At 46.3% G+C, this 72,089-nt stretch overlaps 1 protein-coding gene across 1 annotated transcript; it reads left to right on the plus strand.

Annotated features, from left to right (window-relative positions):
* Positions 1–28,539: 28,539 nt before the first annotated feature.
* LOC137776241 (uncharacterized) lies at positions 28,540–29,926 on the plus strand. The gene is made up of 2 exons (XM_068562476.1): positions 28,540–28,555; positions 28,929–29,926. Exons 1-2 carry the CDS (start codon positions 28,540–28,542, stop codon positions 29,924–29,926), a joined length of 1,014 nt encoding a protein of 337 aa, XP_068418577.1.
* The last annotated feature ends 42,163 nt before the right edge of the window (positions 29,927–72,089 follow it).

The following is a 72,089-nucleotide window of genomic DNA, read 5'->3' on the forward strand; positions in this document are numbered from 1 at the left end:
ATTTAATTTAAAAAGGCAACATTCTCTTTGGGTTTAAGATGTGATTTGGTTTCATTAAACGTTCTTTAAATTATTACCACTTTAAAAAAAAGGAAAAAGTCCTCTTTATTTCCTTTAAGTTTTAGCAGTATTTCCATTATATAATTAATTCCTTTCATGGAAATTCAGTTGTGTATATCCATTAATTTCTGCAAAAATATCTTTTTTGTCCCTACGTCCTTGTAGAGTACTACAATGTACTTTTGGCTAGAAAGTATGGCTTGCCTCTGGAATACAGCAAAACACTCCACATACCAACAAAAATACGGATGACTTCTTCTTCAAAGATTTTCCAAAATTAGGTTTGCATTCATACAGCCAATACTGTATAATAAATATTTTTAAAGAGATTTGATTTCGAGAACAAATGAAGTGTGTTCTCTGAGGCAAAGCAGGTGAGTCTGATTTTAAACAATGGTGGTCGTTTACCTGTGTGATGTTACAGCACATGGGCACCTGACCTAATGTCCTTTATAATTTGACATCTGTGATTTAGTTTGATACTGATTTCTAAAACTCATTTTAAAGGAGTATTTTTCTATTCACAACCTATAAAGTTATTTTTTTAACTGAGGCATATACTGAAATTTACCAAGTGAGTTTGTTAAATATCAAGATAGTCATATAGTTTCACGGCAATGATGAATTCACCAGCACGAGTCTTCACGCTGCATCTTACATCCAGCTCTGTTCCCTCAAAATGGGGTTTGCTTACTACTCGAAGGCCATGTGGACCAAGCAACTATTCTTGTTCTGTGGCAATTCCAGCTTTCCACATCCATGGGGTGCTGAGATCAAGAGGAGCCAACAAGGACAAACCAAGCTATTTGCACCCTGTTGTTAATTTTTTTTTAAAAAAAGAGTGTGTTTGATCTCATAAGATTAAAAGAAAAACCAAAGTGCAGGGAAAAATAGAAATTCCTCTCCTAGGTCCAATCATATAATAAACATTTTTCTCTTATGTTGAGTTAATGTCCCAAGAACTATGTCCAAGAAGTACCTGCACCTCAGCTGTCCCATTAGCTGTGGGCGGCCGTGCACTCATTCATCCTGCAAACACCCCCGGGCACCTGTTGTGTGCGACCCCATTAGGACCGGCATGTGGTGATGCGTAAGACATTGTCCCTGCCCCCAGGGAACTCAGAGCACGTGGGGGACAGAGGGGTAATTAGACAATTCCACAAGGTCTCTGCAGGTGGCAGGTGGGGGGCTACGGTGATGGAAGCCCCCCCAGCTGGAGAGGTGGGGTTTAGGATGGGACTCAACAGAGTGTCAAGGTGAGGCAAGGAGTGACCCCGTGACCCACAGGCAGCATGGGGTCAGCCTTCAATCGAAGGTCACGATTTGACAGAAACGAGAGCCCAGGAATGGGACACCTGGTCAGAGTTCACAAGGGGTGTAGTGTTCGCTTCTCAAGCCACGGTGGATGGGCTCAAGCATCGGCTGGACCCAGAAGGGATGATCCCCAGCCGTGTTCCATGCTGACTTTGTTACGCTCTGTGTGGCCCCATCCTTCCCCCAGCGTGAGACCCTGTCCTCTTGAATCAGCATCCTTGCCGTGATCGCTCTGTTCCTCTCCCCCCAAAACCCAGGTGACCACACCCAGGTGACCGCACCTCCAGGCTCCGGGGACAGGAGAAGTCAGCTCCTCCCCTAGTCTCTTCCCGTCAGGGTTATGGCCTCACGCTTATTCTTCCTTTTCCTCAAAACCGTCCCTTTTCATTTAAAGAGCTTACTTTGAAAGTTTAAGGAAAAATAACCTAGAAGTTTATCCTTTTTGCTCTTTACCTTTTTATTATAATAATTCTCTGGCTGAGTCAGGGAAGGGCCACGCATTAGGGAGCTTTGAAAAACACACCAAACTGAGGACTGCTAAACCCTGGGTCTGTCTCATTGTGTCTGGGGTGTCGTCTAATCGCCCCTTTAAGAATCTGTTTACAGGAGGCATCTTGTGTCCTGAGAGAAGAGGGGTCGCTTTAACAATGCACCAAGTAAAGGGGGTAGATATTTTAGGGAAAGGAAGGCGACTGGGTCCCCCAGCCCCGCCCCATGCACCCAAGTCCTAAAGAAAACCCAGCAAGCTTTTCCACGAGAAGAATGAGGCACGGGAGCATGGACGCATCCCAGGTCCTGAGAACCTGGCGCCAGGAGGCCTGGGTGTAGGGGCTCTGCACGACCCCAGGGCAGTGGAAGGGTGGGCTGGTCAGCGTGGCACTGCCAGCCGCCTGAGACCAGCACCGGGACAGAACGGCCGCAGGAGCGCGGGGCGGGGACCCTGCAGCCCTTCTTACTCCGGCAGGGCGGCTGGTGGGCACTCACAGGGGACCGGGGAGGAGCGGGGCTCCCGGGAAAAGCACTGACTGCGCGACGCCCCTGGGGGGAAACAGGCATCAGCAGAGAAGCATCGTCTGTGGGTGAAACAGGCTCCCGGGCTCCAGCACCGTCGGCGCTGCCCAGGAAGCCAGGCCCACAGCAGGAGCGGGGCCGTGGGTCCCAGGTTCTCCGCCCGCGTACGCCGCCTTCCGGCCCCTGGTACTCAGCAGTCACAGCAAGGCCTGGAGCGGTCCTCACTGAGTCTGAGCGGGAAACCCCTGGCGAAAGGACAGAGCAGAAAAAAGCGGTGATTCATAGAGCCGGGCTGTCCCCAGCTGCGTCCCCAGCACCTCTCCAGGGGACAGGAAAGCATGGAAGGAATCAGGAGATTTGGGGAACTGCCTTTGCTGGTCCCCCTTGCGGTCCCCACGGTGATGAAATAGTCCCCATCGACTTACCTAAGGCAGGTTTATTTACTGTATTTAACGTTCAAAACTATGCAAGAGACCCTGGCAGGAAAAGCATCACATCCTCCAAGAGCGAGTGGGGCTCGTCACGGGGCAGGGAAGGTACAAGGGCGCAAAGGCAGGGGCCGAAGGCTGAGCACCTCCATGGAATCGGGCCGCAAGAGAGTCCCGGCTGGAGACCTGGATTACTGTTTCTGACCGCGGCCGTGCTGCCGGGGCTCCTGGCCGCCCAGCCCCTCACCGCCGGGCACGTGGGAGCAAGTCAACTCCTAGGTGACTTCACGGGCCCCAGGCGGGAGGGCACAGCCACCTGTGTCCACCCTGGATGATGCCACCAAGAGAAGGCTGAGGTGCCCGGCTCCTAAGGCTGCTCACCTGGCAGGGAGACTTGATTGCAAGGGAACCAGTCAGATGTGAACATCGGATGTGGGAAAGTTTTGCTGACTTGAATTATAGAAAGACTGAGGAAGAGGCAGAGTGAACTCCTTAGGAACTGGATCTTAACATTTCACGTCCTCTTAACCCTTCTGGAGTCAGGTAGGGTTTTGGACATCCCCTGCACTCTGGGAATGGACTTACAAGTCCAAAGCCTGAAGATTAAGCCCTGGCTTTGCTGTGGGCTTTCCTGGGCTGACAAGATGGAAATCACACGCAGTAAGCAGTGCTTGCTGTAGGGGAAGTCAAGATGGCGACACTTCCCTGTCCGCTGCAACCTGTCCGGGATCTCCTGGCTACACAGCTCTCTGCAACCCAGGAGTTCTTGGGGGAGATGCAGAGGGTCCCCTCGAGGCAGGGCCCGGTCTGCCTCACTTCTCCAAACCCCTATGTCCCCTGAGTGCCTGGCGGATGGAGAGCACTTCACAAGGTCCTGCCCATGGAGTGTCCAGCTAGTCAGCCAACATGGGGTCCTCGTCCCTTTTCTGCAGCCTTGGGCTTAGCTGGACTCAGGTGGATCCCCTACCTGCCCCCTGAGCTCTGGTTGGCTCGGCCCAGGGTGCAGTCACTGACGTCGCAGAGGTGGGAGCAGCTCTCCCATCCTCTGAGCCCCTGGGGCTCCTGTATCAGCCAGTGTTCTCCAGAGAAAGAGAACCAGTAGGGTGTACGTATGTACGTGTGTGTATAAAAGCTATATATATAAAAGGAGAGACAGTTAGATAGACAGAAATGAAGAGGGAGAAGACCGTGGAGGCTGGAAGTCTGAAATCTGTGGGACAGGCCAGCAGGCTGGAGACCCAGAAAAGAGCTGATTTGCAGCCGGAGTCAGAATCCACAGGGCACAATTACAGTGGAAATAAAGAAGGGAAGTAGCATTTCTTGTGAAGCCACTGTGTGCTGAGCCCCCAGGGCAGGGCGCCCTGGAAGCCCAGCCCCGATAGGGTTCATCCTACCGCTTGGCCCTGGAGCGGGTGGTGGGCTCGTCCAAGCCTCCATCCTCAACCTCAGGGTCTTCTGAGGGGAAGATGGAGGGAGGAGCCTGCAGAGCTCAGGGTACAGTGCATGACACGGGGGGCAACCGGCTGTCCTGTCCTCCCTTTACATTGTTTTAAGCTTCCCAGAACCTATAGAATAAATAGCATCACAGCCTCACTAAAAGCATGACCCTCAAAGCCCTCAAAGGAAAATGCACCCCGGCAACCAGTCATGACCGTCCTGACTTCAGACCCAGGCTGGTCACAGGGATGCCATCGACCACAGAGACAGGACGGAGCCGTCACCAGCGGGTCAGTAACCAGCTGCTGCCCAGACAGGAGCCTCGGGAAATCTCCGTGTTTACATCAGAACGGGAAGCAAGTCAGCAGGACTTCTGCCTGATATCTGCCGCCTCATGGAAAGCACTTCCCAAACCAGCCTCCAAGAAGAAATGTGGCTGTCTGGGAATACTGGGAACTTTAATAAGACTCATGAGAAGGGCCTCATCTTGGTCTTTGCAACAACAAAAATTAATCCATAAGTTAAATTGGCCCTTAGTGAGCACCCCTTCCTGCTGGCCTCGTGCTGGCTGATGAGGATGCCTGGATGCAAATGAAAAAGGAAGCTTCCAGAAGATCTGCTGTTCTTCATCCAGAAGAAACCTGAATTGGGGTCGGTCATTTTCTGGTAAGACTTGACAAAAGAGTAAGTGTAAGTGGCCAATTTTGTGTCAGACTTGCGCTACTCTATACGATAAATACAGTTTCCCCTTCCCATCGCTGCTACCTGTCTGGCTGGTTTCCTCCACGCTCGTGGGACACAGTTTCAGTGCAGCCCTGGGAGTGGACGTGAGTGCCCAGTGGCCAGCTTTGTCCCAGCAGAGCACAGATGTTACAGAAACAGGTATAAGCCAACCCTGGGTTTAGGTGAATTTCATTGCTTCCGGAATGGGAAACTAACAAGACTATTAGGAATCAGATGGGTGTCAGCAGTGGGTTTCCCAAAGCAATAGTGCTGGGTTCTGCACATATGTACCAAAGAGGTATTGGACCGGGTCGGGGGTAACTAGAAGTGATGCCAAAGAACAGACAAGCTTTGCTAAGCAAGGGAAACAAGACAGGTATTGATCTAAAGCAGACGGAGGAGTGTCGTTTTCTCAGCCGATTACAGCTAATTGGGAAGTCCTGGAGAAGGCTCGAGCCCCCGGCCCTGGGCACTGGGCAGGGCGCATGCTTCTGAGAGAACTCAGGACTGTAAAGTTCCGTGTGGCTGAAAGAGTAGGTGCAGAGGAAGTGTATGCATCAGTCAATACATGAACATGCGACTCAAAACAGAGAATTGTGTTTGCTCAGGATTGCGGGTGCAGTGGGTTGAAGTGTGTCCCCAAAAAAGGCATGTTGATGTCTCAACCCCAGTTCTTATGAATGTGAGTTTATTTGGAATAGGGTTTTTGCAAATGATCAAGTGAAGCTGAGATCCTTTTGGATTCCTAGTGCCCTAAATCCAATGTCTGAGTCCTTATTAGAAGCAGGAAATTTGGAGACATACACGTGACGGTGTGATGAGGGAGGGAGGTGTTGCAGCCACGCTGCCACAAGGCAGAGGGTGTCGGGAGCCCCGGAAGCTGGAGAGCCTGGAGGATCCTCCCCTAGAAACTTGGAGGGAGGCAGCCCTGCCAGTGCCTTGATCTCAGACTTCTGGCCTACGGAGCTGCAAGAGAAAAGACGTCTATGGGGTGAAGCCCCTTGGTTTGCGGTAATTTATCACGACGTCCTGCACGGAATGCATGAAGGGAGCTCCGCCATCAGCCTGTTTCTTCAGAAGGCGCCAGGCTGTTTCCTCTGTTATTTTTAAGGAATCGATGTGCCCATTTCACAGAATCAGTGCAGAGGCAGCGTCCCTTCCCACGGCCAGCAAGTAACTCGACTCCGTGTCCCCTTGTGCGAGATTCAACGACGCTGGGAACCTCAGGGCTAGAAGCCGATCGGATGCATCTGTGTCCTCGACCTCACACCACATGACCTAACACGTCTCTGTATCCATGTGGGATGACTCGGGATCACGGCAGCTTCTTGCAGTGACATTCCTGCTGGTTTAAGGACTGAATGAGAGTCCTTCGACCTCCCCATTGGACCCCTCTCGGTGAAACCTGCCACCAAATGGTGACTCTCAAGAAATATGGGCCATTGCACCATTCCCATTTAAGGCGGAAAAGAAAAAAAAGAAAAAGGAAAGAAACAGAAGCAATCTGGTATCAAGGGAACTTGCTGGGAGAATAGTTTCCGTGGGAGCCAACTTACCATCTATCTCCCCTTTACAGAGTGTCAGGGCCGCTTGGCTTGATGATGATGTGATGCCCCCGATCGCTCCCCCTCGTCCACTGAAAATGAGTGATGGCACGGGACAGCCATCACACACAGCTGAGCCTGTGGCGGGAGATTGGCTGGCCTGGCCCTTGGAATAAAAATGAAAAAAGAAAACCAACTGTTTTTAAAATAATGGAGCTCCCTGGGAAAAATATACTTCATGGTTCACTTTCTGGGAAGTATTTATTTCTGTCTGTTAGTGAAAGGGGTTTATCACGCCTGGTGCATTTCTCCACACCAAAACCAAAACCTTGAAATCTATACAGAGGAAAAAACTCACTGAAAGAGAGGTGCATACATATATACATTTATAAACAGACGCATGTATACAGACACGTGTACACACACACAAATACCTACACACGCACGTACATATGCCCACGTATACACACACACAGACAGATATACACATACACAGATGTACACACATATACTTACACACATACACACATACTTATACATATAAATACACACATATACATACACTCATACACACATACACATAAATGTACATGTACATATACCTGCATATACACACATATGTACATGCATATACACACATGTACGTGCACACACACACGTGCTTGCTCGGATGTTTATGCGTGTTTATAGGCTCATCGCCCTGCTACTCCCTGGAGCAGGGAGTGTGAACTGACTCTGGGTACCAGCAACACCTGCAGGTATTTGAAGCCATGAACTCTAAACAGACCTGAGCCTGTTCTAACGTCAACCTTTGCTCCCAAGCCTCCTTCAGGGACCAGGAAGGGGAGCAGGATGGAGCCAGGGGGCGGGGCAAGTGAGGCTTGGGGCGGAGGGGCCCCACCTTGTCAAGTCAGGAGCACAGGTGGGGGGAGGGGATGGGTTTGCCTTCGTTGGTTGTCGACTGGACCAGGCATTATGGGGGTCTTGTCCCGCTTCTGAACGTGAAGAATCTGAGGTCCCCGAGGGCAAGGATGCTGCCAGGGGCACAGGGCCGCAGGCGTGGGGAACGCGGACCAGCAGGGACACTGGCTGTGGGGTGAGCGGTAGCTGCCAGCTTGGCTGTACTCCCTGCGGCTGAGGGCAGGGCAGGGCGTGGAGTGGCCGGCCAGTCTGCGGAGCTCAGCTCCAGCCCCTCCTAGTGAAGGGCACCGGCCAGCGTCCCCTTCCTGTCGGCCCAGAGGTGACGCTCACACCCGACTCCTACGAGTGTCGTATTAAGTGCCACCAAGTGTGTTTGCCTCACCAGCACAGAAGCCAGCCCTGTATCCCAGCCTGGGCCAAACTTCTGTGATCACCACAAAGAAGAGGGCTGGGGCCCTGTGACATTTTCACAGGAGGCATGTGTGTGTGTGTGTGTGTGTGTGTGTGTGTGTATGAGAGAGACAGACAGACAGAGACAGACAGACAGAGAGCTCACAGCTGGGAGGAGGGGTTGGGACGGCCTCCTCCTGAGACAGTCTTATCTGGTCGGAATCTTCTTCCTCCCCCTCCCCCCAGGGAGAGAAGGAGGGAGCCCTTGGAAACACACGCTTATCTCCTCAAACACCTTGTTCTGTGTTCGAGACGAGAGTGTCTCCGAAGTGATGCACAGCCATTCTGATGTCAGTTCTACACGACAGAGGAAGCAGAGTGCCGTGACGTGGTGTCACACCAGCACTGATCCAGCCGAGTAAGCAGGCGTCCCTTGGCGCTTGGGCCACCTGCAGGGCCGCTGCCGGCGGCGGGGGGGGCCTGGCCCATCACATGCTTATTTCTGTTCACCTCTCAGCTGACATCAGGGCACGTAACTCCCCACAGAGCCCTGCGGACTGAATGTCCGTCCGCCACGTGTGGACCACGAAGCAAGCCCCAGAGCTGTGAGTGTGCAGAGCTGAGAAATTCACACTGAATTCTAAGGGCAGAGGTCTCACCCTGCACCCTATTATTTTTTGAGAATAACAGGATTATTCCAACCCGGCACACTTAGCCTCATTGACAAAATTTTAAAATATGTCGTTTGGACCTGGGGTCGAGAAGATGGCGTGAGCAGAGGCATTTACTCCCTTCCCTCCTGAAACCCGTATTAAATTGGTAGAAAACACATAAAAGTGCATTTCAAGCCCCCACAGAGAGAACAGGAGACCCGGGGGTTGAAAAGAGTCCCCAGGAGCTCAGGAAGAGGGGCGTGGGTGGAGGGCAGGGGTGGAGGGCACAGGGGACGCAAGCAGGGTGGCAGCAGCAGACGAGGAGTCACCCGAGCTCCAGAGGGACCCCAGCTCCCAAGGAGGAGGGAGACTGAGCGTCTGCAGGTGGAGTTTCTCCCTGACATCCCGTCCCCTTCTCACACCCGGCGCAGCAGCTCTGCACACACCCAGCCCCTTTCCGCTGTGCTCAATTATCAGCTCAAGGTCACTGGTCAGAAGACCGGCAGCCCTGCTTCTTTGGAGCTGCTCCGGGTCCCCGTGGGCCCGTAGCCAGGGGTCTGCTTCCACCTGGAGGCTCCTGGGGCGTCGGCCTCCGGGCTGATCCAGGTTGTCAGCAGAACGCGCTTTGCGGGTGTAGGCCTGGGGTTTCTGTTTCCTTGCTGCCTGTCGCTGGGGGTCGTTCTCACCTGTGCCCCTGGTGCGTGGCCCCCTTACTCCTGAAATCTGCTGCCAGCAGGTGAGTCCTGCTCAAACCAAGAATCTCTCCTGCCTCCCCCTCCACCTCACCTTGCTGACCCCTCCACCCCCTCTGCCACTTGTAAGGGCCCAGGGGACTCCATTGGGCCCCCCGCCCCGGCCCATCCAGACAGCTCAGCATCTGGAGGTCCAGATCCCTAGTCATATCTCTGCATCCCTTTGCACATAATGCCACTATTCCCGGCTCCAGGATTAGTGGGGACACTATGCCAGGTCCCAGGATTAACAGGGATACTATTCCAGGCTCCAGGATTAGCAGGAAGAGCTCTGAGGGGCCTCACACACCCACTCAGTAGCCAGGCATTTACTCCCCAGGGGAAAAAAATCTTCAAATAAATTGAACACACTCTGTCTGGAGATGCACTTCTGGCATCTAGAAGTTCTAAAGCATGGAAATGAAGATTACCAGTGGGGAAGCCCGTGCATGTACATAGAACCCTCAGCCAGCTTTTCCACTTGCTCTGTGCTCTTAATGAACAGGCAGGAAAGGATTACCAGGTATTTGTAGAGGAAAGAAAATAATCAAAGAACAGTGGGAATAACTCCTCCAGCTGATGGATGTGTACCTCTATTTGGAAAGAGACTGTGACGTGTTGGCCCTACATGTGGGTTTTCAAAGAAACAAGTAATTAAAATATTTTGAAATTTCAGTACAAGAATAGAGTCCAAAAGCTCCCCAAGAAAAAGAGAAAATGGTCTCTACAAAGGAATGAATCAGACCATCACTAAATTTCTCTTCATAAACAAAATCTTAGGTAACTGCTTTCAAAATTCTAGAAGAGATGTGCTTTCAACCTAGAGCTCCTTACCCAGCTGAACTATCCATCAAGTGTAAGGCAACTTCTCAGGAGGACAACCAGGAGTGCACACCTTCCTGCTCCAGGAAAACAAGGCAATGGAGAAACAAAGAAGAACACTCAGATGGTTGCTAAGGATGGATCTGGTCCAGCATGGCACCTTCGTCACAGGCCCAGAGAACGAGCCAGATCAGGGCAGGGGGCAGAGCCTTCGAGAAGAACCTTGAACAACACAGGTGGACTCAGAGGAGTGGGTGGTGCCGATGGAGTTAGAGACTTTGGAAAGAAAGAGGGAGAGGGGAAAGAGGCTCACATGAGAGTACAAAGTGAATTAAAAAGAAGAAAGGCAATTAAGTAGAGCTCCACATCCCATTGCTCTGGGGGTCCCACGCCAAGGGTGGTCTGTGCACGGGGTAACCAGAGCAGCTGCAACTCCAGGAAACCCGCCGAGCTGGGGTGGGTGCCACCTCATGCTGCCCAGGGCAGCACTTCACATCCACAGCATGAAGACTTTCCACCGATTTCAACCTTTAGAACCCATCTATCAACAAAGCTTAGAAACTTCAAATGCAGTTAGAGGGAAAAGAGTAAATGAATGTTGTCAACCCTTACAACTTAAAGGTAAACTAACAGAGGATAGAAGTTAGGGAGCAGAAGTAGGGAAGGACGGCAGAGAAGAACAAGGGTTCTGGGACCCCTTTCTTATGAAGTAGGCAGTCTATCACTGAGAAGACCGGAAATGGATGAAGACATGCATTCCACAGGGTTACAAAGGAAGTGCTGTAACCACGGTGGGAAGGTCATAGCAGAAAAACCATCCCCAACGTCAGAAAGGGCAAATCAACCAGTAATTCCATACGTTATATACTAAAATCTTAACGTAAGCTTCAGAGTGGATCCTTCGGGAGACGAGGCATAGGAGGAGATGGGGCTCTTTTTCTCATTATGTCCTTCCCTTACTATTTAATCTACCAAGCCATGTACAGACATTGTTTCAACACGATTAAACAATATGCACATTTTTAAATGCATGAAACTTTTATTGAGAAACCACACTAATTTTTACAATGGAAGTAAGTCAGCAGATTGTTTTAAATTGGAAGCCACTTTTAATCCCATCTTCAAAATCTAAATCATTTAAACAAATCAAAAATATGAAATACTGCTTTTTCTTTTTTTGGTGCCAGTTGAAATTCTTTCTCTCTCATTCTCCCTCTCTCTCTCTCAACACACACACACACGAACTTTTTTAATAAAAAAAATCAGCAGTCATTATCCACATGAATTCAATGAGAAAATGTAAAACTGACAGTTCTTATTGTCACCCGAGGCAGAACGATGTAGACCCACATTTGTAGATCTGCTTAACTTAACATATCAATATTAGTGTCAAATGGAAGTAAGGGCAGATAATTTTAGAGAGTGGTTATTACATGACATTCAAAATCATATGCTGTGTTCTGCAACACTCAAAGAAAGATAAAAATGAAAAATGAAGTTAATGAAAAGTTATTGCCTTACTGAAGACTGCAGAATCAGGCACTTTACATGAAAATAAAATCTTTTTAGAACACTAAAGCTTACAGAAAATAATAATCTAAGAGTGAATCGCCCTAATGGAACCCTCTCCATCTCATGTCCACAAATAGTCTTCCCAGCTGAATCAGAACTCTTTATTTTTATCATCACACATGATTTATAAATACAAATTTCTGAAGAGCTGGCATGATGGCTGTCGTGGAGGAAGGTGGGGACTGCCTACAAGCTGGACTCAAATGTCCGTTTGCACATCACTGCCAGGACGAGATGTCTGCATCACCTCCCCTAACAGGTCCAGCGTCTAATCACGCATGTGTGGGTTTATGCAGGTGTCACGGCAGAAGCGAGCTTTCTGGTTGCTCTTGTTGTAACCAGGATTCACCCTTGTGTCAACAGCCTGCCAGCTTCATGGTTGTCCGTGCACTGCTCTCCTTAAAGACAACATGCAGAGCATTAAAGCTCTAAGGATTTATTTTACCCTTCGTTGAAATTTGAACTCAAGGTGTGAATCTGCAACACGTTCTTCAACACGGCGTAAGCAGTGTGGTGGTCTTGGAGGGCTCATGATACACAACACGCACCCACAGGACGTCTGTGCCTTTCTAGAACCGTCTACCTTGGACTCTTCAGTGGCCCCCGAATCAGTTTCTCTGGCAGTCTTAATATTAGCATCCAGCTTCTGAAAAGAAGCCCTTTTCATCTCAAACCCTTAATTTTCAGAGACTGCTTCCCTGGCTCACAGAATGAGTTCCGTGGTCCTTGGCTGGGTGTTTGACTTCCCTTCGGTCTTATGTTTATCAGCCTAACTCCATCTTATTCAGAATGTGGTCAGATGATTCCAAACAACATCCAGGCTTCTGCATGCAGCCCCTGTGATGTTGCTTTTGTGATTCTTGCCCTTGGATGACAACAAAACGAGGTCCCATTTTAAGTGCTCACCTTTGATGGATGATCCCCTTCCTGCCCTGCTGTCCTCATGACCAGAGTTTCGCCCACCTTGGTGCCGGTAATTTCCTCCTGAACTCGGGGGGACGGCCTCAGACACACTCACAGCAGCCCCGGGCATCCTCTGAGGCCCAGGCCCCGGTGCATGTAGCCCTGCATTGGGCAGAGCCGGTGTGTGACTTCAGGCTGGAGCCTCAGAGAGTGGAGGTCCCCGCCCCTGTAGCCGCCGTATTCCCGAATACAGCAGACCTTGCCTTTTCTGGGAGAGTGGGGCGATGGACGCGGGCGGTGAGGAGACCCCGTGGGCCGTGGTCTGCAGATGTGGAGGAGGAAGGACCAGAAACAGGAGGGTTAGCACGTGAACCGGGATGTGGCCGGGAGACGCCCAGGCTCACACACATGCGCGCGTGCACACACACGTGCACACACGCTCACACGCTGCATAGCTCCCAAGGATGTGCTCCCACCTCTGCTTTTCCTCACACTGAGACTTTTAAGAGGAATTGGCTCCATCCTCTCTCTCTTCTCGCTCTCACTCCAGTGTCTCTGGTTGTGGTGCACCTTAGTTTTGCTCAGTTTTATGGGTGTATAAGTTGTGTGCAATAAAACCGTAAAAGCACGAATTTAAAGCATAAAATCCGATGATTTCTGACAAGTGGGAAGGGCTATGCAGCCCCCCCTTCCAAGTAGAGAATATGTCCACCCCCCTCCAAGTCCTCTCGATCCTGGGGTCCTCACTGTCTAGGCCAAAGCTTTGTCTTTACTGGAATTTCATGAGAAGCAGTCTTTCTGGCCTCTTTCATTAAACATGATGCACGCTGTTGCATATATCAGGGATTTTTTTTCCTCTTTATTGCCAAATAGTATTCCATGGTATGGGTATACCAAACTTTGTTCATCAGTTTTCTAGTTGACACACACGTTGTTTGATGACTATTTGGGCTTTACGGCCAAATGTGTTTATTTCTTTGGGGTAAATACCTAAGAATGGCATTTCTGTATCATGTGAAAATATATATTTCAATTAATAACAAACTGCCAAACCATTTTCCCAAATAGAGGCACCATCTTGCGCCCTCACCAGCAGCGTGAGAGCAGTGGTGGCCCCATGTCCTCGCCAGCACTTGGCAGGGTCAGTCTTTTGTACTCACCATTCTGGAGGCTGAGTGGTGGTGACCTTGTGGTTTTGATTTGCCTTACCCTGATGTCTCGTGATGCTAAACATCTTTTCATGTACGTCTATCACGTTGTTGCATATGTTACATTGTTTACTCGTGCTTTCATTGGTTTTTTGGTTTTGTTCTTTTATAATTCTAGGTACAAGTGCTTTTTCAGATCCATTTTTGAAAAACATTTGTTCCTAGACTTCAAATTGCCTTTTTGTTTTCTTAACTGTTTTTTTTTTTTTTGAAAAGTTTTTAATTTTGATAAAATCCAATTTCTTTTTTTCTTTCATAATTTTTGAATTGTGTGTCTTATTTAAGAAACTTGTGTCTAATCTTTGCTTAAAGTTTTTAAGATTTTCTCCTAATTTTTTCTAGAAATTTATATTTTTAGCTTTAATATTAGGTTCTGGATCCATTTTGAGCATTTTCAGTATACTTTTGTGTAATATGAGGTAAGGATCAAATATAAAATATATAGTATACATAATATATTACACACATATTATATACAAAAAATATATGTTACATTTATATTATATGTAATGTATATTACCTATTATTATATATTTTTATAAAGATAACCAATTGCTGCAGCACCATTTGCCCAAAAGAGCATCCTTTTCTCATTAAATTGACTGGGTACCTTTGGCAAAGATCAGTTGGTCCTACACGTGTCAGTTTATTCTCTACTATTCTGTTCCAAGGATCTAAATTTCTCTGTATGCAGTGTAATACTATCTTGATTATGGTAGCTTTACAATAAATCTTGAAATCAGGTAGTATCAAAGTTCTCCAACTTTGTTGTTCTTTTTTAAAAAATGGTTTGGTTGGTTATTCTAGGTCCCTTACATTTTCATATAAATTTAAGAATAAGCTTTTCGATTTTTACCAAAAAAAAAAAAAACGCTTAGGATTTTTTCCTGGGTTCGTCCAGGAAAAAAGAAAATAACTTAGTATTTGTGAGTATCTGAAGGTAGTAGAGGACTTCAGTTTTTATCTTTCTGCAGACATCATCATCATTCCGCCCTTCTTCCTGGCAGACAGCAGGTGAGGACAGTTCTCTCGCCCCAGAAGTTTCCGATCTCTGCTGTGCTGTGGTTCAGCTGTGGGCTGAATGTCTTATTTCTAAATATGAAAGCTTTCTCTTCTCTGAGGCTGCTTTTCAAAGCTTCTGCACTTTGATTACAATACAGCTAACTGCATGTTTCTTCTGATATATCCTGTTTGGAATTCATTGGGCTTCTCAAATCTGAGGATTGGTGTCTTTCATTAATTCAGGGAAATTTTAGCTGTGTCTCTCGGATTCTTGCCTCTCTCTCATTTTCTCTGTATTCACCTCCTGGAATTTTCATCAGGCATGTATTTAACTTTCTCACTCTATGCTAGTCCATGTTTTTAAATCTGTCTTGCATATTCTCTATTTTTTTTTATTTCTTTTTCCCTTTCTGTTGCTTTCAACTCCATCTTCCAGCTCACTTCTCTCTTCAGATTTGGTTAATTTCTCTTTAATTGCTCATTCATTTAATCCATGAATGAGTTTCTAATTTAAATTCTATCTTATGAGTTTTATCTGATTTTTTTTCAAAACTACTTTGTCCATTTCATCAGCCTCTCGTTGCTTCTTTTTTTTTAGAACCCAATTTCTTTCTTTTAAACATACTAACCGCACTCACTTTGTAGTCTGTACTTGATCATTCCACTACCTGTGTTCTTGCTGGGTCTTCATCTTCACGGTTCTGCTGGCTGTTGCCCACGGTGCCGAGTTCTACGGTGCAGAGTGACTTTGGTTCTGGATCCGTGTTTCTCAGAACTACTTCTGTGCAAAATTATGGAAGCCTCAGTCCAAGTTTATTCCCCAAGAAAATTGCCACTTCTTCTCACTACCAAACTAAGACAATCAAAAACAAAACTTTTAGCTTGAAATTTTTCCCGCAATTCTGTGGATTTTTATCCCAGGGCCCAGTGGGGCCGCCCCTCTCAGCAGCAGCAGTGTTTTCCCCGCGTAGCCTCCGAGTGGATCTGCTATCCAACTCTGCGGGCAGGGAATAGAGATCTCTCATCCCTGTGGATTTCCTCTTTCTTCTCACCTCTGGCCTCTGAGGATTTCCCTTTTCTGATCCTCCAACCATGCATTTAAAAAGACTGTTAAAATCTGGAGTTTTTAGCAGTAACGTAGCAGGGTTACCATGCTGCCAGCCCTGCCTTGACTTCGGTCACCATTACACGTTTGAACTTCTGTACCAGAAAGTGGCTTCTTTCCCCCATCCCCCCACCGCCCTGCTGCCAACAGGCCCGATCTTCCTACTCGTTCAAACAGTAAGAAGTTGCCAAGGGGCTGTACAACTTACACTCATAAATCACGGCGTTTACTTGTTCGTGATGTTCTGGGTTCCTGTAAGGCTTTATTAAAGGAAAGTGTTAGCTGTGAATAGAAGATTTTCAAAACCTCACCCCTCCTGTGGAACTGCCGACCTCAAAATGTATTTTGGGAGCTGGATGACTTCAAGATCATTGTTAATCCTCTTCCTGCACAGAGAAGACAATGTAGCTTAAAAAAGATTCCTGTGACTCCCATGTATAAACAAAACATTCAAGTTAATACTGAAGAAATTCTGTTTGGTGAAGCAGTAGGTTCCAGTAAGGCAGAATTTAGATTCTATAACAAATCTGTCTGATAATCAAAACCTTAAAAACAAGTTTCTGTTTTGACGCTGTGCTGGGAAGACATGAGTTTTACGCCCCATCAGTGATGTCTGCACCTGAGTGCTTCCTTGGCATGTGGTGCTTTTGGCCACAGCGTATGGACATGTGTGGAGCAAGTGTCCCCTTGCAGAAGGAACCCAGGCCGTGTGGGCTGCAGGGGGCAGGGCGGTGGGCGGGCTGGGGACCCGAGACTGAGGAGACATCGCTAACGCAACAGGCTGACGTGAGTGTAGACGGGGCACGTCTCTGATTAAATTAATCAAACCTCAACAGAGAGAAACCGCTTGGCATTTGTGGGTGCAGCCATGACAAGACAGGCCCCCGTCCTGATAGGGCAGTTGCAGTGAGATCTCAGGGACATATTTACCCTGCTGGTTTCCAAGCGAAGACATCTTGGAACTAATTACATGAAGTAAACAATGACCTTTTAAAATTACCTGGATTCAAAAAATATGATTATTGCTTAGTGGAGAGTCATAAGGTTTATTTGGTTTATTTGCGGGGGGGGGGGGTTTGTTTGATAATTTCTTATCTAATTAGCTGAACACTTGTGGGTACTTTTGTGATATGAATTTAAATTTTAATTTAAGCCTTAAACATCCATCTCTCAACCTCTTTGATTCATTCACAGTAAATAATTAATAACTAGCCACACCTAATGGAAGCAAATAGTATTCATTGAGAGTGATTAATCCAGCTAAGAATTTACAAAAATAGTACATGACAATTGCATTCTCATCCTAAAAGGAGGGCAGATTTAACTGTTTTCAAGGTCAGTCTCAAAGTTAGTCTGACTCTCTTTCTAGTTGTGACAACTTATGTATTTCCAGCCTAAGGATGGGGTACAGGTAGGTGGCCATCGAATTTCTAAAATCTTGGAAATAAATTATCTTTGAGATGAGTGTGTGTTGTTTTGGCTTATTTATTACTTATTATGTGTTTTTGGAAAGAAGTTATAGAAACAGATATGACCCCGTGCTAGGTGTAGATCATGTTTTCCTCTGAAGATCTCTGATGTTCTGCCTGTAGCTTCCGAGTCTACCAGCAATTTCCATGATGCTGTTCACCATTTGGGTGATGAAAGGGTGAGAGCACGAAGCCTGATTTTGGCACGGAGAGAGCACTGCTAGAATTTCACACCAGCTGATTCAAGTGTAACGGTGCCGGAATCTCGGCCAATGGCATCTTTGTGCCAATGAGGTCAGTGCAAAGCAGCGCAGAGGATTAGCAGGCTGTTTGGAACAGGAGAGGTCTGGCACGGCGCTTATTAAAATGTAGGAACCGAATTAGCTCTACCTACGACATAGCTCTCATCCATCACATAATTCATTTCGGTTCTCTGTAATGTTAATGAGATATGAAAAGCCTTTTCTCTGCTTGCAAGGTATCAGCATAGTAACATTAATGACACAGAATCAGCTCCAGTGAATGGGAGAGAAAGGGTTCACCTACACTATAATTTATAATTGGCCGACTCAGGGGACCTAAGTCTTTTTGCAAGAAAACTGGAGCAGTTCAAGCTTTCAAATATATTCCTTTCAAGCTCCCATTGTCACGGAGAAGGTCTGAAAGAATCCGTTTGCATCTAATTCAGACTTCAGTATTCCAGTCTGAAAAGACTCAGAGAAGAAAAGAAAGAAGGAAGAAAAAAAAAACCCCTCCAGCTTCTATAAGGCCCGCGTGTGACACTGGGATTTGTTGGCATAAAAATGCCCTTGTGACAGACATCATTATATCATTGCAGGAAGGAAAAAGATGAATAGGTCCCCCAAATATTTCTGGTGAAGCCCCCAATGGATGCAGTGCACACCTTGTCCTCTGAATGTCTCCCGGCTTTCTGGGCTAATGCAGGGCTCAAGGGGGGATCTGCTGGGTACCACTTTAAGCTCCCATCAATGGGTGCTTAACTACTACTGATTTAGAACAGTGGCCTGGGGAACTATATTTGTGAGTCACACACACATCAAACGATTCCATTGTGATTGGTTTTATTGCGATGACGCCAGGACAGTGGAGCTTTATTGAAGGAGCAGCGAGAGGTGGGCTGCGGGCTACGTGCTTGGCTCAGCTGGGCCGGTTATGGGAGCGAAGGGGTGCCCATGAGGTGTTTGAGCCGTTCCCGGGGACCCAGAACCAGACTGCATTGACCCAAATGCCCAAATGTTGACCCGGATCGCTGAATTCTCTTTTTCCTACTAAGTTTAGGTTCCCAGGCATCCCAGTCAGCGATGGATGGCCCTGGGCCACATCAGTGGGATTCTGATCCGGTGTCTTCACTGCAGGTGGGCCTGGAGTCATTGTCTACCCAGGTCCCAGCCGTAGGACAGAACTCATCCCCCTGTGCCCACTGTCTCCAGGTCCCCTGAGCTGCAGGACCGCTGTGCTGAGGCCTTGGCACTGTGCCCACCCCCAGTCCCACGAGTGCGCCCGACTTGGGCAAAGCCAGGTTCTATGCCTCCTCTTGTCCGCCGTCATCTGGCCCGTGTGGGTGAAGGGCCCCGCCACCACCCCGTGATACAGGGCAGGCCCTCCCTGTTGCCAAGCTCCTGGGCGGGTGCAGGCCCACCTTGATGCTCTCTGTGAGGATGGCCAAATAGCACACAGGGGTAGCTCAGTAGATGGGGTGTGACGAGTGAAGGATTTAGTACAGAATTCTTGGTGAAATGACTGCACCTTCAAATGCTCCTTCAAATGTTGGGGTGAAGCCATCTCATCTTTGCTTTGGGGGCTCTGAGGGCTGTGAAGACTCTGAGCAGGAGGGAGGTCACCTGAAAAACTGTCGAAACCACAAGAAGGCAGCCCCACGTGCGGGGACAGGCTGCCGGCTGAGGACGCTCTGGGCACCTCTGGCGCCTTCACGTGATGGCTGGCCCTGGCGCTGTCCGTCTCCCAGCCCCTCTCCGCCCCTCGGCCAGCAGTAAACATTGCCATACTTCCTTCATATCCACTGGCCTCGCACGTCCCACCATGAGACCCTTGGCTTCTCGGGTTAATTTGGTGCAGAAGAGGAATGAGTCACCGGACGTAGGGTCAGCTGACATAACAAGGACCCATGCGTGTCGGTATCCATGACCACTTCTGTGTGTGTCCATCTGCATCCATGGGCTTTACATGGGTTCACACCAGTGCCTAAAACTTGATCTGCCACCACACCATCACTCCAACGCGGGGACCTGGCCCCAGCCACCCCCCAGCCCCGTATACAGTATGGCAGCATCAGAATCATCAGCTGAGAGGGTCTGGAAGCAATGACACACCTGTTGCCCAGATCTGGGTTTCTGATAGGATTGCCCAGCAAAAGGAACCAGCGTGTCGAGACGTGGCTCATCCCAGAACTGGGGCAGGAAAAACTCAAGAGGACCTGGAGCAGCTTGTAAGACCACAAAGTACAGATGTGCTCAAAACCAAAACCCACAATAGGGTAAGTCAAGGGCACGAGGAGAGACAGAAGGGAATCCCAACGGCCAAAGTGCAACAATTTTTAAAATTTATTTTATTATAGTTGATTTACAATGTTGTATTAGTTTCCGTTTTACAGCAAAGTGATTCATATATATATATATATATATTCTTTTTTATATTATTTTTCCTTATGGTTTATTACAGGATACTGAATATAGTTCTCTGTGATATACAGAGACCTTGTTGTTTATTCTATGGACCTTGTTGTTATTATTGTTTATTCTATGGGTAATAGTTTACACATAGAATATTTTACACATAGATTAGGCTGGGGATTCTGGGTAGAAGACACAGAGGTAAAGTGTCATTCAAGCCACATCATGCCTGGGCACATCCTGTGTAATAGTTCATTATGCATAGAACCTATGTGTAATAGTTGATTATGCATAGAACCTATGTGTAATAGTTGATTATGCATAGAACCTATGTGTAATAGTTGATTATGCATAGAACCTATGTGTAATAGTTTGCATCTACTAACCCCAAACTCCCAATCCTTCCCTCTCCCACCCCCCTCCCCCTTGGCAACCACCAGTCTGTTTTCTATGTTTGTGAGTCTGTTTCTCTTTCTTAGATATGTTCATTTCTGTTGTATTTTTAGATGTCTCATGTAAGTGATATCTTATGGTATTTGTCTTTCTCTTTCTGACTTACTTCATTTAGTATGACAATCTCTAGGTCCGTCTGTGTTGCTGCAAGTGGCATTATTTCATTCCTTTTATGGCTGAGTAATATTCCATTGTATATATGCGCCACATCTTCTTTATCAATTCACCTGTTGATGGACATTTAGGTTGCTTCCATGTCCTGGCTATGGTGAATAGTGCTGCTATGAACATAAGGGTGCATGTACCTTTCCAAATTATTGTTTTCTCTGGATATATCCCAGGAGTGGGATTGCTGGATCATATGGCAACTCTATTTTTAGTTTTTAAGGAACCTCCATACTGTTCTCCATAGTAGCTGTATCAATTTACATTCCCACCAACAGTTTAGGAGGGTTCCCTTTTCTCCACACCCTCTCCAGCATTTGTTATTTGTAGTTTTTTGGTGATGGCCATTCTGACCGGTGTGAGGTGATACCTCATTGTAGTTTTGATTTGCATTTCTCTAATAATTAGCAATGTTGAGCATCTTTTTATGTGCCTATTGGCCTTCTGCATGTCTCCTTTCAAAGCCAGAACAATTTGAACTAGAAAATAAATAAAATACTGTTGGATTACCACTCAACAAATAAATATCCATGAGTCATACTGATTAAAATAAATGATTGAATTTTAAAAAATGGAGGAGAAGAGACAGATGTCCCAAGCAGAAGAACTCCGTGTAATTGACGCAGACACTCTGTTCTCAGGAGGAAGAGCCCAGCCTCAGTCCTCAAGCAGGTTTGCTCTGCTTTCTGATGGGTTAGCAGGACACACACCATCTCCAGTGGCAGTCAATGGCGCGTCAACAGTGAAAGTCACCTTGGCAGGATGTGCCCAGGCATGATGTGGCTTGAATGACACTTTACCTCTGTGTCTTCTACCCAGAATCCCCAGCCTAATCATGAGAAAAACACTGTACAAAATTCCTGACCACTATTATTTGATGTTATCGTCAACATCAAAAATAAGGAAATTCTGAGAAACTGTCAGAGAGCAAAAGAGTGTGGAGTTCTGGGCAGGATCCTGGGACAAAAAGAAAGGATATTAGGTAAAAAATATGGAAATTTGAATAAAGCATGGTCTTTAGTTCACAATAATGTATCAACATTGATGCATTAACCGATGCACCACATAATGTAAGATGGTAACAACATGCAGGGCTGGTATGGGGTATTTGGCAGCTCTCTGTACTTCTTCCACTGTTTCTGTCAAACTAGAATTATTCTAAAATAAAAAAATTTTTTTTTAAGTTAGCTATAGGACACATGGAGGGCCTCATATACTAGGTAAAGAGGTTTGGGCAGTAGGAATTTTGAGCAGATCAACATGATAAAAATAACCCACCAGGAAGCCTTGACAGTGGAGTGCAGGAGGGATTGGGGCTCAGGTGGGTAGAAGCCAGGACCCCCTCTCAGGCTTCTGCACAGTCAGACTCTGAACCGGCACCAGCTTGTGTCCGGGGCTTTCGGTGGACGAGGCTGAAGCCCTCCACGCCCCAGGTTCCAATCTCGGCTAACGGTCTGAAGAATGATTTAGAAGAAAACCATTCGGGTGCATATGTATCCTAGCTCATGACAGTATAACTTAAATTCAAATTCACTGTGGTGTAAAATGTAGGGATAAGATCCAGCAAACATGTAAACGTTCAAAATGAATTTTTGGATGTCTTCAGGAAGGTATGGTGGTAAGAATTCACGGAATCATTTCTCAGATGCTGTTTGCCTGGAGCCCACATGGAGGCCATTAATTAGGTCACACCCCTGACTTACAGGTGAGAAGGCTGTGGTTCACTGTTACACGGCCAGGTAGGGGGAGCTGGATGCTTACAGTCTGGCCACGCTCCCCTTTCATGTCCTAACGTCCAACATCTCGGAAATCCCTTCCTTTTTTTTCATATTCTTTAAGCCACTTGCAATTTTGCATAGGGTTTTAATATAATACCAAGGTTACAGAAAATTAAGAAATCATCACCTTGCTTTTTGAAGAGCTCCACCTCCTCTGTGAATTTGTTGGTGTCCACGAGGAATCTACGTAATTGGTTTCAAAACAAAATCACCTTTGTTTCTACTCTCATTCACCAACCACCTGGCAATAGAACTGCTACGGAAGCCAGTATGGCTCTTTGTTCAGAAGGTTTAAAGTCTTCACAGATTCCTGAGAACATTCAAAAACAAAGATGAAGAAGCTTGTGTTTTCAGGAGTTTCTACGAAATCTCTTTGAAGCACTGTAGGTATGTGACCGGAAAACCCCTCTCCTCCGCATAACCATCTCCTTGTCAAACCTCTGCCCACAGAGAACTCAGCTTTCTGCATTTCCAAGTGTCATTTCTCCAGCTAAATTTGGCCAAAGGGACCTGGAATCTGATCGCTAAATATATAGACATTTGGGGGAAAAAAATGAACTTGGATTTTAGTTTTATAGCCCAACTAATTTTTAGCTGAAGAAAATAATAGAAATGAACAACAGACATAAAACTTTAGCCTGTGTAAATTAAATGGTTCTGCTGCATTAACTTCATAAAGCCATAATCCTCTCCCCCATAAACTATTACACGCACGGCAACATATCTGATTTATGGGGTGTGGAATCGATGGGAAAAAATTAATGCTTGAAAAACATATTAGAGACATTATTGAACAGATTTTAATTGAGATTTGATTTCAATGCCCCTTATCCACATGATTAATGGGCCCTACCCTCCACGCTGCAGCCAGCAAAGAGTCTTTAATATGACAATTAAGTATCTGTCTTTAGGCTTATGTAACCCTCACCGCCCAACCGGGCCACTTCATCTGTACAGTGTGGCTTTTGTGCAGATTAAAGCGAGACTCAATTTTCTCTATTTTCCAGCACTTACTTATGTTTTATGACAAGCACTAAATCAATTTTATGCTATTATTGATTTTTTCTTAAATGGACACAAACCATGTCGCCTTTTGCCCTTCTCCTGAGCTCTGTCTTCCCTTCCTCACTGTATGCTTGATCTGCAGCCCGCAGAGGAAAGGTCCGGGGCTTCCTGAGATTGCCACAGGGCGTGCCAATTCATTCTGTTTTTACAACATCAGAATTGACGAACTTAACCTGGAATTCTATCAAAACTTACCTATGGTTGTGAGGCGCCACGGGCTGGGAGTTGGTGGCATTCTTTTTTTTCCTTTTCTTCCTGAAGCAAACAAACGAAAAAGCCTCAAGGTTAATTCATTTCCCTGTAAGTTCTGGCACGGTTTCTCCTATAATATTGCCTAAATTTTTTGAGCAGAAGCTTAAGCTATAATTTTTCTAACATCCTTGAAGTCTAATTAATATAGCAAGAGGAAGAATCTATTTCATTGCTTGCAGGGAAAGGGCATTATCTACAAGGTGCAATAACTCCTTTGAGATGCCTGGCGACAGCTAGTTGTATGCAATGCAATTAAGAAGCTCCCAGATCTTTGGGGCTTTATCCTCTATGACCTATGGCAAAAATTAACTGCCGCCTGGGGTAAAAGAAGTAAGAATAGGTACATAATTTGTAATCAGATAGCATTTTTTCTGAGTGAAGAATTATACAGGAAGAAAAACAGCCAGCAGTACAGTCTGGTCTAAAGGTCCCACATTTATTCGGCGGTTCAACTGCTTGTCTTTGAAAATATAATCATACTTGAGTGCAGATGCCTGTTTTCTTTATATGCGATTGAAAGACACACAAATAAGGACAGTTATTGCACTTCATATACATACCATTAACACATTTTATGTATTTTATTCAAAAAGGTTAATAGCTAACCTAACACAGATATGAAGACAGCATGCTTTTTCTTTCACATCTGTAAAAATATATAAATAGTATAGTTAATGTTTGCAACAAAATTTTGAAGACAATAAAATTGGCAAATCCAAATGATGCAGAAATCAAGTGCTTGCTTTTGGTTTTTTTTTTTATTATTATTTATTTTTGGCTACATCGGGTCTTCCTTGCTGGGCGTGGGCTTTCTTTAGTTGCGGCGAGCACGGGCTACTCTTCGTTGCGGTGCGTGGGCTTCTCATTGCAGTGGCTTCTCCTGTTGCGGAGCATGGACTCTAGGCGCGCGAGCTTCAGTAGTTGTGGCACGTGGGCTCAGTAGTTGTGGTTCGCAGGCTCTAGAGCACAGGCTCAGTAGTTGTGGTGCACAGGCTTAGTTGCTCCACGGCAAGTGGGATCTTCCTGCACCAGGGCTCGAACTTGTGTCCCCTGCATTGGCAGGCGGATTCCTAACCACTGTGCCACCAGGGAAGTCCTTGGTCTCTTTATATGATACATTTTTTTAAAGAAAAAGAAAAAGAATGCAGTGCCCAGGAAGCACATTTTCTTGAATTCGTAGGGTTCTGCTTTTTTTTTTTTTAATTAATTAATTAATTAATTAATTTATTATTTTTGGCTGTGTTGGGTCTTCGTTTCTGTGCGAGGGCTTTCTCTAGTTGCGGCAAGCAGGTGCCACTCTTCATCACGGTGCGCGGGCCTCTCACTGTCGCGGCCTCTCTTGTTGCGGAGCACAGGCTCCAGACATGCAGGCTCAGTAATTGTGGCTCACGGGCCCAGTTGCTCGACGGCATGTGGGATCTTCCCAGACCAGGGCTCGAACCCGTGTCCCCTGCATTGGCAGGCAGATTCTCAACCACTGCGCCACCAGGGAAGCCCCCTCTGCTTTTCTTTCTATCAAAGTATTCTCAAGAATATTACTGAAAAGTAGTATAAAATGTCCTGTGATTAATTTTAGGTCAGCAAGCCAGGGCAATGTTCATTAATACATAGGTTTAGAAAAGAACACTCTTTACATATTCTCCACGGAATACTCCACGATGAATTCGTGGTAAGTGTTTAGACACCCGAAGTCACTCTCAGGTTGCAATGTACTGGACGTTTGAGCTCCGGCGGCTTGTTCTGCAGACATCGGCCCGCAGGTCCCTGTGGCCGGTGGCTGACCGGTGCGAGGGGGACAGTGTCAGCAGAGTGAGGCCACCAGGAGGCTGGGCGCCCCACCCGCTGGGCTCCCCTGGGGGAGACACGTTTCAGTAGCACTGATGTCAGCTTTCACGCTATCAGAGGCTCCCTTCTTGGCCTTCGGGCTCCACTTTCCCCTGAGCTGGGGGTAACGGGGAAACATCACGCGTCAGCATTCATCCCCCCATCGTGATGAGAAAGCTCTCTGATGAGCAGGGGCCCTTGGAGAGGGTCACATGCGGGGAGGCCGCACAGACCACGTTTGTGACAAATAAGACGAAGGGCCCCCTGCCTGCCTGCGTGACAGCACGGAAGACAAGGGCTGGCACAGGAAAGTGGGCAACATATGAGCAAATGTAAGTCACTGAAGGAAAATTCTAAAGCCTGGGGTGGATGAGGATTTTTTCCACTTTTCCTGGAAGCAGCTCTGTCGACTCAATATCCTCTAGGCGTTTCCTCTCCTGATAGCCAGGCTCACCTGTCTCTCTGGCCAGGTTTGTCAACCTGGGCACATTTTAGGGGGCTGTCATGTGCATCTCGGGTGTTCGGCAGTGTCCCCGACCTCCACGCACCAGAGGCCAGAAACACACCCGTCCCGAGCGCTAACACCCGAAAAGCTCTAGCAGCTGCCAAACATCCCGGCACGGGGAATCAGCCCACGGGGGCCTCTGCTGTACAGGGAGCACTTTGGATTTACCAGCTCAGCAGCCCTGCTCTCCGTAAGCCCGCTCCCCCGCCCAGGGCAAGGACTGTCGCCAGTGGCGCTTAAGAAGGAAGCCTGCAGTTACACAACGCTCTCCTAACGTTCTCTCTAGGTCTGCGTGAATGATTTCACTTACACTTTATAAACTTCAAATACAGCACAATCGATCAAGGTTGGCTTGTGTTCAGTTGATCTGTCCAGGGAACCTGTTAACAGAATTTCAAAAAGGAGACCATCCCTCACTCTTTCAATTGCTATGAAGTTGTTCTAACAGCAGCAGGGCCACACTCAACCTGGTGAACCACTGTGACAGGTCCCTCAATCTAAGAAATGCCTTCTGCCAAGTATCTAGCCTTTCACCCCCTGCGCTGTGTGGAATAGCCAGGCCTCCCTTGATTTCACTCAACACAGGCGGCGGCCAGGGGGTCGGGCTCAGGGCCAGTGAACAGAGGCAGTGGCGTGCAATCAGGTTGCTTGATTTCACTCAACACGGGCAGCGGCCAGCGGGTCGGGCTCAGGGCCAGTGAACAGAGGCAGTGCCGTGCAGTCAGGTTGTTCACTAGTTGACGCTGGGGAGTGAAAAATGCCTGACTCGGAACCAAGGAGCCCTGAGCACGAGCAGCCCCTGGGACCAGTACCCTTGCCGCCTTCACCCCCTCGGGAAGGCTGGCCAGCCTCCCCGGCTCAGATCGTGACCCTAAAGTCAAAGCGTCCATCCCTCATCTGTTGGTCCCCAGCCCCTCCATTCCCAGCTCTGCAGATGAACTCAGTGAAGAACTGGAGTACTAGTTACTCTTATTCCACCAGGTTTTAAAATGGGAGTGAGTTTGTTTGAATAGAACTACAGTCTGAATAATTTATATATTACTAAATAATAGTAATTGAAAAATCTAATACCAGGCCAAGTTTTCATTGCATAAACCAAAATACAAAGATAATGCTAAGTAAACAATAGGTACTTAAAGGTAAAGATTCACAATCCTTTCTTCAAACTTTTATTGAATGTCTATAGTTCAATAATAAAAAACAGACGAAAACACCTGTCTTCATGCTGCTTAAATTCTGATAAAAGGAGACAAATGATAAACAGAATAAATAAGGAAAATATTTACAATATTAGAGGTGATAATCCCGGGCAGGGAAGAGGGTTACAGATTGGGCCTGTCGGTTGTCACAGCGAGGGTCTCATTAGAGGAATGAAATACTAGAACCCTCAAATTTAAGTGTACTTCCTGTTAAAGAAATACAAGTGTCGAAAATGTGTTCACCCATTTATAATAGCACGTAACTAAAATTGGCCTGATGAGTCACGCTGATAACGGAACAGAGCCAGATAATAGGTTTATTCTTCAATTAATAACCTCACTTTCAAGAATCTTCAACTTCACACAAACCCTGTGTGTCTCCACCTTCTCTGTGCCTTCCATCAATAGCCCGACTCAGGTGGGACGCTCTCCTGGCCGTAAAGGTCACAGAGCAGATGTGGGTTTGCATGCAGTCAGGAGCAAGGCCTGCAGGACCCCGGGGAGGTGGCCCCAGGCAGCCCTGTTCAGTATCTTCACGGGGTCATGGGGACACCCCTGCTCCCTGGCAGGCCGGCCGCCTCGCGGGAACCTCGGAAGGCAGGCGACCCCCTTCACTGTGGCCCTATGGCTCTGCCGCCCCAGCCCTGGGGTCCACCTCCCCCTCCTCGCTCCTCCCACCCCAGCTGGTCCCCTCTGCTCACCCGCCTTTGCCCAGCCCTGCAGCGCACGGTCCTGTGGCTCTGGAACCAAACCTGTCTGCAGGCAACGCCTGATCTGATCGGAGAGGAGGGCCCAGCCTGGTTGGTTCCCAGACAGGATGTCCCCTCCCCCTTACGTGGGCACCTCTGATGGGCCTTCGTGACCGGCCACAGAGACGTGGGCCACGGAAGCCACTCTCTGGCCACCCACTGCCAGCGGCCCCCGGCCGGGCAATTGCTCTGTGTGGTCGTCCCAGGCGTGGCATGGGGACTGCGAACGCCATTGCGGGCTGGGCTTGACAGGAAGGAGGGGCGTCCCGAGACCCCGCACCGGGGCAGTGGGAGGGAGGCAGCCTGGGCCTCCTCCACGTGGCCCGCCTGTCTCCAGCAGGGGAGGGCGGCCAACCCGGGGGCTTCTCGGGGCCGCACGTCGGGCAGAGACTCCCCTCCGTGCCCGGGAGCTGCGGTGACAGAGAAAACACCTTAACTCAGCGCGGGACCCCCTTCAGAGTGCAGCTAGAACGGGAAGCTGTCGGCCCGGCCGTTAGGAACGTGTGGAGAAATTACTGCACATTCCCTGTAGAGGCATCCAGCCGCCGTCCCGGCGCAGCCTCTCAGCGCAGGGATAATACGCCCCTATCAGTGTTAATAGCCCCATGCTGGATTCAGGAGGTATTATGGATTGTACAGCAAGCATATTGTCATTAAATTAAATTTTCAGAACGTTCCCCAGCTCATCACAAATACCACAGAGAGTCATCATAATCGGTTCTCAACACATGTGTAATTGCCTTCAGCTGGCGTTTTTTACAGTTGACATTGCTCAGCAGTGATAAGGTGATTGGCGATTTGAATACACAGCTTGTTTCATCGCCGCCGTAATTGAAATATGGTGTGTGTGAGCAGAAGATTACATTAAGACCTGGGATAATCACCTGACAGGAGAGTAATTGAGTCTGCAATCTGCCACTGGGTCTCTCAGGGAGGCTGGAAATGAGCAGCAGCCATTAGCGCACTGCACCGCCGCCTCCTGGCTCCGCGGCAGTGCCCGGCTGGCACCCCCGCATCCCGGCATCCCCACATCCCGGCATCCCCGCATCCCGGCATCCCCACATCCCCTCATCTCCTCATCCCCACATCCCAGCATCCCCGCATCCCCGCATCCCAGCATCCCCTCATCTCCTCATCCCCGCATCCCAGCATCCCCGCATCCCGGCATCCCCACATCCCAGCATCCCTGCATCCCCTCATCCCCTCATCCCAGCATCCCCGCATCCCCGCATCCCCTCATCCCAGCATCCCCGCATCCCCTCATCCCAGCATCCCCGCATCCCCTCATCCCCGCATCCCCACATCCCAGCATCCCCACATCCCCGCATCCCCGTATCCCAGCATCCCCGCATCCCCTCATCCCAGCATCCCCGCATCCCCTCATCCCCGCATCCCCGTATCCCAGCATCCCCACATCCCTGCATCCCCGCATCCCAGCATCCCCACATCCCCTCATCCCCGTATCCCAGCATCCCCACATCCCCTCATCCCAGCATCCCCGCATCCCCTCATCCCCGCATCCCCGTATCCCAGCATCCCCGCATCCCCTCATCCCCGCATCCCCTCATCCCAGCATCCCCGCATCCCCGCATCCCCTCATCCCAGCATCCCCGCATCCCCGCATCCCCTCATCCCGGCATCCCCTCATCCCGGCATCCCCGCATCCCCGCATCCCCTCATCCTGGCATCCCCGCATCCCCGCATCCCCTCATCCCAGCATCCCCGCATCCCCGCATCCCCGCATCCCCGTATCCCCGCATCCCCGCATCCCGGCATCCCCGCATCCCCTCATCCCAGCATCCCCGCATCCCAGCATCCCCTCATCCTAGCATCCCCGCATCCCCTCATCCTAGCATCCCCGCATCCCAGCATCCCCTCATCCCAGCATCCCCGCATCCCCGCATCCCCACATCCCCGCATCCCAGCATCCCCGCACCGTGGGCACCCAGCCACACCGTCGAGGCCCTGTCTACACCAAAGAGGGGAGGGTGAAACCAAACAGTGGAAGAGGAGAGTGGAGCTGGCCTCCTCAGGGAGAGTGAGCAGGTTCTAGAAGAGAGACGCCACCTCCTGTGGAAGCTTCTCTCTGTGTTCTCTTCCCGCCTTGGAGGAGAGGGAGCCGGTGGGGGGGGGTGGTGGTTACAGCTGTCTCTTTCCACGCCCCCATCTCCATCTCTGTCTCTCTCCACCACCCCGTCTCTAACTCTGTCTCTCTTCTCTTCATCAGCCCCCTTCCTTCTGTCCAGGGACCCTGCCTCACCCCGCTGCTTCTAGAGGGACACACAGCTCCTGCCTCAGCTTTACTTGGTACCCAGGTCATCTCAGGAGGACTAACTGGAAGAACTCAAAAAGCACTCCTGCCCTGGAGGCCCTGGGAGCCAGACGCGCGCGCACATGCACGCACGCACACACACACACACGCACATGTCACTGCTGGAGAGGGCAGGGCCAACATCTCCACTATCCAGGCCTGGGAGGCAAAAGCATCATTTTTCCATGGACTCTGCCTGGTCATACCGGGCTCGGTATCATCACCTTCTGGTGGAAAGACTCCTGCCAAGCGATCTACCCATCGTGTGCTGAGCGATGGCGTGTGGGATAAAGAGCTCATCTCTCCCCGACTTCAGCTAACCTACATCACGCACTCTATCTCCTGAGCTATGTTGGAACAAACACCTGAAGACATTTGCAAAGAGAGAGCTTATGTATTGCTACATATTAAATTTAGATAATAATGTCCATTTCGATATTATTGACAAGCAATGGGCGTGCAGAAGCTCTGTCACTGTTTTATTTTTTATAACTAAAAAAAAAACCTGAGCATTTTGTATTACAAAATCTCCCCTAACCCCACATGTAACTTTTTAAAATTGGAAATACCACTTTATTTAAAAAGCTGACTTCACCATTTAAAAATGCACTGAAACACAGGAAATAAAAAATTAGAAAGAGCCTGGGTGCAGAGTTCCAGCAGGTCTTTCCTGCGCCACAGGACTAGGGGAGCCAAAGACACGCAGCGAAGGGACAGACGTGGGAAAGGGGTCCCAATGTCGGCACTGTGAACCCCGGGCATCCCCAAAGTGTCGGCTCTCTGGGAGGGGAAGCAAATCACACAGGCAAAGAGCCTTACTCTGATGTGGGCAGTGGTACCATTTCCTGGAAAGGCTTTGGGAGCCTTTGAGATGAAGTCCTCTTCTAAGCAAGGATTCAGCGTAGAGCAGTAGAGTAAACAGATGCAGGAGGATGCAGCAGCCCCAGCCGGGCCCCCGAGGAACCACTGCCGGAGCGTGGCTGAGGGCTCCCAGGTCCCCTCTGCCCTCCCTCCCCCACCCACATCCCTGTCCCCACGCATGCGTGTCACTGAGGACCTGCCGCGAGTACCTCCATGGGCATAAACGTTGGCCAGGCGCTTTTACAAGGTTTATTTAGTTTTTATCCATCCCCACCATGTCTCTCTCTCACAGTTCACAGTCTGCACACCTATGCCTGCTACATACATTTTTTTGGCTACGTTATTAAACAGATGATAAGGGAGAAGTGGAAAAGCTGATCCAACAAAAATTCACAGGAAAATAAATTCATACTATTCCTTACCAGAACAAGACTAAATCTTCTGACCTGTAAATTCATGGCAGAGGAAAATCGGTGTAAAGATTCCCTATTGACTGCAGAGAATAACAGCTGACGTTCACCGAGCTTTAATTATGTGCCAGACACGGTTCCAGATGTACCGCTGAGATCAGCTCCTGAGCCCTGACCGGCCCCCCACAGGTGGGCAGTGTCACTGCCCCGCTGCACAGGTGGGCAGACTCAGCCACACAGGTGTCCCCTAACTCCCCCAGACGCTTAAGAACCTGCGGAAGGGCCAGGTGTGAACCCACATCTGCGCCTCTGAGCACCTGCTGTATACTCCAGCTGTATACATCCTCAGTGGAGCCCTCCCAGGAGGGGAAGGGGACCGCCTTGCTTCACCCAATCATGCCTTTTACATCCATCATTTCATTTAATCCTCTTCAGAAACATGCAGTCATGTATTTGCATAAAACTCCTGTGGAAAATGAGACTCAGGAAGGGAAGCCAACCAGCAGCTTGAACCCGCTCCTTGGTGGCAGAGGGCAGCTTGGGAACAAGCCCATGGCCAACCTCACGTCCTTCCTGGGTAGAAATCAGGGCACTCAGTTCTGAGTAAGTTTCCTTCCAGAAGAAACTTCGTTCAAACTCTGACTGCATATGTTCTAAGAAATTTGAATGCTGGTGGGTTCAAAACTCTGCAACCCACAGAGGTTTTCACAATTTTGGAAACTTTGTCTACCCAACCAACCATATTTATTAACGAAAATTTCATTTGGTTTCTCCATTCTATTAAGCAAAGATGTACAACTGCGAATGCTCTCTTACTATCAGCAAGACTGGAGATGGCCATTTTGAGTTATCATTACAATTAAAACCAAGATATTACTACCTCAGCAAGCTCTCCAAGGCTATGAATGCAAATTTCCATTCCTTTTTTGAGAAAAGTAAGGTGTCACTTGGGTGCACATCTGCATCATCAGGGACCCTCTCAGGACTGCGGGCGTCAGGCCAGGTATTCAGAGCTGACCCATCGGAGAGGACGTTAGGACGGGGGAGCCCTGGCCGGTTGGAAGGACGTCACCAAGGCTGTACTCACAGAGAGACAAGGGTTCTCAGGGATCTTCAAAACAAATAGTCTAGGCCCAGACAGAACCAATTCCTGCCTAGAAAGACCACACATGCACACGCCTCCAGGACGAAGCCATGTGTGAAAAAGGCCAGAAGGTGACCGACCATGACGCTGACGTCTCAAATTATTCATTCATGGTTTGGGAAGACTGCAGAGGTGGCAGTCTTCCCAGGCATCTTGCAGACGCCTCTCCAAACCATATAGCTTCTCCTGAGTCCAGCCACCAAGAAGTCGCCTAACTTGACCACCCGGTTTCTCTGGATCTCAGTTTTTTCCACAGCAAAGTGGGTTCCTTAGTGGTAACAGTCTCTCAGGGCTGTGAGGGGCTCCATGCATGGTGATGCCGCTAACATGATAGACGCCCCATTCCTCACGCAGAGGACGTGCAAGTACCAGCTATGGCTCTGATGTCCAATCACCCTCAGATATTTTTAATTTAATTTTTATTTTATATTAAAGTATAGTTAATTTACCATGTTGTGTTAGTTTCAGTTGTAAAGCAAAGTGATTCAGTCATACAAATACATATGTCCACTCTTTTTTAGATTCTTTTCCTATATAGGCCATTACAATTACAGCGTATTGAGTAGCGTTCCCTGTGCTATACAGTAGGTGCTTGTTAATTATCTATTTTATATATGGTCGTGTCTATATGTCAGTCCCGATCTCCCAATTTATCCCTCCCCCCACTTTCCTCTTTGGTAACCATAAGTTTGTTTTCTACACCTGTGACTCTATTTCTGTTTTGTAAATAGGTTTATTTGTACCATTTTATTAGATTCCACCTATGAGTGATATCATATGGTATTTGTCTTTCTCTGTCTGACCTACTTCAGTTAGTATGATCATCTCCAGGCCCAACCATGCCGTTGCAGATGGCATTCTTTCGTTCTTTTTTATGGCTGAGTGATATCCTCAGATTTTTTTATTGGCTTAGAGAAGTCAGCTCCTCCACCTTATTTGTTCCAAAGACAGAGGAAAGAAAGTGACTTCCCACTGCCCATCTCCTCATCTGCACGTTACCGTAAGTTCCCTGCAGGTTAAAGGTTAGAGGCCCGTCAGCCACAGCACCCAGGGCAGTTTGCGTGCAGGCCCACACCCTTGGGGAGCTCAGAAACAGCAGGCGCTGCCGACCGTGGCCGGGCAGCAACAGGTGGACTCAGGCCCAAGTCCCCCGGGCTGTGTCCTGCTCCCCTCCTGCTCCTACGTGGTCCCGAGGATGCCCCGCAACCCGTAAGGCTGTTTACTCAACTAAAACATGGAGATAATCACACCTTCCCCGTCTGTCTTTTTCCCAAATTTGTGGTGAAGATTTTGAAGTGTAGACACGATTATTTGAACCCCTGTGAAAAGCATTAGCTGCGGCGTGAACGCAATCAATCACCGCTACAATGACTGCTGGTCATTACTGGGCTTCTGGTCCCCATGCCCATTTCGTGTTCACCTCAGACCAGGAAGCTGAGAACGCATGAACCAGCACAAAGCTATTTACTGAAAGGAGCTCCTTGTGCTGGTAAACGGACGAAAGCTGAGCCTGAGAGGCCCCGTCGGGCCCACAGGACCTGCTCCCATCAGCACGAGCACCATCCTGGGCTGATGTTGACCTTGGAGGGAAGCCTGGCCCCTATGGACCCAAAGTGCAGGTACTGACGGGAAAATCCCAGGGGAGCCTAAGAAGCCATGTCTCCTTCTTGAGTCAGAGGTCACAGGCCATTCCAGTAGCCGCTGTCCAGCCGAGGGTGGCGCTACATCTGACTGAGTGGATGGAGAAACTCGTTAACTCAGACCTCACGCCAAGGGGAGGCCTGGACCACTCCGAATCCGGACGCCGTGAGCCAGAACTGAGAACAGAAAGGAAACTGGGACGACCCTGGATGTTTACAGCCTGGAGCATGGAAAATGACCCCAATCTTATTCCATATCTAGAAGGAAACATAAAAATAAGAGCTTGGGTTACTCCGTTTTTTTATGGGATTCCCTCCTCCATATATTACTCCATTAAACGTGTTCTTCAGGACTTGAAAGGCCCTGATGCATTTTTCTGAGAAGCCGACAGTCACAACTTTACTTTGTTTGACCGTAAAGTAGCAAAATTTTACAACATACAAAAAATACAGTAGTGCTGTGTGACACTGTCAATATCATTTATGGCACAATTTTACTCCAAGGAAGAAGTGTCATAAAAGAGAAATAACTCCTATCAACTGCCCTAAAATGACTTATGTCATAAATAAGTCAGATTTCTGAAAGAGAACCAATAAAGTCCTAGCAAATACAATTTTTCCCACTAAATAATCACCCTGACCTCTTCCGGTAACAGCAACCTCCTAAAAAATGAAATGCCGGTCTTGAAGGAACAGTAAAATGAGTCCGTTCTTGAAGGTGAATCGCAGCCTACGTCTCAGACGGGGTTGGGAAGAGCCGGTGGTCCTGATGTTGGACACTTAGGTGATGCAGGCGTCTTATAAGGGATTGTTCATTTGTTTCATAATTAGGTGGCCACCAGTATATCTAGTAAGACACGTTTTTATCTACTCTCCGCAAGTGGATTTATGGCCATCACACCCACACTGCCAAACCCCTGTGCACACGCACGTACACGTGTGCACACCCACGCAGAAGGCACACGTGAGGCCTTCTGACCTCTTGTTTGATGCTCAAGGCTGGCTGGGTGACGAGCCGTCACTAAGCCGGCTTCCTCCTGAAGAACCAAGGGTCTCTGTGAGCAAAAAGGAATCTCATGTTCTTCCTGGCTCTGACACTTCCTTATGGCCAGCCCATCACTCTTGTGGAGAGAGTGTGTGTCCACCTGGATTCAGGGTAAAAGTGTGTGAAAAGTCCTGCTCGTAGCTTCACCCCAGACCTCCTAAGCCGATAGTTTAACCACAGCCAACCAGGCAGCTGCTATTTCTGTAATTACTCCACGGGGGTGTAGCACGAGCACACATAGGACTTTGTGGTTTCATATGTGTGTGTGTGTATGTGTGTGTGTGTGCATGTAGTATGTATATATAACATGAAGTATTTGAAATATTTGAAAATTCAATGGCTATTAGAAAAACTGCCAGGAACTTCCAGATTTAGTGACTAAATTAATAAGTTTTCTTACAAGAGAAAACTCAAAGTCCTCAATGCTTAATTCAAGGCATGTGAATTCATCACCCAGGAACAAAATGCTCACCTTCCCATTGTCCCGTCTGGAGAAGCTTGGGAGAGAGAGACTTAAAGAGACCTTCAGCTTTTTCTTAAAGCAGACAATCAACTTTCCAAGCGAGTAGTACTTCGTATTTTTAGTTTTTATTTTACTTTATATTTTGTGTTTAATTTTGTAATAATTATTGTCTGCTGTGTTTATTACAAAAAGAATGTGACTATCATGATAAATATAAAATTTGAATTGAAGCCATGGAGACACAATTGCAGTCTTATATCTTCCTCAGACTTGCTGGATTTTGTCTTTAGTGCACAAAGACAAAAACAATAATAAAAACAAACTAAGGTTCATAAAGATAAGTCCTTGCTAGTGGTAAAAGTACTTTGTTTTTTTTTTTGCCAGCTTGGCTTACGATCTCAAATCAACCTTCAATTAAAATTACTAAATCTGAAGAGCATCTTTGAATTTTTCCTTCATTACTTGGCGATGTTTCAGGACTGACTATACATCTTCCAGAATAAGTGCTGGTCGGTCCATTTAGAGAGAATTAGAGGGAAGCGCAAATGAACTTAAGTCGTGTTTGAAGGGTAGTACTTGTCAAACGCATCTTGTAAAATTACAAGATAGTCACCAATATAAGTGAAAACCGGTTTACAGATTGAATCTGCAATCACAGCTTTAGTTTTATTCGCAGCACCTTGTGTGCAGCTGAAGACGTGGACAGAGCCTTGTGGAGCCGAGCTCGCTGGACCTCCCCGCGAAGGGCGCCTGCCTGAGCGCCACCGGCTCAGGCGACCCGTCTCCCCTGCACGTGGTGGGCACCGGCATGGTCATCAAGGGAACACTCGAATCAGGACAAAAACCTTAGTAATGTTTCCTCTTACTTGAAATATTCACATCACTTTTTAGCACTGAGAAAATCGACCAACTTTGGTATGAAAAACTAAATGATCAAATCACCAGGCCGGTATGTTGCCAATTATTCTGACAGATGGGCAGCTTGAATGTTACATCGTAATGCAAGTATCACTAGGCAGCACTACTTTGACAGCCATGGCCTTTGTGATGGCTAGTTTTGACTGTTCAATGGAGAAGGAGCCCATTCTGGCCAAAGCTTCTATGGGATTCCTGTTTTGGCTTTGTCTTGCCTTGGGCTTTGTGCCACCAGAGCAAACATCACTGCAAACGTCACTCCATCGTTTCCTGCAAAGGGCATGTAAAGTACTCCACCCCTGAGAGACAGTCATGTGATTTTGGATGAGGTAATATTTTTTCCTTGGAGTCACAACTGTGTCCATGCAGTTCAGGCGGTAATGTAATTTTCTTTTCTTTTTTTTTTTTTGCAGAACAAAGAAAGCCACAATCCATATTCTCATCCTTCACATAATTTAAACCACCGAGTTAAGGTAACAGTGACATGGACTGGTCATTCCCATGTTCTTCTCTGGACACTGTTATCAAATCCTAAGGGTCAGTGATGGCAGAAAGGCTGTCCGCCCGCCGCTGGCTGCGCTGACACCGTGTTGCCGTGTCAGTCGCTGCAGGGACCCCACCAGCTGCTGGGGCTCTGCCTTATTTTGAAGTATATTATCCTTTTCAGACTTACGTTGTGTCCCGCTACGTTTTCCCTATGACACTCAGCTATTTACTTCACGTGGGACAGAACTGCGTGTCTGGTTGTGTTTACACAGTGGGTTTAAGCTTTACTGTAACTTCTCCGGGAAAAGAGACGTGTCTGAAGTGTTTCACTGCCTAAAAAATAATTAACTACTCAGGGGACATTTCTTGCTTTCAAAGGTACATTTCCTTGATTGAAAAAGAACCTCTGATCATTCTTTCATGTCCTCAGGTTACTTAGATTGAGTGTATTTAGCACGTTGCCTGCATCTCACCTACAGTCACCTGCTGAGTGGGATGAGGACCTCCCCTTCCCACGGCACGGCACCAGGTAAGGTGAAGATGTACCTCCGCAAACACCTAAGCACGCCGGACAAAATGGCCAGCCTGCTTGTGCACAAATGACCCACCTGCATACAAGGGGGTGATATCAGGAGATAAAGAGTCTACTGGACCCTCCAGGGTAAGCATGCAATGAGCTCTGCGTGTGTCATGGGGGTGGCAGGCAAGGGAGGGGGGGCTTGGGAGTGACAAGACATGTACAGGTGGGTCGGGAGGTACAGGTGGAACTACGGTTCAAAAAGGACTGATTCCTTAATATTTGTGTGTGCAAAAGAAATCCAGCCATCCAGTACTGGGAGAGCGCTTTTGTTTAGAACTTGTAACAGCAGCACATGTTCCTTGGGGACCGAGCTCATGTCACATGGAGTGTATGAATTTACACATACATAATACATACATATATAAGCTAATGAATTTATATCAATCAGGGTATATTAGTTTATATTAATTTATATTGATCAGGGTACCTCGCCAGTTACACTGGTTGAGAATTCGGAGGGACATTCCCTAAAAATAAGTCTACACTGAGCTTGTCACAGTGATGCCACAGGACACCAAAGACCAAGAGATGGTCCTCAAAGCAACATGAGGAAAAGATGATGTCCTGCACAGGAACAATATTTGACATATGGCTGAGTTCTCAGCAGCAACAATAAAAGCAGAAGACAGGTGCACGGCATTTTCAAAATGCTGAGAAAAATGTACCATGCACCTGGAATTACCAGCTGAATTATCATTCACAAGCAAGGGTGAATCATGACAATATTAATACAACATTTACAATATGCTTTGAATGTGCGGACACTGTCCCAAGTGTTCACACATATGAAATCTTTTAATCCTCACAAGAACCCCAATGAGAGAGGCATTATTCGTGTCCCCACCTTACAGACAACAAAATTTAACTACAAAAACCTTAAATAATTGCCCAAAGTTCATATATCTGGTAGGACTGAGATAGTTGACCAGTAACACACTCCCAAAGAAGAAAACTCCCAAAGGATATATTTTATGGAAAAGAAAATTGATTGCAAGGAAATAAAATAAGGTTAAAAAAAAAGAATGGTGATCAAAAAATATTCACAAATGTATGGGTTCATCTTGGTAAGCTCTAACTATATGAAACAATATGACAATCATGATGACTAATTTCAGAGTGTAAGCACTAAAATACTAGTCGATAATAAGATTTAGCACCAGAGGGCTGATCAGAGTTAAAGAATTCTAAGGATTCATATTGATGAGAGGAAGTGGAAATATTGCTAATACTTAGAACTGGTTGAGTCAGGCGTGCTTCTGAAACATTTACGGTACACCACTAAACAAATAAAAACATAATGTATAAAGATAATACATCTTTATACACTATATTATCTTGGAAATATAATGGAGATAATGGAGAAAGATATGATGGACAAGAAATCCTAATTTTAAAAAAAGCTTGGGGACTATGTTAATAGGCGACAGATACTGATATTAAAAAATGGTGGTAGCTAATGCTTTGATGATAATCATTTTGTACTTTATAAGTGTATCAAAGCAACATGTTTGTACACGTTAAACTTACACAGTGTTATGTGTATTTTATATCTCAATAAAGCTAGGGGAGGGAGAAAAATTTTTCGAATGGTCACAATCTAACGATAATGAAACACTTCACTAGAAAGATGACATAATTTTAAAGTTTCAATTACATAATAACTTCAAATATATAAAGAAAAACAATAGAATTACAAGAAACCATTGAAAAATCTATAATCATAGTGGCATAATTTAACACTTTTTTGTTGATAACTGATAGATACAATAGACCAAAAAATGGTATTTATAGAGAAGATATAAACACATTTATCAAACTTGATTTGATGGGCATACTTAGAACACTGTCCACAATACTTGGAAAAATACACATTCTTTTCAGGCACGTATAGAATACTTATAAAATTGATCATGTATCCAGCAATCCCACTCCTGGGCATATATCCAGACAAAACTCTGATTCAAAAAGATACATGCACCCACTATGTTCATAGCAGCACTATTCACTATAGCCAAGACATGGAAGCAACCTAAATGTCCATCGACAGATGAATGGATAAAGAAGATGTGGTACATATAAACAATGGGATACTACTCAGCCATAAAAAAGAATTAAATAATGTCGTTTGAAGCTAGCTAGATGCAACTAGAGATTATCATACTAAGTGAAGTAAGTCAGACAGAGAAAGACATTTACCATATGATATCACTTATATGTGGAATCTAAAATATGATACAAATGAACTTATCTATGAAACAGAAACAGACATAGAGAACAGACTTGTGGTTGCCAAGGGGGAGGGGAGTGGGGGAGGGAGGAACTGGGAGTTTGGGTTTAGCAGATGCAAACTATTATATATAGGATGGATAAACAACAAGGTCTTCCCGTAGAGCACAGGGAACTTTATTCAATATACTTGATAAACCATCATGGAAAAGAAAATGAAAAAGAATGTATATCTATGTATAACTGAATCTCTTTGCGGTACAGCAGAAATTAACACAACATTGTAAATCAACTATACTGCAATTAAAAAAATATTGAGGGACTTCCCTGGTGGTCCAGTGGTTAAGGCTCCTCACTCCCAATGCAGGGGGTGTGGATTCAATCCCTGGTCGGGGAACTAAGATCCTACATGCTGTGGCCAAAATATATATATATCGAAAAGAAAAACAGGATTAAGTCGTAGTTAGGTGGGTTCACTGAACAATTTTTTTAGAATTTCAGCAAAATCTTAACTCTGGAGGGAGCTGCTCATCTACCCCAGTTTTCAGATGGAGAAACTGAAGCATAGAGAGACGATGTGATTCACAAAATAAGGAAACTTGGAAACAAGAGGGAGATTTACCACGTCCACAGCACTCAGCTTCCGGGGCATGTTCTGTCTTTACATTACTGACCAGTTTAGTCCTCAAACAGTACGTGAAGGAGACTCTGCTTCCTCCTCATTTTTGCAGATGAGGAAACTCCAAGACGTCTCTGCAAACGGTAAGACTGGGGTTCAAATCCGGATGGACTGAGAGTATTTACCCACCAGCCTCCTTGCACTACAGTCATTTCCTTTGCTTTTCATGGAAATGAAAACCCTGGAATGTATTTTGAGGAACAAATACTATAAGTTGACAGGACTGAAATGATGGATTTATTTCCCCTGTTCGACAAAAGTCTCAATGAAGTAAAAAATCAAACTTTTTTGGCATTGTACAATCCAATAAAAAGAAAAACCAAGACAAGTTTTAACTGGTTGTGATAGTGATGTCGAGACAGCCTGGAACACACACAGGAAAGTGTTCACATAGGATTTGTCCTCAGCACCATCTGGAAGACCTCAGTGAGATTTATTTCCGAGTTATAAAAAGAAGGAACATCAAGAATCTTTGCCAAACTCAGAAAGATGAACTGTGCCTCATAGCTACTCTCCCACCCAGTGTCTTTCTCTGTGTAAGACACACGCTTTCTTCTGGAAGGAACTTCAAGTCGCTGGACACAGCTGCTGGGCAAAGGAGCTTCCTGTTCATAAGCCAGGATGCTTCCCAAGGAAAATGGCACCAGCCAAGAGGTCGTTCCAGCGAGGGCACAGGCTTCTCAAACCCACAGCTGCCCTCAGAGGCAGAGCTGGTGGTGGGCAGCTCTCCGGATTCCCAAAACACCAGCCTTGTAAGAGAACTTGTGTGCGACTCAGATTTTATGCAAGGGGTGACGGATCTGTCTTCTTGCCATTTTACTGTCATTTACATCTTGCTAGGTGACTTCTAATCTGGGGACCTCCAAAAAATTCAGAAATATCCTGCCACCCTGGAGACAGCCCTGGGGACCACGTGTAAGATGGCTAAACCGGATGGACGGTATGCCAACACGAGTGGACAGATGCAAAAACTGCTTTTCTCTCTTAATTATCTATTAGTAGTAACAATAAAGTAAAAAATAATAACGATGATGATGTATCAGCCAGGGAAACAAGCACTTCTCTAGCTGTTTGAGAGACACGGGATATGATACAGGAGGCTGTTTGCTGGGTGTTACAATGTCTGTAAGAGAACGGGCTGCAGAGAATGCGGATGCCCTGCATGGGCTCCACCGACACCTGCTGCTGGGGACGCTGCCCGCTAAGCGCTTTGTCCCCGAAGAGGAGCAACTTCCAACCACCAGACACTGAAAACGTCCCCTGCCACCGCCCTCCCTGTGGACTCTGGATTCCCACCACCCTTGTACAGCCGTGGCCACGGCCAGCCCCTGCCCACCGGCGGCAGAGGCAAGAAGCCTCTCCCCTCCTCCTGCCTCCTGAGTCCCACCAGTGGCTCCTCTTGAGTAGCCTCCTAAAAAGCAGCCAAGTGGCAAGAACCAGGTGAGGGAATTTGCCGGCCCCCAGCCAGCAGTGGCGGGCAGAGCAGGCGGGGCAGGCTTGGGGCTGAGACACGACAGGGCATGAGCTGGCATCTGTTAGGCGCTTGCTGAGCGCCAGCCCCTGTGGCGAGAGCAGCAAGGGCTTGATTTCCTTCCATCCTCAAAGCAGCCCCGGGAGCTGGTGCTGCTGCTATTTCCAGTCTAGCGACAAGGAAGCTGAGTCACAAAGCTGCAGAGTCACACCCGCGCACGGCTGAAGCGCACCACCAGCCGCCCGCCCCTACGTGTTTGTTTCTTTGTTCTCCAGTTAAAACAGAACTGTTCACCTGGCACCGGATCTTGGGTTCTGATAGTATTCTCCAACAAAACAAACCAGGACTCCTGGGAGAAATGGCTGGTCGTAGGGCTGGGGCGAGATGAGCTGGAGTATCAGAAAGCAGGGAAGTGGGGGCTTTCCTGGTGGTGCAGTGGTTAAGAATCTGCCTGCCAATGCAGGGAACACGGGTTCGAGCCCTGGTCTGGGAAGATCCCACATGCCACGGAGCAACTAAGCCTGTGCACCACAACTACTGAGCCCGCGCTCTAGAGCCTGTGAGCCACAACTACTGAAGTCCGTGTGCCTAGAGCCCATGCTCCGCAACAAGAGAAGCCACTGCAATGAGAAGCCCGCGCACCACAACAAAGAGTAGCCCCCGCTCGCCGCAACTAGAGAAAGCCGGCGCGCAGCAACGAAGACCCAACGCAGCCAAAAATAAATAAATAAAATAAATTTTAAAAAAGAAAGCAGGGAAGTGTTTACAAAATGCTGTGGGTAGGAGAAGTCAAAGGGGCAAAGGAACCAAGGGAAAGAGCTGGAACAACCTGAGTAACAAAATAAAGAGAGTACTGGATTATAGGCTAACACATGTACTAGATACCCATGGATCCATTCTGATAGAAACAGATGACTGAATAAGTGCGCTGGTGGAGAGAACAGCAAATCTGTGCAGAATCCCAAACCATGTCTCTAGGTGCTCTGTCCTCGAGGTGCCGGAGACTCATTTCTTCACTCCTCCATGCAGACAGCACACAACTTCCTTCCAAAGAACGTGGTACGGAAATCGGGGAGAATCAGGGTGACTTTACAGCCGGGAGCCCGACAGACACCGCAGCCAGGTGACCAAGGTCGACACCAACAGGACTGTCGTGTTGAGAACATCACCCTTGATGTGAGATGAGGACGGGGCATTTTACCTCTGTCTCATCATGAGGGGACCAGCAGGCAAATCCCAAAAGGGGGACATTCGCAAATGACCTGGCCCATCCCTTTCAAAACCATCAAGGTCATCAAACACAAGGAAACCTGAGAACCTGTCTCAGCCCAGGGGAGCCTGAGGAACCGTGACAAGGAAATGCCCTGTGGGGTCCTGGATGGGACCCTGGCACAGAAGAAAAGATTTCGGGTAACAGCTATGGAACTGTAAATAAAGTACAGACTTTAGTTAATAACAATGCATCACTATTGGTCCACCAATCCTAGCCGATGTGCCACGATAACGTAAATGTTAATAACAGGGGAACTCTCTGTACCACCTTTGCAATTTTTCTGTAACTAAGAATGTTCTAAAATAAAAAGTTTCTTTTTATAAACTTAAGTACTGAATTTCACCCTGAACTAATGGAGACTCCAGGATGACCCACATTTCTAATTGGTAATGGAGAAAGGTGAGCTTTCCACTTTACCTAAAAACGACCTGCTTCCATATGAAGAAATGAGAAGAACCTGCCCAGGCACCTAACAAGCCTCCGGGCCGCCCAGAACACACCACTCCTTGTGCTGTCAGGAGGGTCTTGTCAGCGAGGCTGCCTTGTGTTCAGGTTCGGCTGGAGGTGGGGCTAGGATGGGGGCCTGGGGAGCCCTTGATGGGCCTCTTCCTTCCAGACAAGAGCGTGCATCCCCGCTCAGCCCACCTCTGCATCCTCAGTCCCTCCTGCCCTGGCGTGGATGGGGGAGACTTGGGCAGCTGGGTCGTCTGATGAAAGTGCAGAAGAAGGAAGCGTTTTAGGATGACAAACAACCATCGCTATCTCAAAAAAGTAGCCTCTGTGGAAATCCTGAGTGCTGACCCAGGGCCCTCCCTGCCCCCCGGATGCCCGCTCTGGGGTGTGCGTGGGGTGCAGCTTATGAAACAGGACGGGCGCCCATGTAGGTTACACACATAACGTGTAACAATGTGTCATTTTGGTCCAATTGTTTTGAGTGAGTAAGATTGAGGAACACGAAGGCATCACCAAAGCTTCTGAAATGTGGGCATTTTACGTTTCAAACACAAGTTTTAAGAGGATGGATGGAAAATGCAAGAATGTAGCTGTTCTTTTCATGAGTCAAGCGTCTGAGAAGTGAAAATCGGGGACACTTCTGAGTCCGTAACTGCTTCCTTTTAATTATATTTTATTTTTATGATAACAATGTCTTTGACTGGTTTTCCCTCCTCTTTGAATTGACGGACTTCTCGGTATGATGTGGGCATGACTGACACCTCCCCCACCCCTCCCCCCCTTCCCTCCTTCTGAGCTGCTATACACGTCCATAGTGTGATGGTCCCGTTACCCGATGCACGTTGAGTGAATTATTCATCATCTACAGAACTGAGGAGATGAAGAGCTCAGGTGGACGCCCTGGAGTTTAGAGGCTTGTCAGGTGTGGGTTCTCAACCTAGTGTGTGCCTTGGTCCTGCAGGTCTGACCAGTTCACCCAACATCGAGCCCTTGGCCCAACCTGGAATCGGATGTCATTACCTGGCACGAACGCTAATCCTCTCCATGAGATAAGACGAACTTACTCTTCCTGACCATTAGCTTCATTGCATCCCCTCAAATAAGAAGAGACTAAAGATCCCAAAATGCCCCAAAGTTATTCTCCAAAGACCAGGTAGCCGATGACTTATCCCAGATCAATCACCACTGAAGGTCGCCTGTCCTATCTGGCAATATTTGCTCAGTAACTAATAAAGATCAGCCCACAGTTATTTATATTAGGTTATCATCTCTCCAGGGTGAAGCTTAATCCATTTTGCAATGTTTTTCCCAACAAGACAACATGAGTTTCTCTGTCTGAAAATGAATTAAGTGCACAGTTTCTAAATATGGGATCTGACATTGTTCTTGTTACAAAAAGCAATTTATTCCCCAAAAGGCTTACACTTCAAAGGTTATATAAAATGGTTCAAATATCAATGCTATCCATTTTTCAATTACTGGGCTTCCTAACACCACTAGCTCTTGGACAGATAAGCAGTGGTATCAGTTTTCTTATTCAACATCTTATAGGTTTCCAATTCCACAGCACAGAGAAAGCAAATTTATTGTAATACATTTAGCTGCTTTGGAAACAGGAGTATCCAGCCTGTTTCCTCCAAGACTATAGAAGGTATCAAATAGCATCTTAAAGGGATATTTATGAAGTGCTACATTCTAATGATTGCAATTGTAGATACAGCTTCAAGTGTCTACCTATAAACAGGCTCATATGGAAAACAAAGGGGGTACGGGTGGCTGGGGAAAACTATTTGCAGCATATGAAAATTAAGGAGCCCTGAAAACAATCCAAGCATCTCCTAAGAGATAATCTACAGACACTTGTATTTTCCTAAGAGGGAAGAAAAAAATCCTCCTGTTTTCTGTTGTGCCAGCAGATAAAAGGAAATAATGTCATTCATATTTTCTGTTTGACAATTAAAAAGAAGTGGTTGGATTATCTGTGAAGGATTATATGGTAAGAAGATATAATGCCCCGATACTCAGGGAAAAATAATATTTTTGATGCCGGCCCAAACAGGCCATACAAGATGTTTTATGACTGGATAATAAAGACAGAATGTTCTGATTTATATACGTGTGTTGCTTCTTTTCAGCAACAAAACAAAACTTTCAAAACTAAAAGAAGTCACTTTCTCCGACTAGGAGATAATAGCGATAATATGGAACCATGGAGGCGGAAGGGTGCTGACAGGGGTGGAGTGTGAATGAACACCAGGGCCAGGCCAGCTCAGGACAGTCTCGTCCGCAGAGGGCGCGTCTTCGCCAGGGTCAGATATCCAGGCTGGGGCAGCGGCCAGGGCGAGTGCCAGGTCTCCGACCGGCCTTAGGGGAGCCCTGAGCCACCCGCCCAGCCACCGTGCACCCAGGGGGCATCTGTCCCCAAAGGCAGACAGAGTTTCACTAACCGCTCCAGCAGGCCACAGGCACAGAGGTCCCACTTTTAGGACGTTCCGGTGTCAGATGCCGAGAGACACAGGGACTTGTGGTGGCCACAGAATGTGAAGAGACGCAGAGCAGGGAAGGGAGAGCAGGGCACGAGCCGCAGGGGCCACGCTGACGATGGGGCAGCAGCTACGGGGCAGCCGAGGCCAAGAGGACACGTCAGCCAGGCCCCCGGGCTTGGTGGCAGGATAGCCACAGAGCAGGGACAGAGGGAAATGCCTCAGGAATGAGAAGCATTTGACACCCCCCCCCCCAGGCTTGGATGCAGAATTGGGGGCCCCTCTCCCAAGGCTATTAAGAGTTTGGAGACTTGACAGCAGCGCATTGAAAGTGCAGGATCTCCGCAAGCCCAGGCCCCGAACACACGTCCTCAGGGGGTGCAGTCCCTCTCCTCCTCCTTCAGGGAGCACTCTCCCTGTGTGTCTTGGTCCAGACTTGCCTCCTTACACGAACAGTCATCGCTTATGGTTATGCCCACCATAACCCAGTAGGAACTCATGTAGCTTGCTAACATTGACAGAGACCCTATTTCCAAGCAAGGCCACATCCGCAGGCACTGGGGAGTCAGGATGCAGACATAGGTTTGGGGGATGCAATCCGACCACACGGGGTCAGGGGTGGACATCAGGAATCGCACGCCCGCGTACCAGACCACCAGGTACCCACAGGATGCAGTGGCCGTGTCGTTCCATGCCCACAGGTAAAGCAATGATTCTCACTGATCTCAGGCTTGTACCGGGTGTGCAGTGAGTTGACCAGCAAAGCAAATGCATTTCCAATGCTGAGAAGCCAGAACCTGCTGGGACCCAGGATGCTGCTGGAAAGAGACAGCCCAGGTACGCTCGTCTGCCTGGAGAATCAGATGAGGCTGGCGTGGGGAGCTGCCAGCAGGGACGGGCCTTCCTTCCAGGGTCAGTAAAGCTCCTACCTTCATCCAGAACGCATATGCCTCCTGCTTTGCCCCCCATGCCGCCCCCCACGAGAACGCAAGTCTGATTCCTCTCCCCCAGCATGCCCTTTCAAGGCTGGAACTCGCACTCCTTACATCTTCTCTTCCATAAACTGAGCATCTTTTTATTTTCCAGAAATCTTTCTCATATGTCAGGCGTGCTTTCCAAACACATGCCTGTCCCAATTTACCACTTTCTTTGCTGTTTTCTTTCCCTGGCAAAGGATTTGTTTTCTGTAACAGCTGTTAAGCCAGCCCATGATTTCCCCGTCCAGATAGTTAGCTTATGGCATCTCAGAAAAAAATATTTGGGAGGATTTTCCTTAGTTGAATGTTTAGCCACTCATTTGAGAGCTAATTGTCACTTTCCTACGTTTTAGGGGTTGAATTGTGTCCCAAAAAAGAGACCAGTGGAAGTCCTAAACTCGAATACCTCAGAACATGACCTTATTTGGAAATAAGGTCATCGCAGATGTAATTTGTTAAGGTGAGGTCATGATGGAGACGGGCGGGTCCCCGATACAACATGGCTGGTCTCCTTTTAGAAGACACAGGGCGAGAGCCAACAGTGCTGGAAACAAAGGTTGGCGTCAGGCAGCTGCAGGCCAGAGGCTGGGATGGGACGAGGAAGGACCCCCATGTGGGCCCCGCTGACGCCTTGATTCTACACCTCTGGCCTCCAGAACAGTGAGAGATTTGTGGTGTTTTCTTATGGCAGCTCTAAATAGGGACACGTCAGCCATCATCCCAACAAAGGCCATTTCCTACTGAACTGAAGCTCATCATCATTCATTCATTCATTCAGAAAAGGCAGGCACGTGTGACTCTGTGTCTCTATGTTGGGTTGGTCTTCCGTGGAGGAGAGACACCCCCAGATGCCTGTGTGTGGAGTTCCATGACCCACGAGGTGAGTGGATCCAATGAGGTGACATCTTCATGGAGTGTAGACCAGACGCAGCGGGTGTACTGAGAAGTGATCAGTTCTCAGATTAAACCCCCGAAGGTGAGTGACCACGCCTGCTTGTTAAAAGCCTCCCTGCTACAGGCTTGAATAAATCTCTCAGGAAACAAGAATTTATAAGCATTTATTATTCATCTATGTTTTTCAAGCACTCATACTTATCAGTTTCTATGTGCAATTGAATCCGAGGCAGCACGAAGCAAGAATGACAGAATTACTGAAGGAGACACAGGCTTTGGTCCAAACGTTGCAAGCCAGGAGCCACACTTCCGGTTCCGTCCTGGTTCCGCCCGAGCTGGAAGCCACGTCCGGTTCCTGCAAGGCCTGTCGTCAGTCCCTGTGCCTTAGCTTGGTGGACAGGCCTTCTAGTTGGGGGCGAGCCTGTCAGCTCAAAATGTGACCTTTATTTCACGGATTCTGTTCAGAAAAGCAAGCTACCCGACACCCAGGGCAGCACAATGGAGAAACCTTGGAGTTCCGTGTCTCCGTCCCCGACTTCACCTCTCAGTCTTGATGGAAAATTTCCTTAATGGGCATTTCCTCAAGTGCTACATTGAGTTTCATCAAACAACTGGCTTTTTATTGAATATTTATTAGGAAATGCAAAGAAATTAATGATGAAAGATGTAATAAACTTCAATTAACATTTTGATGGGGAAAAAAAGCGCATTTCTAAAGATGGTGGTACTCAGACAGCAGTGCCTATTTCCTGACCCATATTCCATCTGGATGATGATAGCTCTGGTGACGAAGATGACTAACATCTAAATAATACCTGCTAAAATCAGACAGTATTTAAGTGTTTTTATATATTAGTTCATATGATTCTAACCACGCTCTTACAGAGGCTATGAGACAGGTACTCTTGTTATTCTCATTTTATCTGTGAAAAAGACTAAAGCAATGGAAAGATTGCCCTTTAATATTTAATTGCTTAAGTTGACATTTCAGGGGGGGATTATTTATAGATAATTTCCAGTACATCCTTTGTGTTAGTTGAGACATTTCTAAAGGACCTGTTACACGTGGATCCACTGGGTGGACACGTGGGGAAAAGCATCCCTGGAGATGGTTCGCAGGGACCTGGCCAGGCTCGTTTTGTTCCATCAGAATCGCTCTCACCTCCTCTGCCTTTAGGCCCCAAACTTCCACTGTGGCCTCTCACAGTCTCCTCCACTTTTGATCGTTAATAATGAGCAGCATGTAAATGTAGGTACTTCCCACACTTGTGCTGAGAAGCCATCGGTTGTAATAATGAAGGCCATTGGTTCCCTCTGCAGCCTGAAATGCAGGGGCTCAGAAAGGAGGCTCCCTGGTGCTGTTGTGTAATCTTTCTCTTGAGCTTGCATCCTCAAGCCCACCAAGAGGTATCGTGAATTACTATTTCAAAGCAACGAAAACACAAAATATAGATGCCTCTGTGATCACCCAGATGCTTTTTATTCAAACACCAAAATGTATGAAACTGTGTATGTGCCTCAGCAAGTTTTGCTTAAATTTTAAAAATATGCTGATCAACGTCTAAAGGTGTTTGCATATTTTCAGGCCGCAATGACAAAGCTGCTTCTGGCTGATACATTCTGGGAAAGAGTAAAATACTGAAAACAGTTCTCACTCAGAAAGTCATCAAACAAAGCCTTTTGAGCTTTTGTAGTGCTTCACTTCCATCTCAAATGGAAAGCTCAAATCTCAAGCCGTATTTGCACTTTATCTTAATTAATATCTTATATCACTGTCTCTCTATGAAAACAATTACAGTGCAACTCGTGTGATTTTTTTCTTGAAACATTTAAAAAGAATATACTCTTAATTGCCATTCTAACTCTAATATATAAGTATATTATCTATAGTCATTAGAATTTTAAACATTTTTAAAAACTAGCATCCTTCACTCTTTCCCAGTCTACATCTACAGAGCAGACAGAGGCGAGAAGAACATTCGACATCTCATAGAATGTTTGCGGGAGACGCCTTTGTTCTACTAACGTATTCAGAAAGACTAATATACTCGTCTAAATTGGTTTTTTTCCTCCTTTCTCTGCTGGTAATTAGCACTAGAGAGGATGGGTCTGAGTTCGCTATTAATAGTTGAGCAGTAAACCTGAATTTGAGAAACAACTGGCCATTACCAGACACAGTAAAAACCTGATTCTTCTGCTTATTTTAAGAATTTATCAATGAATGGAAATTTCCAACTGTGTCAGACTATTGAACGATCATGTTTTCCCAGCTGATGTTCATTTCTGCCGCACGCTGCTGTGTACCTGTGCCGCTGTCTGATGGCGTTAATTTCTTCTAACCATACCGGCTACAGAGAAAGAACTTTCCATGATATCCCTGAGCCATTAGGCAACAGTCTACGCTCACATAAGCTGTCTTAGCGCTGCTCCCATTTAAGTGAAGTACTGCTGCTGAACACGGGGATTCACACAAAGCAAACCCAATTTATGCAACAAGAGGAACCTACCTCATTGCCATGTGAGCAAGTCAGCCAGGCCAAGCTTGGAGGAAGAAAGGAAGAGGACGCAGCTCCGGGGGCTCAGGACGGCGCCTCCCTGGCAGCTCAGGTCCCCTTTCTGCATTTTGGCCAAGCATTTTACACTTTACCATGTTTGATCATCGCAAAAACTCAACCAGGCAATAATTAACCCTGTGTCCCAGATGTGAAAACTTAAACTCAGAGAGATTGACTTTTCAACGTCACAGGACTGGGAACTGGGGGAATCAGGTGAATCAGACCTCAAACCCGGTGATTTTCACGTTCCTGGGAGCCACGTGGGATGGCAATCCTCGCCTCATACCCTATTTATCTTCCTTCCCTCCTTCATTTATTCTGCCTTAGAATAACGTAGAAGTGCGTACAATTGATAAACAATAAGGAGGCTCCTGAGAGGTGAAGGAAGTGGATGAGCGAGGAGGGGGCTCCAGCTCCGAGACGCTCCTGCGTGCGTCGTCCCCTTTACTTCGCAATGTCCCCTCCTGCAGGGGAAGGAGGAGCTTGAGCCACGCCCTCCGGACACCCCGGCTGCTGGGTGCCGCTCCCTGCCCTGAACCCTCACCATGACCTTGACTTTAACCTTCACGTACGACCCACCCCGGTCCTTGTCCCAAATCTATAAAATGGGGCAAACAACACTTGCCTGGAAGCTCTCAGAGGGACGTTCAAAGAGCAGGTGACAAGGGTTGCGAACAAGGAAATGAAAGCACAGGACACAGGTGGCGTCACCGTCCTGCTCCGGGACCTGCCCTTCCCGACCGCACGTCCAGCACCTCCGGCTGCACCAGGGCAGAGGTCCCAGCCCTGCACGGCCAGGTCCCCATCCCATCCTCCTGCTTTTGTCAAAACATGGTGAGGTAAGACCCCAACCTGCAGATGGCCTCAGACCCAAGTTCACAGAAGATATGATTTTAAGTGTTTTGAGTTAAAACAAGTCTTCCTTCTAATAAAATGTCCTCCTATTACCTACAGAGTAACTTCTTCGGCACACTTTATTAACATCACTGTGAGTTAAGATGTTCAGAACTGACCCTGGGAACCTTAAGCCCCCCTGTCCCCCATGCGAGCCCCCTCGCGGCCCCAGGGCCTCACACCAGAGTGAAGAGAGCAGGCGTCTTTCCTCAGCCTAAGCCGCAGACGGAGGTGTGGGGCCCGGTGACCCAGGAGCGGACCGTGCGCCCTCCCCGCCACCGAGGGCACGTCTCTCCCAGTAGCTGGGGGCCCGTCAGAGACGTGGTTCCTTTAGACTTAGGGCCTGTCCTGGCGTGTCTGCTCACACTGGCTGCGCGGGGGCAGCGAGCTGGGCCGACCCGAGGCTCCTCGGAGAGTCCCTGCTCAGCATCCAGGCTGCATTTGGAGGAGATGCGCGTGCTCTGCACGTGGCCGGAAATGCTAGCTTTTAATGACACGTGCGCACCGTGTGAAAGGTACACAAGCAAGGACGGGGCAAAGTCCACCACCTTTCCACCTGCAGCCAGCCTGTCAGCACAGGCCTGCACACCTGCAGCCAGCCTGTCAGCGCAGGTGTGCACACCTGCAGCCAGGGAGCCTGGCGCCCTCACAGTCCTGTGTGTCCCGTCAGGTCTGAAGGGTCCCCTTCCCGGCCTGAGAGGAGACACACCTGCAAGGCCAGGCCCCACTGCCGGGTCTTCTTTTAACCCCCGTGTCCAGGGGCAATTCACCAACCACCACCTGTGCTCTTTCCAAGCGTCCAAGTCAATGATTTTTACTAAATTTACAGAGGCATGCAGTCACTGCCACGCCTACGTCCAGGACATCCTCACCACCCCGAAAAGAGACCCCAAGCTCGTCTGCCATCACTCCCCAGCCCCACCGCCAGCCCAGGCACTAGGTCACTTGGAAAAATACGCCATCCAGGCCCACTTGGAGGACCTGAGTCGTGGTGTGTGGGGCTGGATCCTGACACGGTGTGTTCTAACACCTCCACAGGGAATTTGAGCTGGACCCCATTTGGGGAACCGCCCTGATGGGAGAGGAAGCCCTGAGACAGCTTGGAGACAGAGGAGCCAAGTACCAGGGTGACTAAGTCATGGGATCGTGATTCAGGAATCAGAAATTCTTCAAATTACTCTGTTAACAGGGTCCTTGAGTCCAGGTCGTGAGAATCAATTCATTTATGCAACTCTTACAGTGATTTGCATAAAGATGATGCTTTTTAGTGTAGAATAAACTCAGGTTTATCAAGATGTCAAACCTACAAAGATTCTTCCCTTAACTATTATTTTGTCTCAATGTTAGACCCTATTTAGAAAACTCTGTCTTTCATATCAATTTCCAAAGTTTATTAATTTAAATCTAAATTACAATAGAACACCATAAGTGCTGTACCTCCCCCAAACCAACACATTTCCCATCCTTATAAAAGCCAAATGTGTTCATCATAATTAATACTATAGAACAAACCCTGCATAATAATAATTAACCACATATTGTTAAGTGCTATCAAAAATGCATGGCATTTAATTAGCTAAAAACAACATTCTCTGTATATTACAAAATGAGCTAATGGTCTTCCTGGGATGATCATTCTTCAGCAGGAAGTACTTTTGCTAACAGTCTTTTAATGTATTTATTAGTAATTCAATAATATTGAAGCAGTGCACTAGCAATTTAGTTTAATATTCCATTTCAATTAAACATTTGACCCCTTTGAACTCTCTGGAATTCTCAAATTAGGGATTGGTTTGTAATTATGCCATTTGTGGGTACAGTATAATATAATGTCTAGAGTTTTATTGTTTCAGTACCTAATGGAGATGTTCTGTGTAATGAAAAATTTCCAACATTTCAGTGCTGATTCCCTGGAGGGTGGGGACCAGTCACAATGTCACTCAAGGTCATGAGAGAAAAATTTGGCAATAGCTGATACGCAAGGCAAGAACTCAAACTCAGCAAACTTGTGTTCTGTTCCCGAGCCAGTCACTAACTTGCAGTGTTTCCTTACGAAAGCTTTTGTCTCCTCCACGTATCTTCTTTTCTATGAAATGAGATAATATTGCTTGATTCATTTTACCTCCCAAAGCCCCTATGAGACTTTACTAGTCTAAAATTTATATGTAAATGACTTTCTGCTAATTGGTGATAAGAATAACTTTAGTAAAATGTGGGATTATGACATTATCTTTTATGGGAAGAATTATCATGATTCTCATTTTTATTCCGAAAGGAAAATGAAACTTCATAAAGATTGTCATGTTGGGTTTGCATTTATATTGGCCTTTAAAAGTCATAGTGGCCACTACTACCTATAAATAAATAACATAGCTGTGTAATTAAGTACAATGTTTTGAATAAATAAGCATATAAGAAAGTCTGTTGAATGCCTATTGAACAAAAATGGCAGTTCTTGATCATAGGTTGCATTTTCTTTTCCTAAAATATTATATTAGTTTTCTATTAATCATAATCTAAATCAGATATGGATGGGAATCTGGGTATGACCGATCCTGGGGCAAAATCCCTCTTGATATGTGGACCTGTGAAACTGGAAAACAAGTTATCCACCCTCAAAATACAATGACATGATGTATAAAGTGATGTGATGAGTATTATAGACATTTTGGTTCAAAAGGGAGAAAATGAAAGGAAAGAAAGGAGCCACTGATCCCAAGCAATTTCAAAACTGCAATTTCAAAACTGCAATTTCAAAACTGCAAGGTCTGGGACCAATCCTCTACCTCTTCAGAAGGCTCTGCCTTCTGAGTCATTTTTCTTTTCTCACGAAAGATAGCACTTGCTTTCTACTGAGTAGCTGGATTAGTCTGCTTCCTGTCTGTCGAATTTGGGGGACCTGACAGCCTGCTTTCATTTCGTACTCTCTCTTTTCCTTTTGGACCAAGCTGGCAGTGTTTCTGCTGATACAAAATTCTTGAGACCCTGTGGGTCGCCCATGTATGTCACAGGGACTCACTGCATTAGACCAGAGGGTCATCCACAGATTTTCCTACGTAGCCCCATCCCCACTTCTGGCTTTTGCTGAGGTGGCTGAGGGATAACGCTTTAGGCTTCCTAGGTATTCTCCGGTGTTATTGAAGGCATCTCTAAGCTACACCCTTAATCTCTTCAAAGAGATTTCTCTGCGAGACTGCCTACTCTGACCTTTTGATCTTTCCAGGGTATTAACAAACGATGGTACAGCCAGACCCTCAGCTATTCCTCTAGAGCACACTTTCCTGTTAGTAAATCTCTTAATTTAGTGTGTTTTGTAATCTGGATAGGCTGAGAATTTCCCAAATCATCTTTTAATTACACAGTTCTTCCCTCAATTTTTCTTTTTCTTCTTGCATTTTACAACAAGCATCAAGAAGAAACCAGGCTGTACACTCAACACTTTGCTTGGAAGTCTCTTCAGCTAAGGGTCCAGTTCTATTGTTTACAAGCTGTGTGTGCCACATAACGGCAGGACACAATTCCGCTGGGCTTTGGTCCCTGTGTGGCAAGGCTCTCCCTTCCTCCCTGACCTCCTCCTAAGCCCTCCCCGACAGCCTCCTCCTGTTCAGATCTCTACAAGCAATCTGGGAGCCCCGACTGGCTATGTCCTCAAAGTCCATGTTTCTACAGAGAGTCTGCTCAGCACGTCTACGCTTGTTCTACTGTGCCCGCCCCCCAGCATTCTTCCAGCCTCCCATCACGGTCCGATTCCAAATCCGCCTCCGTGTTTTCAGGTGTTTGTGACAACACCACCCCATTTGCAGGCAAAGATCTTGGTTATCTTCCAAGTAGTCTAGGCATAAGGGTCCGTCTGTACCAATTATACATAACCTTCTGTTGGTTCTGTTTCTCTGGAATATATATATTTGAAATATACCTACATGAACCTATATGGGATTATATTTTATATACATAGCTATCCATGGGATACGTGTGTGTATATATAGGTGTATTATGTAAATATATATGTATCCTTATAAAATGTATATAAGGGTGTATACATATATATGAGGAATCGGCTTGTGTGATTGTGGAGGCTGGCAAGAGTCCAGGTTCTGTAGGTCAGACCATCCAGCTGGAGACTCAGAAGTCAGTACTGCGGTCAGACCATCCAGCTGGAGACTCAGAAGTCAGTACTGCGGTCCTGAGGAGAGTCCTTCTTCTCCAGGAAACCTCAGGCTGTGCCCTTCATGAATTCGACTAATTGGTTGAGGCTGGAGACAGAGTCCAAACAAGTGGACAATAATTCGATCGACCATGGCTATGTAACAAAACACCAGTAAAAACTCTGGACGGAGACCTCCCGGAATGCAAACACCGAGCATGAAGCCACACGTGGTGCCCGGAGGGTATCTCGACCCTGAAGGTGACAAAACCTTCTCATCGGGAACCTTCCCAGATTCTTCCCTGTGACTCTCTCCCTTTAGCTGGCCCTGACGTGCTTCCTTTTGCTTTAATGAAACCGTGATTATATGCACAGCTCTTTCCTGAGCTCTGTGAGTTGTTCTGGAGAATTGTCAATCCTGAGGGGAACTGTGAGAACCCCCCGGATGGGCAGCCAGCTGGTCGGGCCTCCAGCTGGGGACCCCAAACTTGAAGCGTTTGTGTGAAGTGAGGGAGGTCCTGGCAGTAGCACACAATGCCCCCAACCTCCACCCGGACAAGGCCAGGTGGCTGCTGGAAGCAGCACCTGCATGACCCTTTATAAATAACTCCCATTAGCGAATTTGCTGGTGGTCCCGCACACATAGGTTCTGTAGGCACCTCTTTAGAATCAACCCCATTCCTTTCGGAAACCATATTTGAGCAGCCTAAAAGGATGATTTTGTTTTCTACAAAAAATTATGCTGAATGTACGATACTGCAAGTCATATAAAGAATCTCTTCATTTGACTTTGTTCTTCTTCCTCCATCACGAAGTGTTTATGGTTCTATCAGAATAATTCTCTAATATCTTAAAATAGCAAACTTAGATTGCATTTTAGAACAACTTTAGAAGATACTTAATCCATGAATATGTACCTATTTAACTTTGCAATGCCCCCAAAACATGAAATATATCATTTTGTTTGTTTTCTGTGAATTCTTATGCAACTTTCATGTAAAGGCTATTTTATCCCCAGTGTATAGGATGATCTTATTTTTATGAAAACGTTAATACACAACTACAGGGAAGACAAGACTCCTGTTCTCTTGCGGGATCATCCGAGGTCCTCCTGTGGGTCTGGTGTGGAATTCAGCCTCGTGCTGGGCTTCAATTTGTTGGTCCATCCAGACATCGATTTCGTTGTTAAGACCCGTCGATTTCACTTACTAAGTGTTTAGACAACTGGGGCAATGGAAACTCCAGAGCTGGCTTGACCTTCTCCATCTGGTTTCTGCAATGGCTTTTCTGCTGGTGCATCTACATCCACACGATCTAAATTTACACCTAAGTGCCTCTTCATTTCTAGGTACTTTCCGGTTTCTCAGATCAACTCATTTTTAACTGACTTTGATTGAATGTCCAAGAGCCAGTTTCAATCTGCCAGCTGCCGGGTGTGAGCTTTGGAAGTTCTGACAGTAGCTGAGTCCTCTGAGCCCACACCCTGCACACCACCACCCCCCCCACTGCCCCCCGGCCCCCTGCACGGCCCCTGCCTCAGCAGGGCAGGGAATGCTTCCTTCACCCTCTGCTGGACGTCATCACCCATCACGCAGTGAGTTCTCTGCTGAGGACATGTTAAATCACCGATGACGCAGAAAACTGTGCATGTGTTAGGTACAAAATGGGAAACAAAGGCATTAATATGGTAGGATTATAAGGACAGGAACATACCAAAAATCTATGCTCAGAAATGACTAGAGGGATCTTACAATAAGATGTTGACAGTTGGCATGTGTGGGTGGCACAACTGGTCATTTTCTCCACCTTACAGACCCTTAAATTCTCCTTAATAAAAAATATCTTGTGCTAGAGAATTTTTTAAAAGAATGAAACAAAACATCAAGCCCCATGCTGGCTGCTGGTGAGCAGTGTGGCTTCTTGAGGACACACAGTCCTTACTCACCAGAAGGCTGGTCCCAGCACCCCTGTCCCTGAGGGGCAGCCCTTCCAGCTCCGCTGAAAGAACCCAGCCCCTGGGGAGTAGCACTGGGGTAGCCTCCCTCCTGGCACATCCCCTCCCCTCACCAGCTCCCCAGTCACTCCGCCAAACTCAGGAGGGGACTCTGGAAACACACCTTTGTCTTGTTGCAAAGTGGGTGTTGACCAACAGGGTCAAGAGACTTCCCAGATGGAGGCCCACTTTCAGACACACTCCTGGGCACCCTTCCCACCAGCCAGCACATCTGGACCCCTTCCCTCCTGGGGGTCCCCACTCCAGCAGCCTGGGGGCAGCAGGGGCTCTGCAGGCAGAGGGGTGGCCCAGAGCATCCCAGCATCTGCAGACATCAGAGGTGGGCAGGAGAGGCCCGCGGCTGAGGAGAGGCCAGGGAACGGTCAAAAGAGCGCGGCTGGCCGCTTCCTGCCTTCTGTAACGTTATTGCGAATTTGAAATGGCTTACTTTGAAAATCCAAGTCATAAACTTGAAAACACAAGCCTCTACCCCTGCACATCAAGGTAATACTTATTCAACTACAGCATTAAGAAAACTTCAAAGCTGTGTATAAAACAATCAACCCTCCAACCAGAGTTATAGGAAAATGAAAAACCGTCTGTCAAGAAACATAACGAGTTCATGTTCGAAAGGGCCTTGAAGATTATTTAAATTCTGTATTTCCCAGGAAGAACACGAGAGCTGTGTCCAAGGCCAGGAAGGTGGTCGAACCTCTGAGATTAAGACTCAGTTCTCCGGGCCCCTGCCCAGCCCATCTGCCGGTGGGTGGAACTCCCTGCTCCTCAGAACTGCTCTGTCTGCAGCGCTTCTCTCCTCCTTCCCCGAGCCGCCCTCCTCTGCCCATGCCCCTAACCTCTGCCCGTCCTGGCCTCTCCTGCCCCGCCCCCCTCTGCAACTTCTGGCTTGACCACAGCCGCCTCCTGGACTGGCCTGGCTGCCTTTCACCTCATCTCAGCCCCCGGGGTCCCCTTCATCCCAGACGTTCCCTCTGGGCTTTGCTGTTTCCACCATTTCACGCTGTGGTTTGTTTGTTTGCCACTAACGACCCAAGTTCTCAAGCATCCTTTCTCCTGGATGTTACTTCCCTGCCACCAACTCACTGCTGACCTGTTTACAATTGGCTTTTCTTCTCCTATTCCTATAAAAGCTACCCTCTTAAAAGCCGTTTCTGAATGCCAACTCTAGGTACATTCTCTCAGTCCGCCCCCGCCTTGACTCTCCCGCAGCGGTTGACATGCCTAAGCGACGGCCCTTGGAATGTTCTGTTGTCCTGGACCCGAGGAGCCTACACACCGTTTTTGTTCCTTCCCGTCCGTGACGGGTTATCCGCTGTGTTCTTCACTCGCCTCCCTTTCTTCCCCTTCCGTTTCTCCAGTGCTCTGTGTCCCCCTCTTCCCTCCCCCCTACACCCCCCGTTGGTGACCTCAGCAACTCTCCATTTCTGTGATGTTTTCATCTTTAATGGACACAGTTCACACTCAGCGGCCACTTACTGGATGCCAGGAAGTATGCTGAGCACCTCACGTACGTCTTCATACTCAGTTCTCTCAACGACCCTCTGCGATGGACGCCGTCTTAACCCCACTTCGCAGATCAGGGGGCTGAGGTTTGCATCAGGAATAGAAGAGACCACTCTCTCCACAGCAGAATAAGAATCCAGACCGGGGTTTTGTGACTCCGGGGAGATGGTGAGGGCAGTTGGCCTCCGTCTCCACTCTCCTCTGCCTGGGGCCCTAACTTGGTTCCTTCATTAATTCATCCCATAGCACAGCAACCCCCCCCCCCCGGACAAAAAGTTCCTTTCTCCTTTTTTTTTTTCCTTTCCTCAGGAATATTCGCTTTTTTTCTGCTTCTCAAAATTGTTCATATCCTTCAAAATCTGGTTAAATACCACTTCCCTAAAAACTTCCTGAATCTAAATCAGAAAATGCTGGTCTTGCCCCTGAACGTCTGTGCTGGTCTGCACCTCCTTCTGGCACTGCTCTTGGTTGATGAAATATGGATTATTTATGTTCCTCACCTTCCCTACCAAACTGTAAACTATCTGAAGGCAGGGCTTGTCTGCTATGTTGTTAATACAGCATCCGGCATATAGAGGGGACTCACCATTTTTTTTTTTACCGAATAACTCAAGACAACGGTAGTCAGAATTCTTCCCTCTTCCCCAAGACCCTCTCTACTCTGGGAGAATCATATATAATTTAGTTTTATTACATTTTAAAGAGCATAAAATAAGCTTACACATAGATATAAACCAAACTAACCACACACACAGAATAATTATGAAGTCAATAAAACATTCCACAATCTTAAGAACACATGTCAATAACCTGCAGAGAGAGGAGCCCGGCATCTCACAGAGCACAATCCTGAGAAGTAACTAATACACCAGGCAAACTCGAGCAGGTTGCTAATGTGATTTAGCTGTCTTAACTGTGTTGGGTGACTACCTCCACAGATCAAGCAGTAGAATGGGGAAGAAAACAAAATTAGTACTCTCACATTCAATTCCCTTATGTCTTCCATGCATTTCTGTGCGCATTTCTGTGTGCATTTTCTACGGCTCATGATTAGCCAGGGTGATGGGGAGTTTTCATCTGTACTACCCATTAGCACATACAATGGATGTATGCTTTCTCAGTATGTGCCCTGATTTGGGGAAACTATAAATCTCAGGACCACAGGCAATAGCCATGCTAATAATCATCGCACAATTTACATCACAGACATTCAGTCATCATGGGCCAGTGGAAGATGAGGCTGGGGGTGTCAGGAATGGCTGACCTTGGACATGGGTTGCACCTGCACTAGGTCCCCAGGACATGACTTCGGGGTCTGGGTGGTCACTGCCGCTTGTTAGGTGGCCGTGAAGGTGAAAAGGAAGAGTGTCCAACACATCTAACAGCCCACCTTCCAGAAATGTTTGTTTGCTTCCCCTGCTCTTTCTCTTTGTATTTAAGTCTCTCAATCTCTTTCTTAAAATTATTTAAACTCCCTGGTTTTCAGTTTCTTCATACGTGGAGTGGAAACAGTAGTAATATTTGTTATATAGATACTGACCACTGCATGTAAAACCACTTTATAAATCATCAACAGCCACACAAACACTGCTTGTTGTCTGTGTCCCATTATTCGCATCCTCTTTGCCTTTCTCCAAAATGCTGTTTGTATGTACCTTTATGTGTATGAACATGAGACCAAACATCAATTTAAAAATGAATTTTGATTTGTACTCACCAAACCTCAAAACAAACAAACAAAAATCCCATACAATTGTATTTTTTTAAACGAACATTCGATGTTGGACCAGTATTTTTTTTAAAGATGATTAAGCCATAAGACTAAACCATTGAAGAGGCCTTGTTCTGTTTTCTTTCATCTCCTAAAGACATTGGAAATTAAATACACAGGTAATCTTATTGTTTACTCGCCAAATCATTCACTTTTCTCAAATATGTTTAAAAGCTGAGTTTTAAAAACACTTCCCACCTGGATAAATGAATGTGTTACAAGTTTTGAACTATCCAAATGACCTCTCATGAGAAGAGCATTTAGCTTCTGTATTCAAATGGCTAAAATGGCAAGTTTGACTTTTCAGAGATGAGATCAGTTGCCTCCCATCTGACTGGCCAACACGCTCCCCTGAGGCAGCTGATGCCTTCCATTCTCTTTCCACTGCCTGGCGATAGTGGAAGCATAAAATATTGTTGTATGAGTGAGTGAATGATTCGAGGTTTCCTCTGGTCCCTGGAGAGAGGGTGTTTCGTTTCCTGGTCCTGCGGTCTCTCCCCGTCCAGGTCATTGCCTCCTGACCTGGGAGGCCTGTGGTGTCCAGCCAGGATTCTCCTTGGGAACTTCACTGAGGCATCGTGTTCAATCAAATCCCTCTGCTTACCTCATTGTACACTTAGAGATAGCTTTTTTAAAAAGGAAGCAAAAGTCTATACAGAAAACTAAGAAAAAGTGATATGACTAAATGACAACAAAGATAAATGAGAAAAGATCCCTCACAGTAAAGCAACTGCTCTAAAGAAAAATATTTGTGCCAAAGGGGTGAAAATGAGGAGGAGAAGCACTGAGGAGGAGAAAGAAAGCACTGCTTGATGACTGTGCTTTACTAAGGGTAAAGGAGGCTGTCTTATGACTTGAGCAACACACGACAACATTTCTCAGCAAAGTAAAACATACTCTAAAGGCTTTGTTAAAGATGGGTCAGGTCACATATTCAAATTTAAGAGACATTGGAAGGTATTGATACAAGTAACTGTAAGACGAATTCTCTCCCATTACCAGGGGATGCTCATGTGTTAAAGAGTACAGGAAACTCTTCAATCTCCTTGAAACCTACACACGGCTAACTTGCACTTGGCAAGGAGTCCACCCAACAGAGAGCAGCTCTCCTCTGCACATAGAACAGATCCCACAACTATCCTCTTCATTGTCTTAAACTTAGAAGGACATCGGAGCTGGAGGATGAGAGCAGTGGTGAACAATTAACAGGAAATAACATTGTTTTCACGCCCTCTTGGCCTCCCCTCGGGGGCGTGCTCACACAAGTCTGGAGTGAGTTAAGAAAGAGGACCTTTCTACTATGTATAAAATAGGCAACTGATGGGAACATACTGTATAGCACAGGGAACTCTACCTAATGCACTGTGCTGACCGAAATGGGAGGGAAGTCCAAAAGGGAGGGGATATCTGTATGTGTATGGCTGATTCATCTTGTTGTACAGTGAAGGCTAACACAACATTGTAAAGCAACCATACTCCAATAAAAATTAAAAAAAAAAAATGGAAAGAGGACCTTTCCTTGAAAGTGCCATCAGGCAAACTGTTGAGTCCACTAGGTCTGATTCTGATTCCTACGGAGAGATGCGTGTGCCATGCAATTGATCACATGAGGAATAATAACATCAGATTTTAATTTCAGAGTTGGAAAGAAAATGTTTTATAACAAGCTGTAAGTACAGTTGGAGAATTTGGTAGAAATAGGGAAAAAATGTTAAATGCTAAAATGACATTATTTGGGAGAACAATTAGTAATTGAATGCATTCAGTGAAACAAAAGGTCATATGACTGACTACCTCATTATTTAATAAATCAAAGCTCTAATTTGGATGGGACATATGCACATTCAAAAGTGAGTAACAGATGGTTCTTTTCTTAGAATTTCTCTCAAAATAGTGGTAGAAAAAATGAAATTATATCTAGCACTATATTTGAACCATCATTGTAGTTATCTCTTCCTATTCTAGTGAGAATTGTCTTATCACTGTTTGTATTTTGATGATTTTTGTTTCAATTTCTAATCTGTAATTAATTAATACAAAATGAATCTACATAAAGCTTTTTAAAATATACTTTTGTCTAATTGCCTAATTTTTATAAAAATCCAATAGCCATTAAAACAGGCAAACTTGAGGTGGTAAGACCGATATTCAAAATTTTTACTTTAATCTTGAAGTCAAGCCATTGTGTACATAGTCAAGGTTGCATCTATTGATTTGACTTCATAATGGAACATGCAGTAAAACACAGCTTTCAGTGCAGACTATTCTACATGTCTTAAGAGAAAACCTATCCAACGGAATCCTTCACTGTATTGCGAATTTTTCCTATGAAAGGAAGAAGGACACTGATTTTTAAAGCTCAGGTGTGAGAAGTTTAGGATAAAAGGAAAATCAGAAAGCAAGAATAAGGGAGGGAGGCAGGAAAGAAGGGAGGGAGGAAAAGAGAAGAAAGCAGACAGAAGTCATGAATGCTCCTGGGCCTATTTGCTTGATTTAAGTACCTGAGAGTTTTTAAAACAGACCAGAAAAACTAACTTCTTTTTTCTAAATAATATGAAGAAAAAGTGATTAAACAGATCAAGGTTCCTTGTAGCCATCCATCTCTGAGATGGTACAAAGAAGTCTGAAACAAATGCCAGCTATGAAAAGTTTGCAAATTCACGAGGCGGCATCACCAAGGCCATTATCTTGGAATTGTCCTATTCTGTAGTGTTCTGTCACTCAGATCCCCTGTCCTATATTTTTCCCTTATTTGGGAAGACCATCATAAATAACAAGGTATGTTATATACAGAAGAAGAAGCATGCTGCTTTGGGAAAATATTTCCGTGCTTAAGATTCTTAACTCAAGGGCTGATTGAGAGTCTGTTATTAGAATGGATTCTGAGCCATTGCCTTCGCACACACTGTGTCCCAGAGAAGTGGGGACTTCCACAAGTGGCCTATCAGATGGACCAAAGCCGTAATGTGGTCCTTCCAGTGGAGGACACGCCTGCACTTGGTTCCCCCGGGATGATTTCCTGTCCCCTTAAGACGGATCACTTGTGTCATCCAGCTGGTGGGGTTGGTAGACAGGAGGGGGCCAGAGGGCATTGATCTTGACCATCTACCTCTGTCTTCTGTGACCCAGGAACACTCAGGATTGCACTGTGGTTTACGTTACTTCTTACAGAAGGCAGAATGGTGACAGTGGATTATGACAGTTTGGGAAACATATTCTAAAGAAGAATCTCAGAATTGGGATGTCCTCCAGACTCCACAGATACACTTGTCAACTCTCCCAGAAAAGTATCAGCAGAGTAAATAAGTTATTTGTTACATTTGAGTGGCTCTCAGATAACGTTTGTTCATGGAACATAAAGGTTGCTTCCTAGAAGAATGGGAAGTAATCCTTTCTCTGAACATTTTTACCTTTATTCTGCTCACCCAATTCTCAGTCTAGTTTTGATTCATTTGGAATAATGTGATGTACTTTAAATTCACAGAAGCACTTAAAAAATATGCAATTGATTTTATGCAGTGGGATGTTTGCCATTCTGAGCAAAGGGGTGTAGTTGTGGGAAGCTTAAAACCAGCACAAAACAGATAAAGTCAAGAAAAGCTCGTCACGACCTTTCCCAGATGTGGACCCTGCCTCGTGGTGGTACTCGGCAGACGTGTGACTCACAAACGCCCCTCACACTCCAGTGCATCTTCCTTGCCTCAAGCCCTCATGTCTCCTAGATAAAAACAACAAACAAAGCAAGAGATTCTAAAGCATGATGCAAACATTTGACTTCCTTATCAGGTATACCTATGCGTAGGTACATGGTCTGGCCCATAGATCTCTTTCCAGCCACATCTGACCCCTTGTCCTAGATAGCCATATTCAATTATACTGAAGCTCTGGGAATTCTAGGAACCCACCCTCCCTGTTTAAGAGTGGGAAGAATAAATGGAACTAAATGGAAGTAAGTTTTCTACACTTCAGTTGATATCAGTTAGAGTGTGATAAGGCCCATAGGTATAGTCTGATGGCAGAGCAACCAGTGAGAAAACATACAAAGTGATATTACCAAAAATCCTATAAATAAATCAAAATAAAATCCTTCAAAGTGGTCAGGTGACCCACAAAAAGAGAATGAGAAGAACAAGAAACATACAAAACATAAAATAGTAAAATGGTAGACTTAAGCCCTAACATGTCAATTATTACCTTAAATATAAATGATACCAATACACCAACTAAAATGCAGAAATTGGCAGAGTAGATTTAAAAAACATACCCCAACTATATGTTGTTTCCAAAAAATTCACTTCAAATTCAGCATTGCAGTTATGGTGAAAATGAAAGGATGAAAAAAGAAAAACCATACAAATATTAACAGCAACAGCAACAAAGCATGAGTTCCTATATTAATACCCAAAAAAGGAGACTTCAGAGCCAAGAAAATTACTAGAGACAAAGAAAGACATTACATAATGATAAAAGGATCAACCCAGCAGGAAGACATAATGATCCTAAATGTATCCACAGCTTCAAAATACAAGAAGCAAAAATGGTAGACCTGAAATTAGAAAGAGACAAATCCACAATTATATTAGGATACTTCAATGCTTCCTGCCTCCCATAAGCAACTGATAGAACTATTAGACATAAAATCAGTTAGAATATAGAAGAGTCAAACAATACAATTAACCAGCAGGATCTTATGGCATCTATAAAGCATTTACAACAACAGTAGGATACATAGGTTTTGTCCAAGCATTCATGGAATATTCACCAAGATTGAATATATCCTAGACCAGAATCAAACCTCAGACAGTACAAGAGAATCAATGCCATACAAGTTTTCTGACCACAATGGAATCAAATTAAAAACCAATAACAGAAAGACAATAGGAAAGTCTCAAACACTTGGAAATTAATAATATACTTCTAAATAATCAATGGATCTAAGAAGATGTCTCAAAGTAAATAAAAAATATATAGAATTTATAAAAATAAAAATTAAAAAATATATCAAAATAGATGGATGCAGCTAAAGCTGTGCCAAGGGGAAAATTTATAACACTATATATTGGAAAGGCAGAAAAAAGAGGAGAGTTCATAAATCAATAAGTTCTACCTCAAAAAAACTGGGACAAGAGTTGAGCAAAATAAATTCTGAACAAGCAGAAGTAAGGAAATAATAAAGATAAGAACAGAAACCAATAAAATTTAAAACAGGGAAGCAGTAGAGAAAATCAACCAAAGAAAAAGCTAATAACTTGAAAAAAATCAATAAAATTCATAAGACTCTAAGAAGACTGATGAAAATACAAAAGAGAAGACATAAATCACCAATGTCAGGAATGAAACAAAAGATATAATTACAGATCCAGCCTACTTTAAAAAAACAATAAGGGAATATTATGAGCACTTTAGACTCTTGAATTCATCATTTTAGAAGTAAGAGACATTCTTTGAAAACGAGAAGCTACCAAACTCAGTCAAGATAAGAGAGCTAATCTGAATAATCTAAGCATTACAAACACTGAATTCATAACTTAAAACCTCCCCCAAAAAAAGAAGTCTCTAGGTGTGAATGGTTTTACTGAAGAGTACTACCAAACATTTTTTAAAAAGAATTAACAAGTTTGCTCAATGGTTTTCAGAAATTAGAAGTGAATGAAACACTTCCCAACACATTTTATGAATCCACTGTTGTACTGATACCAAAACTAGACAAAAAAGCACACAAAGGAAAACTACAGAGCCCTATCACTCATGAACTTACACACAAAATTCCTCAACAAAATATTAGCAAATCTGATCCAACAATGTATGAAAAGAATTTGATACCATGACTATGTGAGATTTATTCCAGGTATTCAATATTTGAAAATAGGTCTATGTAATGCACCATATCAACAGACTAAAGATGAAAAATCATATGATTGATCAAATCAATTTATGCAGAAAAAACATTTCTCGCAATCTAACGCTCATTCATGGTAAAAAAAATTTTCAGGAATTGAGGAATAGAGGAGAACTAAGTAAATTTTATAAAGAGCATTTACAAAAAACCTACAGCTAGTAGCACACTGAATGTTGCACAAATGAACACTTTCTCTGAGACTGGGAACAAGACCAGGATAACTGCCTTCACCATTCCTATTCAGTAGAATACTGGAAATTCTAGCCAATGCAATTAAGGAAGACAGAGAAGTAAAAAGTGTACAAATTAAAAGGAAGAAATACAACTTTGCCTATCTACAGCTGTCTATGTAGAGTTCTCAAGAAATCTCTAAAGAAAAAAAACACTAAAACTAATAAGTGAGTCCAGCAAAGTTGCAGGGCACAAGGTCAACACACAAAAATCAAACACAGGTCTATATACTAACAATGGATATGTAGAAATTAAAAGCAAAAACACAATGCCATTTATAATCATGCTAAAGAAAATTAATCGCTTAGATAAAAACTTAAGAGGTGTACAGTATCTGTAAGCTGAAAATTCAATATGTGTATTAAATAAATCAAAGGTCTGAATAAATAGAGAGACAGATCACGTCCTTGGATTGGAAGGTCTAACACAGAAAAGATATTAATCTTCCCATAGATGTTGATCTATAGGTTTAATACAGTTCCTATTAAAAGCTGCAAGGCTTTTGTGGACATAGACGAGCTTTTCCTAAAATTTGTATGGAAAGGCACAAACACTGGAAGAGTGAAAACAGTCTTTATAAAGGAGACTAAAGAGTGGACAATCATTCAACTTTAACATTGAGGCTTACTCTATAGCTAGAATAATTTTGACTGTGTGATGTTGGTTTGGGTATTGGCATTGTGATATTGAGATCGACATACAGATCAATGAAATAGCCTAGAGAACAAGGAAACAGACTCATACAAATATGCCCAATTAATTACTGACAAAGATGAAAAAGCAATTTAATGGAAGGACAGCCTTTCTACCAAATGGTATTGGAGCAATTGAACATCCATAGACAAAAAAATAAACCTCAACCCAAACCTCACACTTTGTACAAAAATTTACTCAAAATGGATCCTGAGACTCAAATGTAAAACTACAAAACTTTAACAAAAAAGATCAAAGGAAATCTTCATGATCTAGAACTGAGCAAAGATTTCATAGACTTGATACCAAAAGCATGACCCATAAAAGGAAAATTTGATAAATCGTACTCCTCAAAATTTTTTTTAAAGTATTTTTTGTGAATGACCCTATTAAATGTAGGAAAATACAAGTCACACACTGGGATAAAATGTTTGCAAACCACACAGCTACCTAAGCACTAGTATCCAGAATATACAAAGAACTCTCAAAACTGTACATTTAAAAAAAAGCCAACTAGAAAATGGGCAAAAATCATGAGCAGACATTTTACTAAAGAAGATACTCAGATGGCAAATAAGCCCATGAAAATATTTTTAACATCAACCATTAGGGAAATGCAAATTAAATCACAGTAAAGTACCATGACACACATCAAAATGATTAAAACAAAAACCAGGACAACATCAAATGCTGATGAGAATCAGAGAAACTGGATCCCTCATACATGCTGTTGGGAATGTAAAATGGTTCAGCTACTCTGGAAAAGTGTTTGGCAGTTTCTTATAAAACTAAACTTGAAACTATCGTACAATCCAGCAACTGCACTTGTGGGCATTTATCCCAGAGAAAGAGAAGGTTATTCTCATGCAAAAATCTGTACATGAATGTTTCCAGAAATGTTATAGCCAAAAACTGGAATCAGCACAGACGTATTTTAACAGGTGAATGGATAAACTGTGGAATCTCATGGAATGCTACTCGGCAATGAAAAAGAAGGAATTGTTGATGTATGCAACAACTTGAACAGATATCCAGAGAATTATGCGCTGAAAGAAAAAACAAAATGTCAATGTCAAAAGGTTAAATAGTATAGGATCTTACTTATACACCATTTGTGGAATGACAGGAGTACAGGGACAGAGAACAGACCAGTGGTTGCTGGGTTAGGTTTAAAGGTGGGGCTGGGAGGGTTAGAGACAGGTCAGGGGGCCCTGGTGAGGATGGAAGCTCTGTGTCAGGACCATGTCAGTGTCAGCATCCTGGCTCAGGATTTAGCTGCAGTTTTGTGAGATACTGCCATTGAGGGAAGGTGGTCAAAGTGTCTGCGGGATCTCCCTGTGTTATTTCTTACAACTGCCTGTAAATCTACAATTGTCTCAAAGTGAAAAGTTTAATTTAAAAAATTCTGGTAAAAGACTGAACTTTGGGTCAATTCATCACAAATCAATTTGGGGACTATCAACCCACTGATACACAAATTCATAGATCCAAACCCACCTCTGAAAGCCAGTTGGCAGAACAGATTTGCTGATGGACCATTTTGCCAAACGACCTCTTCACCAAAGCTCATCGCTATTAAGAACTTGCAAAATATACAGCATGCAGTTTTACTGAAACTGCCAAACGATGTCTTGCATTTTATGCAAAATTTTAAATTTCTAGCTTGAGTATTTCACGAACATAAAGGATTTTATATATGTTTTTAAAGTGCAGGTTAGTTTCTTCCAAGCCATTTTAAATTCAGTCTGCTGCTTTTTTTATTACTATTAATTCAGGATTTTATTTGGGGGTCTGGGAAGAGAAAAGGGCATTGAGATTTCTGCCTGAGAATCCTGGGGGTGTTCCCATGTGTCTGCACACGGCCAGCACACTTAAGCACGCACATATTTTTCCCACTTTCCTTCCCTCTGCCTGCAATGTGATTCCCCCAAATCTGTGGTCTGCCCCCTCATGTACTGGGGGCAGTCTCAAAGTTGCCCTGCCCCACCCCTTACTTAGCAAGGGAAACTGAGGCAGGGAAAGCCCCCCTCCATCTAAATACTGGTGTTGAGCAGGGGGAGGGATGGGTGTCTGAGAGGTGCTGGCTTCAGAGCCGGGCATTATGGGAGTGTGCCAGACAGCAGGACAGCAGGACATGGAAAAGTTGTGGTTCTTCACAGTGACCTCTTACTGTCACCATCAATTTCTGCTTCCTTGGACGTTCTGTCCTGGGTTGTCGATTTCATTGATTACTTATAAAGCTCAAAATGCTGAAAAAATTAACACACACACACATCTCACGCTTTAAATATTATGTCCTCAGCAGAACCCAAGTTCCTGCCTGCCCTACGAGGGGGGAATGGAAGCCATTTCTGCACAGTGTCCCAAAATCAGCAAGGAGCCCCCTGAGGTCCTCTCTCTGGTGGCCCCAAGTCGGGGGTCATACAAAGATAGATACATTCAAGGGGACCAGAATTCATAGCGACAGGTGAGGAAAATCAGGACAATGAAAATGACAACGGTAGGCAGAGTGTTTAGGAGAAGATTAGAAGAAAAGGCAAGGAAAAGAGAGGGCCAACAGGAAACAGATGGCAACCTCAGAATCAGGACAATCAACGCCGGGGAGCCTCGGAAATCACGAGACCCTGGAGCTGGGAAGACCGGGCCCATCCCCACCTCGGTCACAGAGGGGAGGGAGGACGAGGGGGCAAGCTGGAACCGCTCCGAGTTAGAAAGAGGAGGCCGCAGGGCAGGGGCAACAGCCTGTGCATGTCCTGGGCCCATTGCACAGCACCGCCAGCTGGGGCTCAGACAACAGAAAGGCATCCGCTCACCGTCCTGAGGCCAGAAGTCCAAGGTCAGGTGCCAGCAGGGCTGTGCTCCCTGCAGAGGCTCCAGGGGAGGGTCCTTCCTGGCCCCGGCGGCCCCCGGCAGCCCCCGGCATTGGCCACCATCCTGGTCGTGGCTGGTTGGCAGCTGCGGGTCTCGGGTCTCTGTCCCTGCGGTCACTAGGCCCCTCCCTGTGCGTCTGATGCCACGTGGATGCAGCCAGCGGCCGGGGGCCCACCTGACACAGTCTACCCGCTCTTCGCTAGCTGCATGGCACATGTGGACCGCTTTCCACTCAGGGTCACATGCTGAGGCTCTGGGTGGATGGGCACTTGGAGAGAGACACTGTTCACGCAGCACCCAAGGGCTGGGCAGGGGGAACGGCCAGCCCAGGCCACGAGGCCGGCAGCAGCCTGGGGGTCATCCCTGATGCCACCCAGCCTTCCAGCCAGTCCCCCGCGCGTGCGACCTCATCGGAGACACCAGGACAGGACCCCGTGCAGGGGAACCGGGCGGCCAGCTGTCCGGGAGCGGAAGCTCCCGGGCGTAAAGGGGCCTGCGCTCCCTCTCACGCTTCGGGACCTGCTGACCTTCCTTCTCTGCCCTTTGCCTCTGGGCTCAGCTTGCGGCAGGAAGTGAACAAGCTTCTCTGGTCGCTTCTCGTGCATCTGGAACCCGGTGGGCGCTGGAGGCTGGGATGCTCTGGGTGCACGAGGGCACGGCCACAGGAGGAGGGGGGCGCTGGGCAGCTCCCTCCCCTCCTCCAAGAAGAAACCTCCGTCCTGAGCTCTGAGAACTGATCTCCTTTATTTTTCTCTTTGAATCGCATCCCGCACCCCCTCCCGTCTCTCCCAGCTGCTTCCCCGGAGGACATGAAGGTGCCAAATCACCAAGGAGGGGCCCCCTGAGAACCACCCCCTGCTCCTCCCCCACCCCAAATGCCGCCTCCCTTGTCACACGGGGGTCATTTTCCTGATTCAAGTCAGCAAATGGCCTTGGCAGATGGGACATGAGAACGGCCGCCCCTCGGAGGCCCGGCCTGGGGCTCCGCTCTGCGTCCAGGCTGCCGGGTGGCCAGGGGCCACACCGCGCTGCCTGGGTCTGGGCATCTCGATGGCCACGTGGCCCCTGGGGGTCTCAGCCAGCTCAGGCCACCAGCCGCGGCGACAAGCCTTCCAGGCTTTATGTTCTCCTCTTGGCAAAAGCAAACTTGGATTTGTGGCTTTAACGGTTATGGCAGTGCATTAACATAGCATGTTCTGTTGGAAACAAGATGAAAATATGCCTCTAAATAATGACATTTTCCAACACCATGGAACGATGTTGAGCGGCTCT

The sequence above is a fragment of the Eschrichtius robustus genome, chromosome 14 (genome assembly GCF_028021215.1).
Source record: "Eschrichtius robustus isolate mEscRob2 chromosome 14, mEscRob2.pri, whole genome shotgun sequence".
Lineage (NCBI taxonomy): Eukaryota > Metazoa > Chordata > Mammalia > Artiodactyla > Eschrichtiidae > Eschrichtius > Eschrichtius robustus.